Here is a 72,089-nt window from a genome sequence, read left to right as displayed (position 1 = left end):
TTATAACTCGATCTCTATGAAATCGAGTTACATGTAATTTTTTTTTTCTTTTCTTTTACCTATAACTCAATTTCATAGAGATCAAGTTATAAAACACCACTATAAATCCTTAAAATGTCACTATAGGCTCCTTAAAAACGCCACTATAGGGCTTAACTCGATTTTGAGAAAATTAATTTTCAAAAGATGAGTATTTTCCTAATTAGTTTGAGAAAGATGCATGTGAAAATACTGAATTGTTTTTTTAAAAATGGCAAAGGCCAATTTTTTCCCTAAAAAAGAAAAGAAAAGAAACTCTTTCAAACTATGGACCGATTATGTGTGTCTTTAGTCATCATTGAACGTAAAGCTTTTGTTCTTTTTTGAGAAACTTAAACGTAAAGCTGACCAAGATAAATTCTAAAAATTTATCTAAAAAAAAAAAAAACCTATATGATACCATATCATAGAAATCGATCAAAATCTTTGTAATGCAAATTCTAGTCTACCATATAGATGGTACAAATATCTGGATGAGAAAAAGAAATAACCAATCACGTTTGAGGTGGGGATATAATTATCATCCAACAAAACGCAATTAAGGTGCATCGCCGATCAAAACTAGTCAAGCCAAAGTTTCTCATAGATTTTGAAAATAATAAATTTTATTTGATGTTACAAAGTTTTCACAACTGCTTGCATGGCATGTTGTGATCAATACAAAACCATTTGAAATATTGTTTTGAAATTACACTTTTTCAAAGTACAATTTTTTTAAACTTCATTTTCCCCCTTAAGTATAGTTTTCTTCAATTAACATATTTCTAAAAATTAAAGTAATAAGTTATACTAAAGAGACACTAATAAAATTGATGTCAATGGTGGAATAATATGAAGGTGATTCTAATAAAATCTCATCACTCTAAAAAGTTGTGAATAAAAAAGTAAAATATTTGTATCTCACACTATTCGGTTGCTATATGTAGACTCGACAAAATTAAATCCAAACCTGTTAACCCATCCAAATCCAAACTTTTGCACAAACTCAAACCATTTTGTTTGGTGGACAATGATTTTTAGACCCCTAAAGGAAATTGAGTCAGTCCAAATTCAAACTTTGCACAAACTCAAAACATTTTGCTAGGTGTAGCTACATAACTTGGGTGACACAATGAGAAAGTAGTAGCAATAGTATATATACAATACTAGTAGTGTCTCATATCACTCATGCAAAAGTTCAACAGGGGCATTTTCGGTAACTTGAAAAAAAAATTCCCAAACCGTTTATAGGGGACCAAAGGTCACGTGAGGTCCAACACGTCTGATAATCATTGCCTCTCTCTCTCTCTCTCTCTCTCTCTCTCTCTCTCTCTCTCATAAATATGAAATGGTGACACTACGTCTATATGTAGACTCGACAAAATTAAATCCAAACCTGTTAACCCATCCAAATCCAAACTTTTGCACAAACTCAAACCATTTTGTTTGGTGGACAATGATTTTTAGACCCCTAAAGGAAATTGAGTCAGTCCAAATTCAAACTTTGCACAAACTCAAAACATTTTGCTAGGTGTAGCTACATAACTTGGGTGACACAATGAGAAAGTAGTAGCAATAGTATATATACAATACTAGTAGTGTCTCATATCACTCATGCAAAAGTTCAACAGGGGCATTTTCGGTAACTTGAAAAAAAAATTCCCAAACCGTTTATAGGGGACCAAAGGTCACGTGAGGTCCAACGCGTCTGATAATCATTGCCTCTCTCTCCCTCTCTCTCTCATAAATATGAAATGGTGACACTACGCTCAATCGGATTTCACTCATAACAAATTTTCGCTCCCACTTTCTCGAGAAAAATATCACAGAGAAAAAGGAAACAAAGAAAGAAAAAGCAACTTGTTGATACAACAAATTAATTCTCATCGATCAGAATTAAGGTCTGCTTAGCTAGCTTTTTTCTGTGTTTGGTTCTTACAAAATAAGTTTCATGGAACTAAGTCAGTGATGGAAATTTGACACAATGAACTTGCTTGGTGATGGTTTTTTTTTGCAGGTTTTATAATTTGTTTGTTCCAAATTCCACTTGGGTTTCAGTATATTTCACAAAGGTAATAAGTTAATAACCCTTTTTTTTTTTTTTTTTTTGCGTTTTTCTTTTCTTGCATTTCAAGTTTTCTTGGAGATAAGAATGTATAAGTTGTTTGGCTTACGAGAAAAATCGTAGGAAACTGAAGGGAAACTGTAAAATGGGTTTTGGAGTTCTTTTAAAAGCTTGTACTTGTTTTCTAGGAAATGGGTTTTCTGACTTTCAGTACATGGAAATCTTTTTTTATGTAACCAATAGGAAAGTACCTGGAAATCTTTTTTGATGTAAACCAATAGCAAAGTACCTGGAAATCTAACCCAAGCAATTCAAACTCATTTTTCACGAATCAAACTAATCTGGGTCTTTGTTTCAATTCAAAATAAGCATAGATACAACTCTTTGCTAGTTGTACAAGCTCCTTCATAATCTCATAGTTTAAACTCATTGGGCAATATTTATATTTTAAAGCTTTGTGACTGTTTGTTTCTAAGTTCAGGCCTGCATATTTTGTCATGTTTATACTCTGAAGCTTTTTCTTACGCAGCCACAATGTTTATTTATATAATATACGTAGAACCCTACATGAACCCAAACAAATAAAAGCTCCAAAGTACATTATATTGAAAACCCATTTCAACATTTTGATCAAATTCCCATCTTAGTTTTTATTTTAACCATATTGTTAGTTGTTACCACATTAAACATTTTGGTCTGTATTATCTTTACAGATTCACAACCATGGAGGAGCTAGATAATGTAAATGCCACTGCTAAAGTAATCTCTCTCTCTCTCTCTCTCTCTCTCTCTCTCTCTCTCTCTATTACTTTGCCACAATTTGTTCACAGCTCATTACTTGGAAAATTTTTAACAAAAGCTGCGCCAAAAAGTTATGGTTTAGCATCTTTGGTGATCTCTATTTTGTTAGTTAGGGCTCTCACTCACTCACTCACACGCATGGTGGTCTGAGTCTCAATTTTTTTTTTTTGGTTATTAAATATGTTTCCACTCACGCGCTGTGAAATTGGGGTTGATATACACTTGACTTGAGTGATGCTAAAGCAAAAACAATCCAACGTGAATAATGCTGAGCAGCAATTTGTTGTCGCAGCACGCGCTACAAAAGCGCGTGTAATGTTGTCCAGAACCTGTTAGAACAAAATCAGCGATATTTGTGGGGTTTGTGTGCATGGACGTGTAGTAGAGAAAAAGAGAGAAGATTTTGGTTTTCTATAATGATGAGATTTGCTAAAACCCGCATGAATGGCAAAGCATGTATTGTATATCAAAACCATTATCACTGACTGATATATATATATATATATATATATGCAATTGCAGCTAAGCAGCGTATATTCTTTGCAGATTGTGTTTGTGTACGTGCATGTGTGATGTGTGCTTGTCACACTGCGAATTATTAGCCCAAATACTCTAAACATTTAATTGAATAGGCTCTCTAGTATTTTGGTCATGAATTGGACAGTAAAATGGTACATTGTAAATTTATTTTGTAGTTTAGATTATATATTACAAATCTAAAGTGTATTGTTTTAAATATTCAGCATTTAGATTTAGGAAAACTTGGAATAGAGAAGACCATATTTTGTATCTAGTATACTAAAAAAAAAATTTAATTTGTAAAATTTAATCTAATCTATAAAATAAATCTATTTAAAACGAATGGCATAGTAATGTCAGGTTTAGGAAATTTAATATAAAGAGAAAATTGTAGGTGTTTAGTGTAGTACTAGGCAAAAAATGACACTCTTTATTATTGGTGTATCTAATGCTACATTATTTAAAAATTTAAATGATGTAGTCGACTATTAGAGTTAAAAAAGTAAATTTTGAACCATGAAAATAGACTTGAAATTGTCATGCAACACGAATACAAGAAGCGTCAATTTTGTGTCTAGCACCGGACCGGACCCGTAAAAGTTAGTATTTTGGGTAAGATAAAAGTGTGTATTTTTTACTATTTTTTATAATCATAAAATCAGAATAATGGGTATGTATAATGATTGTGTATAATTTGTTTGTGACTGCGTTTTTGTTTTTTTTGGCTTTTGGTTTTGGGCAGGAAATGATGTACTTGGAGGAGCAAGCAGAAAGGCCATCTCTGGCTAGACATTCACTGTCCAAAATTTCTTCCAATTGTACCCCTACTCGGCATCTTTTACCACATCCCTGATATGCCCTTATCGTTTTTTTAGATTTACTGATTTACATCCATGTCCCTCAATTTATCCAGTTGCACATTTCTGGTAATGCAGATGCTATAGAGCACATAAAGGTGGGATCTTTCTATGAAATTGATCACTCCAAGCTCACACCACAAACCCCAGAACAGCTCAACTCAATCAGGGTCGTCATGGTACATATTATACACAAAAGTTCCACCCTTGTTATTGTTATTGTTTTATTTTTGATATATACATATTTTCTGGGTTCTTTTTAACAAGCATTGTTATTTTTTTCAATTGGGTCAGTTTGATGACTTGGGTTTTATTTATTTTTAGGTGAGTGAGAAAACTGAATTTAACGTAGCAGTGAGGTATCCAAGCACTTGTTCTCTTCGTACACATTTTAGCAATGGGAATTGTGAGAAACCAGAGGGGAAGAAGCTTCCTGCACTGAATGAGAAATACATAATGGATTCAGAACTTGCTGGAGAGGTGCTTTATAGAAGACTAACAACTCAGGAAATTGCAGAAAAGAGAAACTCATGGAGCTTCTGGGTTGTGCCTTTTATGGAGGCTGAGAAAGACTCAGACTCGGGCCCAGCCACGAGGACTAGGCTCAGGGATGCAGCTTCTAAAAAGGGTATGTGCAGCTCTGAGGTCAATCTCACTGGGATGGTCCAGTGGGGTAAGCGTAAGAGGGTCAGGTTCATAGGCAGGCATGAAGAGCAAAAGGTTGAAACTTTATCAATGAATGTGAAAGATAAAGAAGCAGAAAAAGAAGAAGGGAAAGGGAACGGGAAAGAGAAAGAGGAAGGTGGTGATGAAGATGATGAGGATGAGGATGAGGATGAGGTAGAAGAAGTTGATGGTGAAGCTGTGCAGCTAGAGTCATCTAAGGCAAAGAAGAATCTTAAGAGAAAGTGCCACGGTTCTAGAAGAGCTCAAATGCCCAAAAGAGCTAAGCGACAGAAGAAGCAATCTCAAATTCAGGTTCACAATCAGAGTAAGAAGAAAAAGATCAAAAATTCCATAGAAAGATGGTCTGTGGAGAGGTTAGGACACAAAGAACTGTTCCAATAATTATGTCAAAAAATTTATCTTTTTACTACATAATTAGTCTAATAGTAAATTGACAGTAGTTTTAGTATTTGAATAGATTTGAAAATTTCTTTAAATTGATGCATGAAATTGTATTTATGAAGGTACAAGCTGGCTGAGGTGAACATCTTGAAAATTATGAAGGACCAAAAAGCTGTCTTTGGGAATCCAATACTAAGGCCAGCACTGAGAACAGAGGCAAGGAAGCTCGTTGGTGATACAGGTTTATTAGACCATTTGCTGAAGCATATGGCTGGAAAGGTGGCGCCCGGTGGGGAGGAGCGGTTCCGGCGGCGGCACAATTCTGAAGGAGCCATGGAGTATTGGCTGGAGAGTGCTGATCTGCTGAATATTAGGAAAGATGCTGGGATTCAAGACCCTTATTGGATTCCACCACCTGGGTGGAAGCCAGGAGATGACCCTTCTCAGGATGCTATTTCTACCAGAGAGCTTGGGGAGCTCAAGGAAGAGATGGCCAAAATGAAAAAGTAATGACTTTTTTTCTTGATAGTATTGCTCCTTTATATATTTGGCCTTGTTCTTATTGATAATAATGCCATTTCTCTTTCCATTTTTTATTTCATTTATCACTTTTGTGGATTTTAGTACCTAGTGCCTTTTTTCTTAACAGTCACTTTTCTGAAATGGAGTTTAGTCTTATTGTGTCTTTGATCATGTTGGTCAAACAGGAATATTCAGGAGCTGGTGACCAAAAAGCAAGAGGAGAATCTACCCATTGCCACCACCCCAAATTCTTCTGTGACATGTCTGAACTGGGACCATGAAGAAGGTTCACTGATTCCATTAGAGGTGAACATTAATAGATTTTGCTAGTGTTCAATTCAGCTTGACGATGCCTGTATTAACTATTTGATTTTTTTTTTCCCCCTCCAAATAATCAACTATTTGCTTAATGTTTTCTCAGGAAATGTATACAGATTGGATGAAAAGGAAAGCTAAGGTTGATAAAGAAGTCAAAGAACTGATGAAAATTTCACAATATTTGAGTGGAATGGAGGTACCAACCATGAACCCATCCTCTAATCCTTGCTGTTTTGTCGATTGAAAGTGTGTAGGTATATTGCCATGATTACTATTTTTTGCCCTGAAGCGCCTGACAATTATTGTCAAGACCATAGTATCCGAACTTTGGAAATGACCCACATGCTGATCCATTAAGAAATAAAGGACACGTGTAGTTCTCGCTATGCTGTATAAGGTTACCCAATTAAATTTTATATTGTCACTATATTGGCCAATTAATTGTCTTTAGGAGAAAATAATAACTTTTATGTTATATTAATTAATACAAAAACATGATTGAATTTAATTAAAAAAATCTAAAGTATAACATTTAATAAATTTTTTTTTTAAGGCCAAGTATAACATTTAATAAATGGATTAACAATTCCCTTCCGGGTAATAATACTTAGGATAATTTTGAGATGTACTAGACATGAATAACACCTGAGCAGTTGTCTTTATATTTGGTCAGTTTTGTCATGTTTTGATTTAATGGAGGAATGACCATAATTATTGCAAACAACATTATAACATGGGATCAACAACATATATTTCATGAATAATGGTGCTGAATTAACTACTAAGTAATAAATGAAGTGGGTTATATAAAATAAAATAAAAAGGTAATCCTAACGGATATCGTTAAGGTAATGATTAATAATTTATTTAAATAAAATTTCTATAGGAAAAAGGAAAAAAAATTAATATTTTAACAATTTTTTTCACTTTCTCTAAAAGTGGTGTCAAAATTTTTCTAAAATAAATTGTTAACTATTGTCCTAAGAACACCCACGAGCATAACCCAAAAAAAAAAAAAAAAAACAAAGGAGTAAATGAAGTGGCATTGATGGACGCTTATTAATGCAGGAGAAAATGGGTATGCTGAAATCAGCTGCAGCGGAGGAAACAATCATGCCAGAATCAGAAGCACCACCACTATTATTGATAGGATCTCCAACAACACCATCACACACTGTAAGAGAGACAAAGGATCAGTTGGAACAGAAGAACAAATCAGGTGAAGAACAAGAGGACAAGGGAGGAGACAAGGCAGCAGTAACAGCAGCAACAGAGGACAAGGCAGCAAAGATAAAAAAGCTGAAGAGTGGGTTCAGGATATGCAAGCCACAGGGGTCCTTTCTGTGGCCGAAGTCAAACATGATCACATCCCCTCAGTCTATGGTCCACCCTGAAGACCACCCAGTGATCTCAACTCCACCTTCAGCCTCTTCCACAACCTCAAAATCCCATCTCCTCCCTCCATATAAGCCTCAACTTAGCCCACGCCCAACTTCACCTGTCAAGCCATTGGCTGAGAGGCGCCCTGTCAGCAATGCCATCCTTCAGTGTGTGATCACTAAACCCTCTCCTTCTCCTCCTCTCCCACCTGAGACCCCCCAGACCCAAAGTATCACTACAACCAAAAACTCCCTCATTAACCTCAATGAGCCCCCTCAGACACAACAGAGTGACACCGACACTGCGTTTTGTGGGACTATCACCTCTCAAAGAAAGCACTTTAACCTGACCTCCATTGCTCCAATGCCACAGGTGAGCATCTCTTATAGCCCTCATCTCCTCCAATTGTGTAATCATAAGGATAAAAAAAATTTCACTAGTGATATATCGCCCTTCTATCATTGACATCATTTTTATCATATACCAAGCACAATAAATCACGGCAATGGTTGTGAAAAATAGTATCCATAGACTTATTTCTATTGTTCCCTAATAAGTCTAATGGTATAAAAATTTTAACAACTTATGACGTAACTTATTATCAATGTATTATAAAAGTGGTGTCACTCACGAGTGCGTGCATATAAAAGTTATATTGTTCCAATCACAATTCATAACCTTAACAAGACGTGAAAAATATTAGTTCTTCTTGCATTGTTCTATTTAACTTAGTTACTATATATGAGGAAAATGAATCTGTTTTCCTGCGTTTATGATGTGCTTTTTCGTACCTTACAGTTCGAAATGGTTGAGAATGAGGAAGAAACAGAAAGCAAGGATATGAAAAGAAACCCTGATGAGCAGAAGCAGCAAACTCCTCGAGGTAGCTCCTCTTCCACCTCCAACTCCTCGTGGTTGACATCAGGAGAGGGGTGGTGGTTGGGTCTGGCTTCTCCCAAACCTTCTTTGGACAAGTCTAACTAGGGTTGATTGTTTTGATTTTTATATTGTTATGTGGAGAGGGTTTTAGGGGTTAAGTATACAAAGAGATTCTTAGTAAAGTCATATTTACACGATTGAACAATACATATATAACTTGTAAGAAGGGGTTTTATATAGACAACATATCTTTTGGAGGTTCTAGGATTCTCCCTTTTGGAAGTAAAGGTTAAAAGTGAAAAACCTGAGATCTATGTAAGACAAGGTGATTATCCCGTCCTTTCTGGTAAGCATTATAATAAATAGTAAATTAGTAATAATGCTGCTTTGTTGCCTCTTACTTGCATGTTGGTGGTGACTACTTCTAAAACACATGCCCATGCAATGCAAACACGTTACACACACACACACACACACACACACACACACATATATATATATTTGACGATTACACAATGACCAGGTGCCAACATTTTCGAAATTCTTCCCACAAGGTTCATAATAGTTTCTTTGCAAAAAATATGAGTTCCTTTGTATTACTTCAGACTCAAGATGAGAGTAAATTGACCCAGCCAGATCATTCACTAGCAATAAAAGCTTATGGCTGAAAATCCATAAGCCAGATCATTCACCAGTGATTAACTGAGCAAAATTTATAACATATAAATTATTATCCTAGAAATGAATCAATGCTCTAGCAAAAAAAAAAGGAATCAATGCAGTCCACAGGAAAGAGAAAGAAGGAGGGGGGGGGGTGGTTGACCNGAAAAAAATCAGAATAAAAATTCAATTTGTGCATATGATAAAACATAATTACTCCTAAATCTGAATCCAGTGCCAACTTGTACATATCTTTATGTATATGCATTCTTACTGTATTCATTATTTGTATACACTGATATTTATTTTACATAATCAGATTGTTTATATTTTTTGTCCACCTCAATACAGCCTGACCAGAATAAACCATCCACCTGTCATATTCGCTAACTAGCAATAATTATCTTGTACATCAGATATATGCATCCTCCTCAAAGCAGGTCTGTCCAACACAGTTGTGGACCCAAACTGTGAGAGGGAGGGTGCATATATCCAATGTATGAGATAATTGTTGCTAGTCAACAGAATAAGATGGGTGGATGGTTTATTCTGGTCAGATTGTATTGAGGTGGGAGAAAACAGAGATGCAATGAGTGAATCCACCATCCTATTCAGTCAGGGGCACACAAAATTCTTAATCCCAAAAAATCCCACTAGGCAACAAGGTTCTTGGCATGAAGCTAGCAAGACATATACAACTAATGCTACACTCACATAGGTACTAACAACCAAAACAAAACAAAACAAAACAAAACAAAAAAACAAAAGCATCACAAATAGTACACAACAAACCTGCATGAGTTGGGAGGCACTGTTGGGGGTCTGATTGCAGTTACATGGAAACCAGATCTCAACAAATGCCTGTTCCAGAATAATTGGCATATTCAGTAGCTGTCTTAGCAATGACAATAGTCACATACACACACAGAGAGGAGAGAGAGAGAGAGAGAGAGAGAGATAAACCGGCTGGACTGTAGGGCCTTTTCTTCACTCCCCACAATAAGAGATATTATGGGACTTGTGATGGGGATTCCAGTAAGAGCATGAAAGTCTTGCACCCGTTTCCAAATTTCCCTTCTACGCCATGTCTCCTTTTTTGCCACAATAACAGCAGCTGCATGCCATACTCAAGTAATTAAGGAAGATGGTATTTCACCAAGGAGGGAAAGGCAACAATTAGTTGTGGCAACTAAGAATTTGAATTTCTCACTGAGCATAACATATAAAGATCACTCAATTATGTCTCATACTATCAGCAAAATAAACCGGCTGGACTGTAGGGCCTTTTCTTCACTCCCCACAATAAGAGATATTATGGGACTTGTGATGGGGATTCCAGTAAGAGCATGAAAGTCTTGCACCCGTTTCCAAATTTCCCTTCTACGCCATGTCTCCTTTTTTGCCACAATAACAGCAGCTGCATGCCATACTCAAGTAATTAAGGAAGATGGTATTTCACCAAGGAGGGAAAGGCAACAATTAGTTGTGGCAACTAAGAATTTGAATTTCTCACTGAGCATAACATATAAAGATCACTCAATTATGTCTCATACTATCAGCAAAAGAAGCATATATACATGCATATACACACAACCATAACAACACAAAAACATTGGGTGTGAAAGTGTCAAAGCTTAGAATATATTTAAGTATGCTCTTTTTTCTATATATTACAAGTGGGGGGAGGGGGACTTGAACCTAGATGTCACAGTTGGAAACACTAGGAAATGCCACTTGACCTAAAGGTCATTCGCTATTTAATTATGTTCTTGAGAATGATATAATTCCAATGGTTTTATGAGGGTTCTTACTTAGAATACCAAATAATCTGTTATTACACCTTTATGTAATTACATGTATTTAACATATCCCGTAGGAGTTTGATTAACAATAAGGATTGTTGTACAGTATGCTCTACGACGTGCAACTAATCTGACTAAAGTTCTCCTATGTTATCAAAATATATATATATATATATATATTTAACATATATCTTGAGGCTTTGATTTTTCACACTTTTGAATTCCATAAATGCATCAACAAGAGTACGCAAATGAGTTGGTAAGCAACAGCCTATCTATTTTAACTGTCACTGCACAAGTACGGGTACAAGTACGACATGGATACAAAGGAACACATCTATTAAATAACTATTAAATTAATTTTTATTGTTATCTTCTATATATTATTAAGCATTTTTTTCATATAATGTTAAATATATATATCAAATTAAGAGTAATAATTGATAATAAAGCAAATCCATGACTATTACAGGATGTTTAGAAATTAGAATGCAAACCAAGAATAAAGATATTTATTAATTTTCAAATACAATATTAAGATTTATGGCATGAATACTCTTTTTGTTTTGTGAAAGGGTATTCGATTCCTCTTGTTTACATGTCTTGGCCGTGTCCTACATTTTTTTCAAAAAAAAAAAAGGACACGGCTACGATACACATGCAGAAGTGTCCCAGGCGTGTTAGGTATCGAACTCAGGTACAACACCCTAAATGAAGTATATGTGCTTCCTACGGCACAACAACACCGTGAATTGGGATAAAAACTTAGTCACTTCTTTCTTTTATGTTCTGCTCTCACTCTTCCCTTCACTCAGGATCCTTTATTTGGAATAAACATAAAAATGATAATTATCAATAATTTGTCCACAAAGCTTGCATCTGAAAGGAAGATATAAGGTGTACCGTGGGCAGCTGCAGCAATGGGGACTGGCATGGCAGTGGAAAATATAAAGGAGCGACCCCTTGATTGTATGAGTTTCTTCCACCTTTTGCTGTTCATACAGCATTCAGATAATGGCATAACTAAATCAAACATATTTTCACATACAGGAGACAAAACATTCAAGGAACTTATGGTATAAATGCTAAAGAAAAATAATTTGTTTTGCTCAGTTCCAATAAAATGAAAGTCTTCCCAGGAATTGTCTAGATAAGCCTAATTATTTCTATTATTCTCCATCATACCTAGAGGGAAGAGCACACAAGAGGAATTACCTGCATGCTATGAATCCACCATGGCAGCCTGCAGCCTTACTTAAAGTGCCTATGCATATGTCAACATCTCCTTCACAATTGAACTCTTCAGCCACTCCACCCCCATTTTTACCACAAACAAATGTTCCATGAGCCTGGGAAAAAAAATCTCAACAAGAGTAACTCTCTATTCTTCAGGGCATATAATGCAATGAAGAAGGTAAACAGGAAGAAGCCATTTTTGCCTCTACCATTCATGAACTAAACCAAGGTGCATGTTGATAGTTGAAAGATAAAAGAATGAATATGATTGTCAGAGATGTGATCTAGCCATATTCTCCATACTTTAGCCATCAATAAATCATAGACTTCACGTTGGGGTTAACCATAATCCCAAGATGAGTTTATATGTACAAGACTCATCTTCTTTTGATATCATAAGCATCAATACTAAAAGTGACTTACATCATCAATGACTAACAAAAACTGGTGCTTCCTGCGAAGCTTCACAAGTTCGATCATTGGTGCAAAGTCTCCATCCATACTAAATAGACTGCAATAAAAAGAGATTGAAGTCATCCACCAAATCCAACAATGCACAGACGCGCACACACATGACATGTATGTAGAAACACCCTCTTTGTAAATGATGAAATAACACAAAAGTTTAGAATATGAACCTAATTAGTACACCAGACATAAAGTCTGTCAGAGAACAAACCAAGACGTGGACACAATTAGCTAAACAAATAAATACTACACTGTTTCCCACTGACCAACAAAGCCCATTCTAGCAGTCATTTACATGGTGATAAATGTGAACCACTAAAGATTAAAAAGACATCTCAGAAGTCCCCTATCTAAACTTCATTTATTATTTTTTTTATAAGTATCTAAACTTCATTTATTATATCATAATTTGTTCTCATTATGATCTGAATGAGAAGAATGATATATAATACAAGCCTCAGAATATCCTAGTGGTATCCATGTGTGTCAAAGATGGCCACCTTTGACTTTGATGTATATGCCCAGAGGAATGCAAGAGAATTTTTTCAACAATTATTCTCAACCCAATCCACAATAAAAGTTTCTTAAATGCACATTTGACAACATAATAAATGGATAAAAGAGAATTAAATTTAGAATATCAAAAGAAAGCATTAAAATTTAAAAACATGCACTGTGCTTTTCTGGCTCTCATTTTTGCCTAATTTTCTCAGCCACATGGAGCTTGCTAAAGTGAAATTGTAAGTAACGCATATTACAACATGACTAACCCATCAGTCACAACGACTTTCCTCTTCGTTTTGCAATTCAATCTGTCAAAACACAAATGCATCAATTATATTATTCTTGGGTAGAGTATGCTAAACAATGAAGTGAGACTGAAAATTTAAGACAAAATGTTAAAACCTACAACAGTGCATTAAGGTGAGACATGTCACAATGTCTATAGATGAACAATTCCACACTTTTTTGTCGCTCAGCAAGACGAATACCATCAATTATTGATGCATGATTTAGTGAATCAGAAAATATGGCAATCCTTTCTTCCTCCAAAGGTGTCCTGCCTGCAGTCAAGAGAGCACCAATGTTTCCTAATGCTACCATCAAGGCCATATTCGCTGCAAACCCTGTAGGACAAAGAAGGCAATCCTATAGCATAAATATTAAACAAAAATGCATCAGTTTTCAGTTGAAAAAAACTAGAAAAGGTCAGATGATTTGCAAATGGTGATCAAAAGAACACAACCCAATTTATTAAACCTCCAAGAAAACTACATAATTGCTCCATTAGTTTCAATGTACCATAGTACATCTTGCAAAACCCGTGATCTGGATAATTATCATCACTGGAACCAAGTCAATCATGAATGTAGTATTCCAAAACCCTTATTGGCATTCATTCAAACCCTGGCTCGTGCCAACATGTTATGAATTTCTTAATCATACTTTTGGGTTCTTATACCATGAACAACTTGAATTTCTTGAGAAATGGTTAGATATAATAACAAGAACAAATTTATAAAAAAAGAAAAATCATATAAACTGCTCAAGTCATTTTTATAATACATACCTCTTTCATCTTTAGATCTGCCAAGCACGACTCCAATAGCCTATGGTAATTGGTATAGCCACATATTAGAGCAGAACCCCTTGGGCCCATTCCAAGTTCTAGGGCAGCCTGGTTTACAATTACAGTCCTTTTAGGAAAAGGAGAACTATTTACAAGTTAAAAAAAATAAAAAAATAAAATAAAATAAAAATAATAATAAAAAACCCTATGAACTTGGGGAAAGTATACTTTGAGTAAAGAAATATCATTAAGCACACCTTTGCAGCAGCCTTTCCAATTGTAGGATGTGAACTCAAGCCCAAATAATCATTTCCAGAAAACAAAAGTAGCTTTTTGAACTGCTGAGGGCAGGACTCTGCTTCATTACCAGTTATTTTATCTCTGCAGACAGCCTCATCCCCTGCAATGATCAGTGTCAATGTGAATAAGAATAATGAGATGATATATATTTGTAAAATTCAACAACAAATAAGGCCCTGGAGAGTCTAAGAATGGAAATGATGGTTGTGTAGACATATGCAGATCTTCTTAAACTAAGACATCTTATCATGCCCAATTGACACCATATCGGAACTTGATGAGAGCCAAAGATAAGACACCAGATTGTGATAAAAGTTCCAATAAGATGTCTCATAACTGCCGTGCATAATTGACTTACGTATTCTTGTTCACCATATTCTTCAATATCATTTGCCCAAATTTCACATTACATCAAACTTAACTTCGCTGTCCTCACCAGACCTTATTTGTCATCCATCAATGCATCATTTAGCAGCCAATATATTTATCCAACACATACACACACACACACACACTAAGAGAATTAGTTTCTCCCATTCTCATTCCACAATTCCCATATCTCATCATGATTGCCCTCTTAAACACACACCCCAGCCAAAACAGAACATTCATTGACCCACAAGAGTTGCCTACTTGCATGTAAGCTGTAACAATGAAATAAGTCAAACCCATTTTGGCATACAACCCTCACTAACCCCACACTAAAATTCACACACTAAATTTTCTCACCAGACATACATATGTCCATATTACACTCCTGGTTTTACAATGACTTACAAACACAATAGTTGGTTTTTGTTGACAATTCACTATTATTACTTGCACGCATAACCAATGAAATCAAAAGGCAAAAACGTTATTAGCTTCATAATGCAAATACGCAGAGCATATTCAAATCTCAAACATCACCCACAATTTTTTTATTTTTTATTTTTCAAAAACCAAAGCAAATAAAAATAGGATTTTGGTGAGAAAAGAAGAAGGTTACCAGTACTGGGAATGTCACAGACCCATCTCTGAAACGTTTCTTCTGCAATCTGGACCTCCACAGAGGACCGGTCCCACTGTTGCATTTCATCGTACACCTGGAAGAGATCTTCTCCTGCTTCTTCATGATCGGATATTGAGGAGCTTTGAGCTTCATTTTCAATGGGTTTTGATTGATGGTCATTGGGGAGGTGAATGGGTCTCAGAGACCGCAGGAGTTTCAGATTTTCGAGCTTTACAAGTGCCTCTTCGACCAAGTTGTCCCACAAGTTCATTGTTTCCATTAGCAGAGAGAGACAGAGGGAGAGAGAGGTAGTTATTAGATTTGGGCTGGAACGAGGTAGTTGGCTTGGTTAGCTGCCATTAGGACTTAAAAGGGTGATCACCTAACCCACGATACAAACGTCGGCTGATTATTACAGGTGGGAGAAGGATTTTGTTTCAAATGGTATCGTTTTAGCGGTGTTAAAATACCATTCCACTAATAAACGAAAGAAATGTGTTAGTAAATTTTTATTTTTATTCACATATCTTTCGTCTATTGAATTTTGATATCACTAATGTAATATTATTTAATACAAAATATTTTTTCCTGAGGTAAACAGAGTGTATATGTGTGACCTCAATTAAAATTCGTCTATTCAAAAAACATGATTTGAAAATTATAAAAGTGTTTTAAAAACACGATTTGTAAGGTTGTGAGAATGGACATGGGGAACAAATATTAAGGTTTTGAAAATTAGTCTTGATAAATTTGAAAATTTGAAATACAATTTAGGATTGTGTGAATTTTAATAACTTATTAAAAAAATTGCTTAAATAGTTGACACACAAGCTATAAAATATATGACAAAATTTAGCTACAAAATTGGTTGAAATTTAAGCTACAAACTTACTCAATAAAATAAAAATTACTATATATTTTGAAAATCTAACCATTAAATTTCATGTTCTTTACTCTCTTAATACACATGTCAAATTTTGTGTCAATCAGATATTATTAACTATATGATCTATAAGCTTATATTTTATACATAATTTTAAACTACAAAAACTTGTAATTTAAAAATTTATTGATGACATAGCTATTAATCTTTAATTTTCTAGAAATTTTGCAAGCATAAAGGTTATAAGAAGAAGATGTAATCTAACGATAGATTTGTCAAAATTCACATTTAATAAAATGATATTGAGTAAAGTTGTAGCCTTAAGTTCCAACCAATTTTGTAGCTAAACTTTATCCTAAAACATATAAACACAACTCATCAATCCAATCCAATCTAATCCTACCCATGTGGGCAAGATTGGGTTTGTTTCTATACTAGTAATGGGCTGGGTTGGTTAGGAGAAATTAATCTGAGAAGATCAAGTTAGGTTAAATAAAAACCATGTCATGCACACCCCTAGCTGCCAAGTTGAAGTGTAGTCGAGTAGTTCACTCCTTGGTGGGACTTGAGAGTGTGGGGAGAGAGTAAGATAAACCATTTGGAAAATACTGAGACTAGTATAAATTTTAGTATGAAATATATACATACCTATGTAGCAATGAATGTTATCTTTGTAGATTCATTTCATAATCAAATGAATGTTTTCAATTAATTTATTATGATTGGTGACACATATGTTTATAAAATATATATATATATATATATATATAAATTTTGTGGTATTTCCAACATCACTCAAATAACTTTGCTAGGAACTTAACTCTTGTACAATTTGTTTAGGTGGCTTGTTGAGTGAGGAATAATGGGTCCGTTTGGATTGAACTTATTGTTGCTGAAACTGAAAACTGAAAACTGAAAACTGAAAATACTGTAGCAAAATAATTTTTAAATGTGTAAATAGTACCGTGGGACCCATTTTTAATATTTTTTTAGTGCGTAAACAGTGCATGAACAGTATTTTTTGTCTCATGTACAGTAAAATCATGTGATTTTACTGTTCACTTGCCGGGGAAAAAAAAAAGAAAAGGGAAAACGCAAAACGTGGACTCAGCTTTCAGCTGAGTCCAAACGCCCTCAATAACTTCCACATGAACTCATCACTAACATTGTTTTTATTTTCACCACTCATGACCTACCACTTTAAGAAGTTGCAAAAAAATAGTGGCCTCTAGACTAATTTGTGAGAGAAAAAAAATAGATATAATAACTTAGGTTCTTTCACTAAATTTAACCATGTTTTTCCAAAGATAATTGAAGTTATCAATGCAACAACTCTTTTTTCTTCTTCTAAAAATAATGCTACTTTTACCATATCAATGCAACAACTCTTTCCCATCGCTTAAAACTCCACTCTATTACTATGAAAGTTAAGTCATTTTGTAGTGGTACTTAGGGTTAAATAATGTGTTTGAGCTTGGTGAGAGAGTGTATTAAGTGTGTGTGTTTAACTGTTAGTTAGTTTCTCAAACAAATTGTTCATTACACAACTATAAGGTTGAATTCAATACAACTATATGTTTAAATCAATTATAACATAATATAATCTCGTTGAAAAATGTTTATGAAAATTAATAAGTAAAAATCATTAGATCTATAAAAATGGATAATGTAGGGCTAATTTTTGTGATCATTTTGATTTTGATTTTGTGTTTTGGGGGCTATAGAAGAAAAATGTATCAAGTTTGATAATACAATCCAACCCCAGATTTAATAAATAATTTATCTAATGTAAAAAGGAAAATTATTGTTTTACATTGGAATTATACACACATGATGTCCATGCTTTAATTAATATATTAGGTGTCAATAATTTTTTAGAATGTCTATATTGGATACATGATATATTTGAAGAGTGTAAAGGGAGTGTAAGAAGTTATATAAAGATTAAAAAAAAATGAAGTGTAAGACAACATGATATTTTGTTAAATATTTAACTTTTGCATGTAAAAGGTGACGGAGCTAGGAATTTAGGTCGGGGGACAAGATTGAAAGTAAAAAATTAATCAATATTAATAACAAAATAAATAAGCAATTATATGCTAATGTAATTGTCATACAAAATCTACTTCAATACAAGTTCATTTAGGAATTGATCCGGACTCATTATTATGATCAGAATTCTCCATAATCTCAATTAACTACAGATAGATATGTATATCATTAAAATAAAATAAAAATAATTATCAATTTATTTTTAAGAATAATCAAATTTAGAGATCAATCTAAATACAAACAGTTTAAACATATAATTTGAATTATAAATTCATGGTTAAGAATAATCAAATGAAGAGATCCATCTAAATACAAACAGTTTAAACATATAATTTGATTCTTCAAAAAAATAAATAAATCAAAGTAAAAGTATTAAGAGTACGTATGCAATATACATGTGAATATTTAAATGTAACTCAATGACTTGATTGCTTTTGAAAATTCAATAGAAAACTCTAGATTACAAACCGAAAGAGACCGGTAACAAAAGAATTTTTTTTATAGGAGGCGTCAGGCATGCTTGAAAGTAGTTTGTTTATATTATATTATATATTTTATATATATATATATATATATATAATCTATATATTTCACAATTCTATTAGGTTTAGGCCTCTGAATTCTGACTCCTATTCTGTGTTGTGGGGTTTTTTTTTTTTTTTTAACATTACTAGGTGGGACCCATTAGTATAAGAGTTGTAGTAGAGTGTAAATTAAGTGTAAATTTATTAGTATTAGAACATCAGCGTCAGAGAATTCTATCCTATTCTATTTTACCATATCAAAAAATCACTTTATTACTTATACCATACATTTTACAATACCTTCAACATCCAAAATTTTATTTTAAATACAACACATTAAAATATATTTTTAGTAATCTATATATATATATATATATATATAATCGAAGCCTCTGAACTCTCACAATTTCACATCATCACTATTTTCTTTTTCTTTTTATTTTAGATTCTTTTTATTTTAGGTTTTATATCTTATATAGAATCCACTAGAAAAACAATAAACAAAAGTTTTAATTTTTATTAATATCAATAATATTGAAAAACGTATACAAACTTGGAAACCTATTTAAGGGCTTCATAAAACTTGATGAACAAGAAAATATATTCTAAAATAAGCCCTAATTGATATCTAACCATAATAGGAACCAAATTTGACCTAAAAAACATTAAAAGAACCTAAAAATAAGGAAATAAATCACCTAGACCTAAAATAACGTTTTTTGCATAAAAATACCAAATTAAATAATTACAAAAATTAAATTGTAAATTCTCTTCTACATCAACTTATCACAAAAATCATCATCTATATTTATTTTATTATTATTATTATTATTATATATATATATATATATATAACTGAAGCCTCTGCTAGCTCCACAATTTTCCACGTCATCTTTTTTTTTTTTTTTTAATTCTTTTCCACAATTTTCCACCCCAAAGTATACAACTTTCCCAGCCTTCACATTTACCAATTTAGAACCCTTTTTTTTTTTAAAACGTTTTATTATCAATTTTAAACCCTAATACAACTATACAACTCCCTATTCAGCCTTCACGTCAAAGTCAAAGTGCTAAACCCCAAACCTCTCTGTTTTCTAATATACGTTGGCACCCCAAAACCCATATCCTCCCCGTTGAACCATGGATCACTGCCATTGCATCGATTTCTCTTTGCCTCTTCGTTGTCACTCAATCCAACCTATCATATTCTATGTCGGCAAATTATTTTGAGGTAATTAAAACAAGTTTTTTACTCTCCTTAATTTCTATATATTGCTTTGAAAGTTTTTTTGTTTTTGTTTTCATGGAATTTTGTTGGTTTGTGGTTGTGGGTTGCTCTGGATTTAAGTTTTTTTTTTTTTTTTCTTTGAAGATTTCCACGTTTTCTTCTTCTTCCTTTGTTGTCAAATCTGTGGCAAAGAAGAATCATGAAATTTTTGTTATTAGATTTTCTCTTTCCCTTTTTTTTAATGCAATTTTTATTGGATTTTTGGTTTCTTGGGATTCTTCTATTTGGTTTTAATTCTGGGTTTGTTTTAGTTGATATATAGTGTTTTAACTTTGAGAATTATAGGCTTTGGGATGGTTTAATTATTTTTTTAGTGTTATTCTCTATTTGGATACAACAAAAGTGCTGAAATAGAAAAGAAGATGTTTTGATCACTGTGAAAATGTTGCAACTTTATTTCAATAATTGCATTGGGAAGAAATTAGTAAAATAATACATTCAAAATTTTTCCGTGCATCGCACGGGTTTGCGACTAGTAAAATAATATATCCAAAACCCAAATAAAAACAAAAACCCAAATCACGTCAACCACCTGCTGCCCCCGCCTCCGCCACCACCACGACGAAGAACATACCCAAACTGAAACCCATGGCCACGCCACCACCCCACGGCAACCCCAGAAACCTCAGCCCTGAAACCCATGGCCACCACCATCACCACAGCAACCCCCCTCCCCCCACCTTCACCACCATGAACCCACATATGACCCATAATAAAAACCCCACCCCCTTCCACCACCACCACCACTACGGCAACCCCAAACTCCACCACCATGAACCCACAAAAAAAATCCATCCCAAAATCAAATCAAACCAATAGCAAATTTCCAATCCAAAAGATGACCCATAAAAAAAAAATCAAGTCAAAATTTACACAAACCTAGATACAAACCGATCTCGCCACTGTAAACCACATCGGAAACCCATGAACACGTCGCCGCAAACCAACATACCACGCTGCCACATACTCATGAACCCAGAAAATGTACCCAAAAATACCTAGAAATCGTTACCATACCACGCCGATCTGACTTCCCAATCTCACCTCCACGCCAGAGTAGCCCACTGTGAGAAAGAGATGTGATGAGAGAGAGACGCCGTTGTGGAGAGAGGAATGAGAAGAGAAACAAAGTGAGAGAGAGTGTCAGAAAATAGGGAATAAACAAATATTATAAGTTTTAGAATTGTGCTACAGTACAATTCTCTTTAGACATTTCTTGATGCAGTCGTTATTTGGTGCATTCATGCTAAAATGCTCTTAGATATGGCATTAGCATCTCTTAATGCTAATGCTCCTAGGTGTAAAAAAGTTGCCGTGAATTGAAAGAAAGTTAGACAAGCTAGTATATGTACAACACAATAAATGGAAAAGTTCTTTGTCCTTTGTGTCAGGGGGCAAAATAAGACATTTTAGTTCAATATAATAGTATTACTAGTGAAAATTTTGAGAGTTCAGGGCACTTCCGCCCTTGCTTGTAAAGGACATGCTCTACTGCTCTTAATCAGGGGTGGAGGTATGTATAAGGGTGTGGGGCCATGGCCTCCCAAATTTTGAAATTTTTTAAAATATATATATACAATTATTTTAATATTTTCAAAATTTAGTCTACAAAAATAAGAGTTAACCTCCTCAAATATTTGAATTAGTCCAATAATGTTCTAAAAAAAATAATTGGTCTAATAGTTATAGAGATATAACTTTATTTTTCGCAATTCTGTTTTTTATTGTAAAATATGCTCTTATGTATGTTAAATATTTGATAAAGTGTGGTATCAAACATGTTTGATTAACAAGTTATTGACTCATTAAAAAAATTTTGTCACTAAAACTACACATGAAATATTTTTTTAGTTACCACATAATGAGTTAGAGCAAGGTAACTTTAAATATGTTTGGAGTCTAACTTATTGCTCCAACTTTTGGATCATTCATGTTTTTGAAAATTTCATTAGTTCAATTGAGAGATTTTTTACTTACTTTAATATAAAATTTGATCATTTGTATTTAAAATGAAACTTTTTAAGAATTTCACTATGAAAATGGAAAAAATGAATTTTATTTATGAAAGATCACCATCAAAAATAATTTTAATTGAAAATACTGAGCTTCTTCTTTTTTTTTTTTTTTTTTTTTTTTTTTTTTTTTTTTTTTTTTTTTTTTTTTGAAGCCACATATGACCCATAATAAAAACCCCACCTCCTTCCACCACCACCACCACCACCACGGCAACCCCAAACTCCACCACCATGAACCCACAAAAAAAATCCATCCCAAAATCAAATCAAACCAATAGCAAATTTCGAATCCAAAAGATGACCCATAAAAAAAATCAAGTCAAAATTTACACAAACCCAAATACGAACCGATCTCGCCACTGTAAACCACACCGAAAACCCATGAAAATGTCACCGCAAACCAATATACCACGCTGCCACATGCTCATGAACCCAGAAAATGTACCCAAAAATACCTAGAAATCGCTACCATACCACGCCGATCTGACTTCCCAATCTCACCTCCACGTCGGACCCACAACCCACGCCAGAATAGCCCACTGTGAGAAAGATGTGATGAGAGAGAGATACCGTTGTGGAGAGAGGAATGAGAAGAGAAACAAAGTGAGAGAGAGTGTCAGAAAATGGGGAATAAACAAATATTATAAGTTTTAGAATTGTGCTACAGTACAATTCTACCTTTAGACATTTCTTGATGCAGTCGTTATTTGGTGCATTCATGCTAAAATGCTCTTAGAGATGCTAATGCTCTTAGGTGTAAAAAAGTTGCCGTGAATTGAAAGAAAGTTAGACAAGCTAGTATATGTACAACACAATAAATGGAAAAGTTCTTTGTCCTTTGTGTCAGGGGGCAAAATAAGACATTTTAGTTCAATTAATAGTATTACTAGTGAAAATTTTGAGAGTTCAGGTGCACTTCCGCCCTTGCTTGTAAAGGACATGCTCTACTGCTCTTAATCAGGGGTGGAGGTATGCATAAGGGTGTGGGGCCATGGCCTCCCAAATTTTGAAATTTTTTAAAATATATATACAATTATTTTAATATTTTCAAAATTTAGTCTACAAAAATAAGAGTTAACTTCCTCAAATATTTGAATTAGTCCAATAATGTTCTAAAAAAAATAATTGGTCTAATAGTTATAAAGATATAACTTTATTTTTCGCAATTCTGTTTTTTATTGTAAAATATGCTCTTATGTATGTTAAATATTTGATAAAGTGTGGTATCAAACATGTTTGATTAACAAGTTATTGACTCATTAAAAAAAATTTGTCACTAAAACTACACATGAAATGTTTTTTTAGTTACCACATAATGAGTTAGAGCAAGGTAACTTTAAATATGTTTGGAGTCTAACTTATTCCTCAAACTTTTGGATCGTTCATGTTTTTGAAAATTTCATTAGTTCAATTGAGAGATTTTTTACTTACTTTAATATAATATTTGATCATTTGTATTTATGAAAGATCACCATCAAAAATAATTTTAATTGAAAATACTGAGCTTTTTTTTTTTTTTTTCCTGGTTAAGTGTGTATATATATATATAACTTATCAAATAAAAAAATGGATATATATATATATATATGTGTGTGTGTGTGTGTGTGTGTGTGTGTGTGTGTGTGTGTGTATAATCAAAAAGCGTGTTGTAAGGACCAGATTTCAATTCCTAACCCAAAATATGAATGGACTTAGGCCCAAAAAGCCTAAAACAATGAATTTGTAGAGAAATGGGTTAGAAATTTGGGTTTTAGTTAATCAAACAATAAGTTAAGTAGGTTGATAACAAAAAAGTGAAAATAGACAAGTTTGAACTGAAGAAAAAATATTATCGGTGAAGTCCGAGGAAATTGGTTATTATATAATGCTCTCAAATATGGTTACAAGTCTGGTTCTAGATTGCCACAATGTTTTTTCTCTTAATGTTTCGATCCCCCAGTCTTGTTCTTCTTTCTTCTTTTATCCTGTCTCTCCTTTTCCACGTGCGTGCCAGATGGTTGGTGTTGATACTTGTCCCATCAGCACCTCCCATAAGTCTTCATGTAGTAGCTGTAAGGCTGAAATCTACTATTCAGGTATCACCTCCACATTAATGCGGTCAGAGAGTTAGCTGTAGTGCATTTAATGCGGAGATAGCAGCTTTCTCCTTAGATATTTTAGGACACTTTTATGTCTTGAGCTCCCATAGTGCTTATCCATATCAACTAAGTGTTTCTGTGACGTTCTCCCAGACAGCAGATTACTTACCTCTACAAACCTCAGTCTCAGTTAACCGAGGAGTCTCTTATCCTCGACACAACCCCCTAGGTCGTTATGATCTAAACTGACTTCTCTATTTGCCAACATGGGTTCTTTTAACAACGTTTACCCCTCCTCGGACACCTTCAGTCCTTGGCTTGGACCTTAGGTCTATTATATACATAAATAATGGGCACCAGGGCCCAATGTCCCTACAACAGCCCTTCGAGATTCTTCTTTCTAGATCCTCGGGATAAAAGGAGGATTTTGATACCACTGTAGCTGCCCTGTGCTCTCTGTATCCTACCTCTACTAGTGAAGACGCTTTTTTAACTGCCCAAGGCCCGTTTCTGGCGCTTCGTCATTCGAGACATGCCCTCATTAAATTCTTACGGCTTCTTGTTCCCCATGTTCTACGACATGATGCAAATCTAATAGCTAATGTTTTTGTTGGGTACCGAGCGGGAATTTTCCTGCTTCTAGCTTCCTTCTTGATATAAATACCTCTCAAATCAACTTCTTCTCTCACTTTAGCATTCATTCCGTTCTAGCACACAAACCTTGAACCTACACACTTTTTCAACTCACCTAAACCTTTACAAATACCAAAGGCCTGTCCGAGGACACCTTTACTCTTTCTGTAAGTCTTCTTGAACTTCTACTCTTTGTTTTTCTATACATTCTTCTTCTCTTCGCATTCTTTCTTTTTTTTCTCCTTGACTCTACTTTCCCTTCTCGATCTCTTTAGTTCTTCCACCCCTTCCTAGAAATGGGTAGATTCAAAAGATTAGTAGACTCCGAGGAGGGAATGGCCAATTTTAGGGCTAAGTATAGGATCCCTCCAGGGGTGGACACTAGGTACTGTAAAGAAGGATAATGGCACACAGATAAGCAAGAGGGAGAAATAGTAATTCCAATAATTGCCTTTATAGAAGGAGGGATGAGAATCCCTATGGGTATTGTCACCGGAGACTATCTTAGGGCTCATAGGTTAGCTCCTACCCAATGTGCCCCCAATATGTTCAGAATACTAGGGTGCGTAGATGCCCTTAATGAAAAAATAGGCTTAAGGTTGACTCATCATGATGTCAACTGGATCTACAATCTCCACCACCTTACTGGGTAGGGGTATTATCTTAAGTCTAGATACCCCGAGGTCAGGCTTATTTAATGCCTCCCTGACTCCAATAATGGCCTCCCTTGTCTGATGAGGGAAGGCAAACCAAGTGGGGCTCTAGGCTTAGATTCGCAATTTCAAAGTTATTCTGTTTTTCTTTTTTCTGTTCTTTTTTTTTTCTATATCTAAAGTTTCATTTGACTTGCATTTTGTTAATGATATCTTCTTGTCTTTCTTGATGGTCTTGCAGACCCATACATAGTCGTGCCCAACCTTAGCCTCATAAACAAGGAGAGTTTGGACAATATCTTGCAAGCTGAGGTCTTCGTCCACTCTGACGGCCAACTTAGGGCGGCCTACTTGATACTAGGTTATACCCCAATCTCCAAGAGCTTTTTAGCACCTAAGTGCATTATTAAGATGAACGACCCGTGCCTAAAAAGGATCAGTGTAGCCGCGCCAGGTTTTCTTCTTCCTGGTCCAAAACCAGGGGGCAGGCTCACCACAGAGCCCATTCTTCTTCCTAGTCCAAAACTAGAGGGCATGCTCACCTTAGAGCTCATATTTGAAGGCATACCAAAGGTAGCCTCGCCACTACAATAGACAACTGGAGTAGCCACTTCGTCTTGCCCCACCAACACAGAAGAAGAAGAAATGGTTAAAGTACTTGATTTCAAGGACGAGTTTGAAGTTTTCAACCAAGCCTTGTCCCCAGAAATTTCAAATCTTGATCTCGGCCCACCATTCTCACCAATACTCGACGAGATGGGGATTCAACGCAAACCAAAGTCCAGTCTGATGGATTTGATAGAGTCCCAACCAAGGAGGGACGTACCTAGGAAGGCAGCCCAGACCAAGCTTCCCACTCTACCATCTGCCCAGCCCTTCTAACTAGTCGACCTTAAGAGGAAACGAAAGCCAAAAGGGAATGAGGTAGTGGGAGCTGGACAAACCCTCCCCCCTCACGAGGACGAGGCTCAGAGGGCGACTAAATATGCCAAGGTAGGGCAGAGGGGTGCCAAGAAGAGAAGCGATCCTCAGGTCAGGCCTCCAGCTTAGTTTCCTGCCCCAATGCTGAATGAGAAACCTTTGCTAGCCAACACCTCCACCCGAAATTTCTAGGGGGGAGTAGCTAGCTATGTGGCCAATGCAATAGAGCAGGCTTTACTTCTCCCCAAGGATATGGCCGAGCTACGAGACATAAGGAGACATGAGGTTTTCCTCAGTCTAAAAAGATACCTAGCCATGGTATGTCCTCTTCCTTTCTTTTTCTTCTTCTTTTTTATTTATTTATTTTTATTTGCTTTCTTTACTTTCTTTTTCTAATCCTTATTTCTTTCCTTGGCAAGCCGTTCAAGCCTCTTTTCGGGCAGAGGAGATAACCAACTACTGCCATTGGTAGATAAAGGGGGAGGAAGGAAAGCGTAGTACTGCCGTGAAGGCCTTTTAGGTGGCCAAGAGGAGCATCCAAGAGCTCAAGAAGAAACTGCAAGAGGAGGAAAAGAGAGAAAGTATGCAACCGTTGCTTTTGAGAATGCTGAGAAACAAGCTAGGAGCCAAAGGTTGCTACTGCACAATGCTGAGGATCAGCTAGCCGCCTCAAAAACTTAAATTACTGCACTGAAAAATAAATTGGAGGAGGTTGAGAAGGCCAAGGCTCTAGCCGAGAAGGCCAAGGATGAAGCAAAGCAACATGGATACGATGTTAGGGTGGCCGAGATCAAGGACGCCCTTAGGGTCGAGGTCCCTTCTGTATGTAGGACTTACTGTGCCCTGGTATGGGATGAAGTCCTCAACCAAGCTGGGGTCAAGCCTTCTTCCGTGCTTAGGAAAGTAGAAAGTGTCTACTATCCCCCAACTATACGCCCTTCAAGCTCTTCGGACTCAAAAGCCGATCCAGTGTCCTCGAAGGCTGGTGAAATCTAAGGCAACCCATCCAAAGCCCCTCTTGTAGCCAGCACTTCTTCAGAGGGGGCAGAGCAGGCCGAGGACACTTCAAAGATAGGGGATGTCAATAGGGAAGCAGTCCAAGGTTCTAACCTACCTCCAATTGCTCCTAAGGATCACTCTAAGGAAAAAGAAACCTCACAGAGCATGGAACTGGTATTGGAAACTCTCGCCATACCCCCAAAAGAGGATCCTAAAGACAAGGCCAAAGTGTCCTCCGTGACAGCAAATACACAACCTCCCAAAGATCCAAATGAAAAACTTGTAATAAAAATGAAGCAATAGTTTGCCTTTTTTTTTAAAAAAATTATTATTATTTTTACAATTTGTACTTAATTTTCCTCTTTGTATTTGACTTGCCTTATGTTAAGGTTTTTATTAATGAAAGTTATGGACATTTTCTTTCATTGTGTGATTTACATACTAAAGTTGATATGATTTCTGTTTTATCCAACACTTAATGAAAGTAGTAATGAGGTAAAAATCCTCTCACTAATATTCATATGATCGACAGCAAAAACGGGTAAAATTTACTAAGTCCACCATCTTAGCAATGTGTAATTTCAACTTCAAGAACATACATAGTAATATAACTTGCATACAGGTTTAAATTTTCTTTGCTCCTTGCTTATTGGCAAGCTTAAAGGAGCAATGGGATAATCAGTTCTTGAACAAATACAAGTAAGCCTGTAAATGCTTTAAGTGATGCTCATGAACATCCACTTGAGTTTGTCACCACTATGAAGATCTTTGCTGTTTAGAGTAGCTAATCACACTTGACCTTTAAGTAATCCATAAGAAATACTTGTTTTACCTCAGGTATGTGGTCCAAAAAATCTGAGATGAACTAAGACTTCGCCTGGACGTTTGTCAAAAATGATATAAAGTATTAGTGATTAAAAGACATCGATTTTCCCAAAGCATGTAGTCCGAGGAGCCAGGCATAACTAAGGTTCTGTTTAATACTTAATACAACGATTAAAAGTTATCAATTTTCTTAAGGTACGTGGTCTGAGGAGCCAAGCATGATCATGGTTCTGTTTGATACTTAGATAGATGTCAAGAAGTATTAATTTTCTCAAAGCATGTGGTTCGAGGAGCCAGGCATAACCAAGGTTCTGTTTAATACTTAATACAATAATTAAAAGTTATCAATTTTTTCAAGGTACATGGTCCGAGGAGCCAGACATGATCATGGTTCTGTTTGATACTTAAATAGATGTCAAGGAGTATTAATTTTTCAAAGCATGTAGTCCGAGGAGCCAGACATAACTAAGGTTCTGTTTAATACTTAATACAATGTTTAATATTTGATACAATGATTAAAAGTTTTCAATTTTCTCAAGGTATGTGGTCCAAGGAGTCAGACATGACCATGGTTCTGTTTAATACTTAGATAGATGTCAATGAGTATTAATTTTTCCAAAGCATGTGGTCCAAGGAGCCAGCCATAGCTAAGGTTCTGTTTAATACTTAATACAATGATTAAAAGTTAATAATTTTCTCAGGATACGTGGTCCGAGGAGCCAGGCATGACCAAGGCTCTGTTTGATACTTAGATAACAAGAACGTATAACGCGTAATATAACAAAGCCAAATAGGGTGAAGATAACTTTCATTAATGATAATATCTTCTAAGGTTATGTACATTCCAGAGGTGTGGTACAATCTTTTCCTCCAGATCTTCAAGATAGTATGCACCTATTCCGGCCACTGATATGATACGATAGGGCCCCTGCCAATTGGGTCCTAATTTTCCCCACGTTGGATTCTTCGTAGTTCCTAAAACCTTTCTTAAGACCAAGTCTCCCATTGTTAATTGCCTTAGCTTCCATTGGCATTGTACCCTTACTTGAGCTTGTGTTGATAGTAAGCCAATTGGACCATGGCGCTTTCCCTCCATTCTTCAATTAAATCTAAGCTCTTCTCTAATAGACCATCATTGCTATCCGGAGTAAAGGAACTCGTTTTCATCATGGGGAACCTAGTTTCTAGGGGAATGACAGTCTTAGCCCCATAAGTCATTGAGAAGGGAGGCATCTCCCTAGTAGACCTACGAGGTGTAGTCCGGTATGTCCAGAGAACATGTGGTAACTCTTCCAACCATTTTCCCTTTGCATCGTCCAATCTTTTTTTAAGCCCACTTACTATGACCTTATTGACAGCTTCAGCCCTTCCATTCCCCTAGAGATATGCCGAGGTGGAATACCTATTTATTATGCCCAGGTCACAGCAATATCTCCTAAATGTCTTGCTATCAAATTGCAATCTGTTGTCCTAGATAAGAGTACAGGGGATTCTGAACCATGTGACAATATTTTTCCAAACGAATTTCTTGGCATCCAAGTCCCTGATATTCACCAGTGGTTTAGCTTCAACCCACTTGGTGAAATAATATGTACCGACCAACAGATACCTCTGATTCCCCGCTATCTTAGGGAATGGTCCTACAATATCCAGGCCCTATTGAGCGAAAGGCCAAGGACTGGACAAAGGATTAAGGAATCCCCCAAGTTTGTGAATGTTTGAGGCAAACCTCTGACACTGGTCACACTTCTTCACATAGTCTTGTGCTTCTTTCTGCATATTCGGCCATCAATAGCCTTGTGTGAGGGTCCTGTGTGATAAAGATCTCCCCCCATGTGGCTTCCATAAATTCCTTCATGCAATTCTTCCAGGATTAGCTCAATTGCTTCAGGGTGTATGCACAGTAGATATGGGCTAGAAAAGGATCTCTTGTCAGCCTTGGACTTATACTTGGGCAAGACATTTTCCTTAAGGAATAGTACAATAGAGTCCATCCAACTAGGACATGCCCTTATTTGATGAACATAAGCCATGTTTCCTCTTATCTTCGTAGGTTTACATAAGTCTTCCACGAGGATCACCCGAGATAAATTTTGCGCCAAAGAGGTTGCCAGTGTGGCAAAAGAGTCCGCATGTGTATTTTTATTTCTAGAAACTTGTGATAAATTAAAAGACTCAAACTCAAATTGTAAATGTCTAACTTGGCTTAAGTATTCTTGCATCCTAGGATCTCTGGCTTCTAACTCTCCTTGGACTTGGCCCACAACCAACCTCAAATCAGAGAATACCTTCACTGCTTTTCTACCCATTTTTTGAACCATGGTCATCCCTACCAGCAGAGTTTCATACTCAGCTTCATTATTTGTGGCCGAGAAGCCTAATCTCAGGGATTTCTCAATTATGATCCTCTCCGGAGATATCATCACCAACCCCATTCCAAATCCTCTACAATTAGCTGCACCATCAACAAAGACCTTCCAGGACAAAGGTTCTTGTACAGAGATTACTCCAACTGATTTTCCATCCATGTTTTGCTCCCTTACCCTCTCTTCTACTAGGGTTTCGGTAAACTCAGCCATCAGATCGGCAAGGACCTGACCCTTGACTGAGGTGCGAGGCATGTATTTGATATCAAAAAACCCTAGAATTGTGCCCTTTTGCAATTCTCCCTGTGTAATCAACACTTCAAAGTAGAGATCTGAGTGGGAGTTGGGTTAGAATAACAACCGTGTGTGACTGAAAATAGTGGGGAAGCTTACGCGTACCATGCACCACAGCAAGAATGGCCCTCTCCAGTGGTAAGTAACGAACCTTGGCCTCATGTAGTGATTTGCTCACATAATAAACTGGCCTCTGTACACCACTATTAACCTATATTAGCACCAAACTCATCGCGTGAGAGTCCACTGCAATGTAGGCAAACAAAACCTCATCCACCTCGAGTCTAGACATAATAGATGGCCAAGACAGATACTCTTTCAATTGTTGGAAAGCCAAGACACACTTCTCAGTTCATTCACACCCCTTCCACTTATTTAACAATTGAAAGAAAGGCCTACACCTGTCTGTTGACCGAGAGATGAATCAATTTAAAGTAACGGTCATCCCTGTAAACTTCTGGACCTCTTTGGGATTCCAAAGTGGTTACAAATTGTTGATTGCCTTAATTTGGTCGGGATTGACTTCAATCCCGCGGTGTGTCACCATGTCATCTAAGAACTAACCTAATCCGACAGCAAAAGAATAATTGGAAGCATTAAGTCGTAGCTTATGTTTCCTCAAGATCGCAAAAATATTCCCAAGGTCATTAACATGCTCGGACTCTACTTTACTCTTTACCACCATATTATCAATATAAATTTTAATGTTTTTTCCTAACTGTAATTTAAACATCCTGGTCATCATCCTCTAGTGGGTAGCCCTTACATTCTTTAAACAAAAGGCATTACCTTGTAATGGTAATTTCCTATAGGAGTGACAAAAGTTGTCCTCTCTTGGTCATCCAAAGCTAAAAGTATCTGATGGTACCCTTGAAAGGTATCCAAAAAGCTCAGCCGAGGATGACCCACAGTCGCGTCCACCAGCTGGTCAATCTGAGGCATAGGGAAAGGGTCCTTTAGGCAGGCTTTATTCAAGTCTGTAAAATCTACACATATGCGCCACTTTCCAGTCTTCTTCTTTACCACTACTGTGTTAGCCAGCCATTTAGGGTAAAAAAAACCTCTTTAATAGTCCCAACCTGCTTAAGTTTCATCACTTCGTTCTTGACAGCATCAGAGTGTTTCTTGGATGAACGCCAAGGTGGTTGCTTCCTAGGGATAACAGATGGACTGACATTCAAATGAAGCTTGGATCCACCCTCGAAACTTTGTAAGCATTCCAAGCGAATAAATCAACGTTCCTTTTGAGAAATTCCACCAGCTCCTCCTTCTCCTAAGATGGTAGCTAAGCTCCAACCTATAAAAACTTTTTCAAGTCATCACCTATGGTAAATCTCTCTAAATATTCACACTTGGCCTCCTTGGCTGGCCCTATTGCAGGTAATTCTAGAGACTTTGACTGCTATAATCATTCCTTAACTAAGGCTGAGGACTCAGCTGATGGCTAATGCAAAATTGCGAGCACAAGGCACTGCCTAGCCATGGATTGGTTCCCTACTAGCTCCTTAATTCAGTCTCTTGACAGATACTTCACCTTCTGATGCAGAGTTGAAGAAACAGCACCTAAGGTATGAAGCCAAGGTCTGGCCACAATAGCCATGTAGGGAGAGTATGCGTCCACCACTATAAAGTCCACTTCCACTGCCTCCGAGCCTGCCTGTATGGGCAACCTAATCTGGCCCCTTGGGATAACAACCTTCCCATCAAAACTTACTAATTATAGGCTGTCAAATCTTCAGGTTTTAAGTTCATCCCTCTGTATAAGTCAGGGTACATGATCTTTGCATAACTGCCTTGGTCCACCATTACTCTCTTCACATCATACCCCCTTATTCTAATAGATGACCACCAAAGCGTCATCATACAGTTGGATGGTTCCAATTTTGTCTTCATTCGAGAAACTCAACGAATGTCGAACTTCCAGTCTAGCTCTCTTCGACTCAAAGTCGGGATCCTCGACTGGTGGTCTAACCATATACATCACCTTGGAAGGATGAAAACCAGTTCTCTTAGGTGCAGCAAAAATGACATTGATTGTACCTAACAAGAGCCTTGAAGAAACATTTCCCTAGGCCCCTGACCTTAACTAGTCTCCCTATTTGTTGGGATGGTACATAAATTGTTGCAACCTCCCCTCTTTGACCAGTTGCTCCAGATGATTCCATAATGTCCGACAGTCCTCGGTGGTATGTCCCGCTCTTGGTGGTACTCGCAATGAAGGTTTTGGTTGCGCTTCAAAGGGTCTCCACTCATTTTATTCGACTATTTGAAGTATGACTCGTTCTTGATCTTCTCTAAAACTTGATGCATTGGTTTTCGAAACACAGTGTTTACCACTTAAGGAGCTGCAGGTTCAAATTGCCCAGCAAAATCCCTTCAGGGTCTGTTATTGTTGTAGTGGTCCGACCTGAAATCCCTTCTCTCTTGAGGGATAACCTTGCCCTTTCTCTTATCTTACTGTTGGTCTTCTTCAACCCTCTTATCATTGTCAATCCGATCCATGAGTTGGCGTATACTGGTAACAGGTTTCCCCATCAAAGATTTCCTTAAGTCATGCTCGGTAGGTAGGCCAAGCTTGAAAGTACTAATGGCTACATCGTCAAAATCACCATCTATTTCATTGAACATCTCCCAATATCTGTCCGAATATGTTTTCAGGATTTTTCCTTCCCTCATGGACAAAGACAACAAAGAAGCTAAAGGCCGAGGGGCCCTGCTACACGTAATAAAGCGAGATCCAAACACTTGAGTAAATTCCTTGAAGGAATCAATGGAACTTGCCCTCAGACCATCAAACTATCTCATAGCCACTAGCCCTAAACTGGATAGGAATACATTGCACATCAAAGGCTTGTTCTTCAAGTGTACGACCATCCTTTGGTTGAAGTGGTTGACATGCTCCACAAGGTCTGTTCTTCCATTGTACATGACAAACGTAGGTTGTGTAAACCGCCGAAGAAGTCTCCCTCCCTCAATCCAACACATGAAAGGTGACCTAAAAATTTGAAATTGTGAATCTAAGCCTAGAGCCCCACCTGGTTTACCCTCTCTTGTCAAACAGGGAGGCCATCGTGTCATTCCCCTGATATAAATAGAAAATTTTTGTTTAAGCCTTTATTGGAGTCGATGAGGCATTGAATAAGCCTGACCTCGGGGTATATAGACTTAAGATAATACCCCTACCTAGTGAGGTGGTGAAGATTGTAGATCTAGTTGACATTATGATGAGTCAACCATAAGCCCATTTTTTCATTAAGGGCATCTACACACCCTAGTATTTTGAACATATTGGAGACACATTGGGTAAGAGCTAACTTATGGGCCCTAAGGTCGTCTTCGGTGACAATACCTATAGGGATTCTCATCCTTCCTTCTGTAAAGGCAATCATTGGGATTACTACTTCTCCGTCTTGCCTATCTATGTGCCATGTCCCTTTTTACAGTACCTAGTGCCCACCCCTAGAGGGATCCTATACTTAGCCCTAAAATTGGCCATTCCCTCCTCGGAGTCTACTAAGTTCTTGAATCTACCCATTTCTAGGAAGGGATGAAAGAACTAAAGAGATTGAGAAGAGAGAGTGGAGTCGATGAGAAAAAAAAAAAAGAATGCGAATAGAAGAAGAATGTAGAGAAAAACAAAGAGTAAAAGTTCAAGAAGACTTATAGAAAGAGTAAAGGTGTCCTCAGACAGGCTTTTGGTATTTGTAAGGGCTCAGGTGAGTTGAAAAAGTGTGCAGGTTCAAGGTATGTGCACTAGAACGAAATGAATGCTAAAGTGAGAGGAGAAGTTGATTTGAGAGGTATTTATATTAAGGAGGAAGCTAGAAGCGGGAAAATTCCTACTTGGTACCCAACAAAAACATCAGCCGTTAGATTTGCATCACGTCGTAAAACGTGGGGAACAAGAGGCTGCAAGAATTTAATGAGGGCACGTCTCGAATGACGAAGCACTAGAAACAGGCCTTGGGTAGTTAAAAAAGCGTCTTCACTAGCAAAGGTAGGATGCAGAGAGCACAGGGCAGCTACAGTGGTGTCGAAATCCTCCTTTCTTCCTAAGGATCCAGAAAGAAGAATTTTGAAGGGCTATTGTAGGGACATTGGGCCCTGGAGTCCATTATTTATGTATATAATGGACCTAAGGTCCAAGCCGAGGACTGAAAGCGTCCAAGGAGGGGTAAACGCTGTCAAAAGAAGCATGTTGGCAAACGTAGAAGTTAGTTTAGATCATAACGGCCCAGGGAGTTGTGTTGAGAATAAGAGACTCCTCGGCTAACTGAGGCCAAGGTCTGTAGAGGTGTATGCCGTCTAGGAGAACGTCACAGAAACACTCGATTGATACGAATAAGCACTATGGGAGCTCAGGACAAGAAAGTGTCCTAAAATATCTAAGGAGAAAGCTGTTACCTCCGCATTAAATGCACTACAGCTAACTCCATGGTCACATTAATGTGGAGGTGATACCTGAACAATGGATTTCAGCCTTATAGCTACTACATAAAGACTTATGGGAGGTGCTGATAGGACACGTATCAACACCAACCATCTAGCACGCACATGGAAGGAAGGGATGAAAAGGAGAGATAGGATAAAAGAAGAAAGAAGAACAAGACTGGCGGATTGAAACATTAAGAAAACACTGTAGCAATCTAGAACCAGACTTGTAACCATATTTAAGAGTATTATATAAGAACTAGTCTCCTCGGACTTCGCCGAGGACATTTTTTCTTCAGTTCAAACTTATTTATTTTCACTATGTTGTCATCAACCTGCTTAACTTGTTATTTGATTAACTAAAGCCCAATTTTCTAACCCATTTCTTTACAAATTCATTGTTTTGGAATTTTTGGGCTTAAGTCCATTCTTATTTTGGACTAAGAATTCAAATCTAGTCTTTACACGTGTGTGTGTGTGTATATATATATATATTAATGTATGTGTGAAGTTGTCTTTATACATATATTAACGTCGCAACTTAGCCCCCAACAATAATTCATGTCTTCTCCCCTTGCTCTTACTCATGCTGCCACGTGGTGAGCACAGAGCGAACTACTTTCACACATTAATAGGAATTAATTTTAGTCAAAACGTTTATATATATATATATATATATTTCGCCACAAAAGCACGTTGCTATACCATGACACACTTAACAAAAAAAAGATAGCTTTGTCTCATCCATATGTTTCGATTTAGATGCTGCTGTATTTGGCCTGCGTTTGACTCTACTATTGGATTCGTTTAACAAATTAAGAATAATGTATGTCCTTATAAAATTAAGAAAGATTACAAAACTGATGTGCAGTACATACGTGTATTCCGACCGGCCATTCTACATAATACGAAAAAATAAAAACAAAAATAAAAAAGCCAAGAAGTAAGATCTAACTTAATTAAACTAATAAAATTTTGCAGATTTTATTTAATGAATGTAAAAGAACGAGAGTCGCTTTTTTTTTTTTTAATGGAAAGATTGAAAACTTTAATAATGGTGCGAAGAAGATACTACATCCTAGCTAGAGAAGAGCTTTTTCTTAGAAATAAGGATTGTTCTTAATCCATGCAGAGAAATTAACAATTCCTAAGGCATGTTTAATAAGTAGGCGTGCTGGTTTATTACTCTATCTATGTACATGAGAAAAATCAATCGAGCAAAAGTCCTTGCATAGAGCACGAAGGTTGAAATTGTCAGCAAATTACCCGGAAGGGTTCTTACCACATTCATAGCAAGTTACTCGGAAGGGTTTTTGTTTCTAAGCATGGCAGTATTTGATCATCATCAACTTTTGCTATCCCAAGATGGCATCAAATATTGCTTATTCTGGACTCGTCTCATGGATTGCTGAATGGGTTTTCTTTGAGAATTTCTCTTATCAAAAGGGAGGTTTGATACTTTGTGGGAAAATCTTATACTATTTAGGCTTCAAATGCAAGAGTAACTTGATTTGGTTTCAATTTTTTTATTTTAAAGCACTGTAAATTTCTCAACCAAGTCCAAACTTATGGCATTATGTTGTCCTTAACTCCTACAACCAAACAATTAACTAAGCCAAATAAACCAAGAACAAGACATAACCTTTTATTGAGCTTTGATTTTTGACTCTTGTAAATTTTATCACTACAAAGTTGGGCTACAAAGTTGGTTGTAAGGTGCTCAATTTCCGAAGAGTGGAGATTGAATTACTTTGAGATATTAGCTTGAAAATCGTGTTATTAAGGTTTATTGGAAAAAGTGAATTGTTTATTTTGAAGGGGTGTCATATAGATTATCTATATCAAGCCATTTGATTAGGTTTCTTGTTGATCAAGAAATCAACCTAAGTTATTAAGTTCAAGCTATTGAGCTCCAAAAATTTGGTGCACCCAAAGGAAATTACAACTAGTTAGCCAAAAGAGAAAGAATTTTATATTTTAAATAACTGAATGAGCTCCCATTGCTCAATAATGAGATTCCTTTCTTCATAGCAAGTTTAAGTACACTGCCCAAATTATAGCTTTCATTTTTACTTTTTCACTAGTCTAGTTCCTGCATGATATGCAGTGCATTTTGTTAGTTTTCTCTAATATTTCAATAATTTTACTTGTAAATTTTTTTAATCTTTATTGTTTTATTTTATAGACAAAATAAAAAGAGAATAAGAATTTTGTAATAATTTGATCATACTATATGTGTTTACAAATTTGAAAATTGCATGATATTGTGACTAATATAGATAGACTTGTTTCATGCCTACTAAAAAAAAATGCAAATATCATTTTGATAAATAAAAATACAGATATAATTCAAAAATTGTTATTAAATTTATTTATTTATCTTTTTGGACTTTGTTTCCACTATTGCAAAAGTAAGTAAATTTGAGCAAGAATATCATATTTCTAATCAATTGTTTCTCATATAAATTTTAATAAATCAGCATCAAAATTTCAATATACTTAAATAATTAATGAACCACTTTAAATAATTAATATATAAAATATATGTATTTATAATATAAGTAATCTTTTCAATTACATAGAACAATGCTACAATGTTGGTTCCATATGTATATATATAAAACTTGAATATTACACCAACCAATTACTTGTTACTGAATTTATATTTTCTAAATTTCACCATTGGATTACATGTTTTATGTGTTCTAAACATACATGCCATATTTCATACCAATCGGATGTTATTTACTATTCGATCCATAAACTCATCTTTTATACATTATTTTAAACTACAAAAATTCAAATTTATACAATTGATAGATAACATGAATATTGATCTTTGATTGTCTTGAAATTTTGCAAGCATGGAGAATATATAAAGATAATGTAATCCAAAGGTCGATTTATCAAAATTCACATACAATTAAAAAATATTGATTGATTTCATTGCTTAGAGTTACACTAAGTGTAACTTGAACCCAACCCATATATATATATATATATATATATATACACACATTCTTGATTGTGTATTATTTAAAACTTTTTTTTTCTTTTGTTGGACTTTGTTTCCATTGTTGCAAAAGTAACTAAATTTGAGCAAGAATACCATATTTCTAATAATTTTTTTTCTCATATAAATTTGAGAAAGCTAGCATCAAAATTTCATTATACTTAAATAATTAATGAAACACTTAAAATAATTAATATAAAAAATATTTATTTATCATATTAGTAATCAATAAATACTACAATGTTGATTTTGTGTGTGTGTGTGTGTGTCTGTGTTTATATATCACAAGAAAAGCTAGGAAACCTAAATGGTTATGACTAATTTTAGTGAATTCACAAATATTTAATTTTTTTATGCCTTTTGTGTCAATTGTTGTCAAATCTACTAAACATGAGGAAGAATGTCAATATATTCTAAATCTATTATTATTATTATTATAAATAAAAACATTTTCATATAAAAAGTCCGTTTAAATTTTATTTGTTTAAAAATAAGCTAAGTTCAAGTTTTTTTTTTAGGTTTGTTTAATAAGTGGGCCGAGACCAAGCAAAAAAAAAAAAAATGTGTTCATGAAGAGGTTTGTAAACAATAGGGTTCGATAAAATTTTAAAAAAAAAAAAAATTGAGCTTGGTAATAAGCTTCATATGTACTTGATAAATAAACTCATATCTTACTGAGACTTTTATTAATTGGGTGTTGGAATCATTTGTCTAAATTAAATAAGCTTGACAATGTATTTGTGTTGGAACTCAAGCTCAAAATAATGATATTAAACTCAAGTTTGAGCTTGATATTTAGCTTGAGTTCGGTTTGAGTAACGAATCAAGCCGAGCTCAGGCTTTTAAACTTTCTTACTCGCTCAGCTCGTTACAACCCTAATTTTAGCCATATTTCAAATTAAGTTATAAATTTTTAATTTTTTCAACTAAAATCCAAAATTTTATGAAATTATTTCAGTTTGAAATTTTCCTATCTCAGTTATTCATTATTATTATCATGGATAATAAGGGAGTGTTTAGTACATGCACTTAAAAACTAAAAACATGTGTTTAAAAACATGTATGAAAATACGTGTAGATAAAAAAGTGTGTGAAAATATGTGTAATATTATTTAAAAACTGAAAATATATATTTGAGTGGATGTACCGAACAGGGCCTAAAGCATTAAAAAAACACATTGCATTATACTATGCATTTCACTTTTTTTTTTTTTTCTCTATATTTAATGCTTGTGTACTTTCGTAAGAAAATGGTTATATGCTGTGCCAATGTGGGTATACTTCATCCCCTACGTCATGTCAAAGTATGCATGAAAAATCAATCGTCTTGCTTGATCTCATGGTGCTGCACAGGTTCCCAGGATCTCCTTTGTTGATATTTTTCTTCAACTGTAGCCAATCATTCTAATTCTCATTGTCAAATCCAAAATATAGATAAGCTATTCTACCTATTTTTTTCCTTGCTGACTGAAAATGTAATCATGTAATTGCTTAAAGATGATTAATTTGTTCATCAATTCCATGCAAGGAATGATTAAATGCAATCATCATGGAAGTGAGAATATTTGAAATTTAAAACACTCCTGCATGGAGACATAGACGATGCTTGATTGTAACTCACCAAATTTGCTTGATCTCATGGTGCTGCACAGGTTCCCAGGATCTCCTTTGTTGATATTTTTCTTCAACTGTAGCCAATCATTCTAATTCTCATTGTCAAATCCAAAATATAGATAAGCTATTCTACCTATTTTTTTCCTTGCTGACTGAAAATGTAATCATGTAATTGCTTAAAGATGATTAATTTGTTCATCAATTCCATGCAAGGAATGATTAAATGCAATCATCATGGAAGTGAGAATATTTGAAATTTAAAACACTCCTGCATGGAGACATAGACGATGCTTGATTGTAACTCACCAAAAATTTTACAGTTCTTTTCAATTTTTCCTTTGTAAAAGGGTTAATTAGTAAGGATTTATTTCCACATTTAAGGAAGGGATTAGGAAGTGTAGGACTTTAGGTTGCACTAAAGATTATTTTTTCTTCACCATGCAAAAATAGAGTAACTGATGCAGACTTTATTGGCAATATTCAATAAGTGCAGTCTCTAGGTCCGCATAGGTCGATCATATGTATGAAACCGCCAATTGTTTTATTTTATGGTATGAGAATAATAAACCATGACCATTTATAATTTGATAATTACTAAACAGATGTATGAGAATCAATTCTTAATTTTAGGAATGTTTTATGTATGAGAATAAAATGTTATAGGAAAGTTCCTCCCCAAAATGTGTAGACTAGTATCTTTTTCTTCCACACAATTTAAACTAAGTGCAATATAAATAAACATAATTACGTAGTAGATCATAATTAATGAAAAATATATCATAAATTATATTTCTAAAAAATCAAAAATATATCATTATAAAAAAAAATAAAAAGCTAGAGCAAACTTTTTTGCTATGAGAACAGTGTTTATACATATTCGACTACCGCATCAACTCCAATTGACCAATTGAGCCTCGGGTAAACTAAGAGGGTGTTTGGTAATATTGTTCTAGTAACGTTGTTTGTATTTTTTGGAAATACGTGTGAGTGAAAAAATGTGTAAAAATACGTGTAATGTTGTTTAAAAACTCAAAATTGTTGATTAAAATCACATACCAAATGGCTCCTAAATTCTCAAGGCGAGGTCACATAATCCAATTATAAAAATTAAAAAAAAAAAAATTTCTTGAACAAAGTTCTGTACCCTTCGAACAAGGAAAAGAAGTATATAGCTAATAAAATATATACATATACATATATATATATATATATAGCTAATCAAATGGATGTATTTACCCCAGCAGATCATAAGTTATATGGGTTCCTTTAACACCTTCAATTGGACCCTCATTTTGTTTTTGAGGACAATTGCCAGGTGCTAACTTTTTTCTAACTTCTCGGCACATGTGAACTAATAGTTTCTTTGCAAGTCAAATTGTTTCATGACCAATGTTCAGAGACTTAAATTAATGTCTGTTTAAGTTAAGGATAGCTTATAGTTATGGTCCAAGTTTTTAGATTTTATCATTTTACATGCATAGGAAGACTCAAGAATAGTGAATAAAGTGATGGCTAAAAGAAAAGAAAGGGAATTGTCTGGCTTAAGCTGCCCATAAGTATCTTAATCATCACTGTTTTAATATAGTAAACTTTAAACATTCCAATCCATATTGCAGAAATGAATTAATGCAATCCAGGAGGGGAGAAAAAGAATCCAAACACTACAGCTTTGCAATTTTATTTGAGATTTGACTGTCAACATCTTTGAAATTAATGCACTGCGAGAGTGTCGTGGTGAGCTTCTTCAGATCCTCCATTGTGTGCACTGCACTGAGAGTCACCCTGAGCCTAAAATAGAATAAAAAGATAACTTCGTGCGTTTGATAAAAACATCAAGCAATTCATCCAGAATAAGTATTAAATGAGAACAGAAGCCCAAATCTGAGCATAATTGATAGCTTTGCTTTTGACTTCCAAACTTTAACTTGAATGAATTGGATCTGATTTTATTTGTTGTTCAATATCTTTAGTCTGTATTGTTTTTCATCTTTCATATACCTATATGTATATGCATTTTCACTATATACATTGATTTGACGTAGATACTAATTATATTACATAATCAGTTTCTTAACATTTTGGCACGGTGACTACATCCTAAGCTTAGTTGTAGTGCAAGTATTATAACCTTGGTTTTGCTTAAAATTTAGCCTATTATTATTACCCTTCAACAGCTTCTTGAAATATATAGAAATTAATAGAAAGATGTAGCCATCAAAGGCTTTCTGCTGTGAATTAGCCCTCTAAAGCTGAACCAAGTTAATTTCCTGCAATTTTTCTCTTCTTTCTTTATTTTCTTTATCATATTTTCTCATACATGTTATCATGGTGTCAATATTATGTCTCACTTTTCTAACATGATATCAAAGTTATGTTGTATCTTTTTCAATAACTTATGCAAACCATTGACAAATCTAGTCAGCAGAATAGATGGGTTACATACCGTGGAATATGATAGAGCATGTAAAAAGCACTAAGGCATGAATCCAATGTTTTCAGTCAGTAGCAACAGAAATTACTAGTCCAAATTGGAGAGATAATAGCCACAATATTTTCAGATAAAGGTGTGTGAAGTGTGAACACATGGGAACCACATCCCACTTTTTTGGGGGTGAGCATCAAACCACAATCCTATTGGTTAATGAGTGAGAGAAATAGAAGCGAATTCGTAAGATTGAGTCACCAAAACACAACCTAAACTAGAAAATTGCAGTCACACTTACATAGAGACAAAAGTACAATGAAGAGTACACAACAAACCTGCATGAGTTCGGAGGCACTGCTGGGGGTCCGATTGGAATTACATAGAAACCAGATGTCAACAAATGCCTGTTCCAGAATGATTTGACATATTTAGTAGTTGCTTTAGCAATGACCTTAATCATAATGAGAGATACTAACTGGCTAGCTAGCAGGGCCTTCTCTTCACTCCCTACAATAAGAGATATTATTGGACTTGAGATGGGGATTCCAGTAAGAACACGAAAGTCTTGTACCCTCTTCCAAATTTCCCTTCTACGCCATGTTTCCTTTTTTGCCACAGTAACAGCAGCTGCATGTCATACTCAAGCAGTTAACAAAGAAAGTGTTTCACCATGGAGGCAAGTGGATAAATAGTTTATGCAAAATAAGAATCAAATTTCTAGTAGGGAGTGTAACATATAAAGATCACTCATAATATGATTTAATATTTTCTTCAGAAAATCAAATGACCATACACACACAAAATTAACCCCTCAAAGGTCAACCCTACTGGTGTCCTATCACCTATGTCACAATGTGAGAAAATGAATGAGAGCATGAAAGCATCAAAGCTTAGAATATATTTAGGTGTATTTTAAAAATGATGTATTTGCAATTGTTACATTAGGGTTGGTTCTATAGATATCTCCGACAAAGTGATATGAGAGATCTAACCCTACATTACCGAGTTGACGATAAAAAAATGTTAAAATAATGGACAAAATGATTAAATTCACAATTTCCTAACAGCTTAAGCTTTGGGGGAAATCGGTAATTTATCGATATAAAGTATAAACAAAGAAAAAAACAGGCACACATACAAGAACACTAAATATATGTCATCCAGAACTAGGTTTATGTTCAGAGTAGCTCTAGTTTTAATATGAAGGCTACAAAAGTAGTTGCATGATTATGATATACACAAACACAATCCTATTTAGCCAGGGCTGCATATTACTCAATTATCATAGTGCACATAGGGCTTCTAATGTTTTCTGAAACATCAATAATATTGCCAGCGGTTCTACAGATGACAACTTGCAAAGTCAAATAATAATAAAAATTTAAGAACTTCATTACCCTAAAAACCATAAAGGATCCTAATCCATGCAAGAACCATGAACAAGAAAGAAGTTTAATTTTAATTAAACATTCAACATAAGCTTATTGTTTCAATAAATGATCCCCAACAAAAGAGAATGCTAAGAATTACCATGGGCGGCTACAACATCGGGGACTGGCATTGCAGTGGAAAATATAAAGGAGTGGCCCCTTGATTGTATGATTAGCTTCCAACTTTTGCTTTTCATATAGTGTTCAGAAAGCAGCATAACCAAATCAGACATATTTTCACATACAAGAGATAAAACATTCAAGGAACTCATTATATTAAGGCTAGTTATAGAAAATAATAAGAAAAATAGTTTGCATGCTATGTCCAATACAGTGAGAAGTCATATGTTCCTGAGAGTTGTCTAGATGAGCCCTACTTCTATTGATTTATTCATACCACAGATGAAGAGTACACTAGAACAGTTACATGCATGCTATGAATCCGCCATAGCAGCCTGTGGCCTTACTCAAAGTACCAATGCATATGTCAACCTCTTTTTCACAATTGAACTCCTCAGCTACTCCACCCCCATTTTCACCACAAACAAAAGTTCCATGAGCCTGAAAAGAACTCTCAACAACAGTAACACTAATTTTCAAAGCATACAAGCATTAAAGTAGGTATACAGGAAGAAGCCATTTTTCTCAGTGCCATACATGATCTAAACCAAAGTGCAAGTTGAAGGAAAAAAAAAAAAACCGTTAATAGTAATAAATAATGTTTGGGAGAGTTCATTTTCTTTGGCTTATTGTGATTAAAAATAAACTACATAAAAGTATATCTGTATTTAGAAAAACTAAACCTTTAAAAAGTAGTACATGATCTGAATTTAGAAAATAAACTGTGACAAAAAGATTAGTCCATAATCTTTATGCCTTAGCTGCCAAATCAGAATCACAGACTTTAGATTTAAGGGCAATCCAACGATGACTACCATGTGCACAAGACAGGTTCTTAAACAGCTTCTTTTGATTGCATAAACATCACTACATAAAAATGACTTACATCATCAACAACCAACAAAAACTGATGCTTCTTGCGAAGCTTCACAATTTCGACCATTGGTGCAAAGTCCCCATCCATACTAAACAAACTGCAATAAAAACAGATTGAAGTCATTTATCAAATATAACAATGTACATGCACATGCACATGCACATGTTTGAAACGTTAGTTTTCAAAATAATGAAGTCATAAGAAAGTTTAGAAGACAAACATAAATAATATTAATGTTGAGGAATGGATCAGATAATATGATTCTCATTCAAGCTCAGGTGGCTCTAGTTAGAATTCATGGTGGGAAGGATAAAATCTTGTGGACTGCTACTTCAAATGGGGTATTCAGTTGTGGTTATGCTTAGGAAGTGCATAGAGCTAAAGGAAGCAAGTTAAACGTTAAATGGTGAAGATTGGTCTGCTTTTATCAATTTGATGATTATTCAGGATCAAATTGCTACAAAGGAAAGAATGGTTAAGTGGGGCTTCAATGGAGGCCTACTGTGTCAGTTCTGCAGGAGTAGAATGGAATCTAGAGAGAACATTTTTTTGTTCTTATTACCCCTTCTTAGAAGAATTTGGTCAGCCATTTGTAGAAGGTGCTTGTATGACAAAATGGTGGGATGATAGGACGCTGAAGTTTGGTGGGCTACAGATAAGCTTCATGGTGATTTCAAAAGCATCATAGCCAGGCTAACTTGGCAGCTACCGTTTATAGTATTGGGAGAGAAAAGGACCACAAAATTCATGTTGGAAAATTCTTAACTGGAGAGGATTTGCTAGAAGTTCTATTAACAATGTCAGGAATAGATTGCAACCAAAGAAGATAACTAAAACTATTCAGATCAAGTGCTTGTTGTATTTGGAGGGTGGAGATTCCCTGCTTGTGATCTTTCTGGCTTTTTTTTAACTCTGTTTTTTTATTTTCAAATTGCTCTGTTTTCTCATGATAATTAGTTCCATGTGTATGTGAAGTAGGTGGTCTAGTTTGCAGCTTAGCTACTTGATTCTGTTAATTTGTGCTGTAAATCTTTTACTGTGGTTTTGATAAGTTTTATCAATCATCTAAAAATAATTTTGTTGACAATGATTCTCAATCTAATTGAAGATAAAAGTCTTGCCTGTTTGAAAATTTAATATATCGATAAAAGACAAGAAAATTTAGAATTTCACAGAGAATTAAAACAATTAACTGTGTTTTCCTGGTTCTCAATTTTTGGTTTTTGTCTCAGCCACTTGGAGCATGCGAAAAATAAAGGAACACTTATAACATGACTAACCCATCAGTTACAATGACTTTCTTCTTCATTTTGCATTTCAATCTCACAAAATGCATTGCAATAATGAGTCCTGGGTAGAGTATGCTTAACAGTCATAGGGACACTGAAAAATTAGGACATAAGGTAACAACATACAATAGTGCATTAAGGTGAGACATGTCACAATGTCGATAAATGAACACTTCCACACTTTGTTGGCGCTCAGCCAGACAAATACCATCGATAATTGATGAATGATTCAGGGCATCAGAAAATATGGCAATCCTGTCCTCCTCTGAAGGTTTACTACCTACAGCCAAGAGGGAGGCAATACTTCCAATTGATACGATCAAGGCCATGTTGGCTGCATACCCTGTTGGGCAAAGGAGGCAATCCTATAGCAAAAATTTAAACAAGAATTCATCATTTTTCTGTTGAAATAGTAGAAAAGGTCAAACATGAATGACAGATTGTTATCATAAGAACAAAACCAGAAGTATTAAACCTGCAAGGATACCGCATTATTGATATTTGTGGTTTCAACCAACCATATTACATTTAGCAAATCCATACATAATCATAACCGCTACAACCAAATCAACATAAATGTAGAAATCCAACTCCCTAGTTTATGCCAATGTTTTATGAGTTTCTTATATACCCCTATATTTTTTAGTTCTATTGCTGTGATCAAGTCAGCTTTACTTAGAAATGGCTATATATAAGAACAAACACAGATGGAGGGAGAAAGAAAACACATAAAATGCTAAAGGAATTATAGTAAGACAATTTTTACCTCTTTCTTCTTTAGATCTGCCAAGCATGATTCAAGTAGCCTATGGTAATTAGTATAGCCGCAAGCTAGAGCAGAACCCCTTGGGCCCATTCCATGTTCTTGGGCTGCCTGGTTTACAATAAAGTTCATAATGTTTTAGGAGTGTCTTACAAAAGTTTTCTTTAAAAGAAATATCATCAAGCACACCTTCAAAGCAGCCCTTTTAATGGTTGGATGTGAGCTCAAGCCCAAATAATCATTTCCAGAGAACAAAATTAGCTTTTTGAACTGCTGAGGATGGGACTCCTCTTCATTAGCAGTTGCTTCTTCTCCTGCAATGATCCATGTCAATGAAAATGATAAGATGCTACGTATTAGTTATATTCAAGGTCCAACTATGTCTTAGCACCAAGATTGTCCATAGAGTCCTGAGTAGAGAACAGAAATAGTAACGGGATAGAAATATGCATATCTTCAGGCTAAAACATCTTTTCATGCCCAATAGACACATAAGAGTACTTGGTTATAGCAAAATATATGAAACTTCTGATTATGAAAAAAGTTTTAATAACTGGTACATCATTGTTCTACATAATTAATTTAAATTCAAACATTCTGGTTCACCACATTCTTCAATAGCTTTCCCCCAAAAGTCACATGACATCTGTTATGGCTTGTGGACTGCATGGATGCACGAGGCAAGGGACCAACACATGGGCAGATCTCGAATTGACTTCAGATTAGTTTAAGTTTATCTTCCTTCAAGTCATTATTCAAATAAAATTGTAGATAATCATCGGAGCTTATCTTTAACTATTAGGAGTAGAAGAGATTAGTATTAGTTCTTAAGGTAAGCTCTATAATATACAGTTGATATATTTGATAAGTGAATAATTTCATTGAAAACCAAAAAAAAGGAGAATTGGAGAAAGCCCAAGAATACAGGCTGTATACAAGAGGCAATTCAAAAACAAGAGAGCAAAAACAAAGAAAAGAAAAATCAGCAACAAATGAGAACTCGGGGAATCCAGAAAGAAACCCATCTGCAGAGAAAGAGGAAGTCAAAGAAGTCCACTCATACAAAGTCTTTAGAAAGAGATATTTCAATTTAAACACAATGAGTTCTTCTCCCTCAAAGCATTGGGCATTCTGCTCACACCAGATGCACCACATAAGACACAACAACCCACCATATTGTCCCAATACTTCCCCCTCCAAACCAACCCTCCTTCCATGCCACTAACACTTCCTGTACCATAGAGGGTATCACCCAATAGACTCCAAATAATCAAAATATCAATGCCCATAGGTCCAAAGCCGCAGAACAGTGTAGGAATAGGTGGTTCATATCCTCTCCATTAGGTACATGAAATACCACACCATAACAATTATACCCCTCTTCCTTAAGTTGTTTGTCATCAGTACCCAACCCTAAGACACACACCAAGAAAAGAAAGCCACCCTTGGCAGGCACAAGCCACAAATCATTCCAAAATCTAGCACTATTACTACACCTGACATCATATCTGAGGACATGCCAAACTATCCCAATCCTTGAGGAATATACTTCCATAAACCCACTCCATGAGAGCCCCAAACCTCCCCAAGCACCAATATACACTGAAGACCCATATTTCAACTCAATAACCCTCCACCATAATGCCCATTCCTTGCTCCCATAACGCCACAACCACTTCCTCAACAACCGGATTTGCATTCAGATCTTTCAGGATTCAATGGCCGCTACCAGGTAAGGTCATAGACCTATTGTTTGGTTAGAGGAATTGGTTTGGTAAGCATTCATCGGACATTTGGAAATTAGTTAGGTTGTGTTTAATGTAGACAATTTGGTGGGAATGAAATAATCATATGTTTGAGGATACAGAGACATCAGGAATCCTTTTGGTAGATTTGTTTTGTGGCTCTTTATTTGATTGGACTAGAGAATGGGGATCCACTAGTTCTAGTTCCATCCTTGAATTTATATAGTCGTTGTCTCTCTATACGTAATTCTATTCTTTTGTAGTCTTTAGGCTCCTCTATGTCCTTTTTCTCAACCAAAAAAAAAAGACAAAGAAAACCTTCTCTATGTCATTTCTATATGGAGTAGCCTTTTTGCAAAAAAAAAAAAACAACACACACACATCTTATATAAAAAAAAAAATTTTAAATAAAAAGAAGTTTCTTTCAAACATATTATACTTGGTCACTTTGGGAGGTGGAATAATTCTTTGAATTCCAAAATATTGTGTCATGTAGGTGGAACAATTCTTTGAATTCCAAACTTTTGCGGAACAGTAAATTCCCTTGGCCGCATTAGCACATATCACCTTGATGATGAAGTGCAACTTAACTATGGTATCAACTAGCCAAAAAAAGAAGAAAATTTATTTACTTGGTCACTGCTTAAAACAGTCTGTATACCCGATATGGACCAACAGAGATCGACAATTTTTTTGATGATATGACCAAACTCAAACAAGCGGGTTCAAAGAGGTTACCAGAACCGGTTCAGAAAGTTTCTCAACTGAGTAGGTGGGTTACAACCATCATATCAAGTGGGTTGTTTCATTAGTGGACTAAAGGAACACTGTAAGTGTTGATGTCCAAGCTCTAAACCAACCGCTTTAACATTGACTACTTTCAACTGGAGCAATTACATCACTTATAATTTACTTATAAAAATAAAAGCATTGACTACTTTCAGCTGAAGATTATAAGGAGCCTTGCCTCTATCTGTTAGAAACTTACATCCTACCAATAATTATAACAAGAAACATACTCGTATAGAGCTTAAGGAAAGACAAGACAAGGGTTCATGCTTTAATTGTGATGAAAATTTTGGGTCAGGTCATAGATGCAAGAAGCTTATCCTCAATGGAGGGCGTTGGCCTGACAAAAAATGATGGTGCACCAATTGACATCTTGCCATGCCCAATTGACACCATATAGCTAGGTACTCGCTGAGAGCAAAAGATAAGACACACCTGATTGTGAAAAAAAAGTTCCAATAAATGGCTTATAACTGCTATGCATAACTGACTTAAGCATTCCTGTTCACCATATTCTTCAATATCATTTGCCCAAACTTCACATTACATCAAACTTAACCTTGCTGTCCTCACCCGACCTTACTTGTCATCTGCCAATGCATCATTTAGCAGCCTATATATCCATCCAGACACGCACCAAGAACATTAGTTTCCCCTATTCGCATTCTAGTATCACACCCTAGCCAAAACAGAACTCCGTTGACTCACAAGAGTTGCATACTTGCATGTAACAATGAAATAAGTCAAACCCATTTGGCATGCAACCCTCACTACCACCTCACTAAAATTCACACTCTAATTTTCTCACCAGACATACACATGTATATATAATACCCTTAGTTTTACAATGACTTACTAACACAATAGTTAATCACCCTGTTTTTTTTTTTTTTTTGGTTGGTAATTCACTATTATAATTTGCATATACATAACCAATATATGCAGAGCATATTCAAATTTCAAACATCACCCACAAATAAAGATAGGCATTTGTAGAGAGGAAAAAAAAAAAAAGAAGCTTACCAGTGGTGGAAATTTCACAGACCCAGCTTTGAAACGTTTCTTCTGCAATGTGGACCTCCACAGAGGACCGTTCCCACTGCTGCATTTCATCGAACATCTGGAAGACTTCTTTTCCTGCTTCTTCTTGGTCTGACATTGAGTTGCTTTGAGGTTCATTTTCAATGGGTTTTGGTTGTTGGTCACTGGGGAGGTGAATGGGTCTCAGATGCCGCACGAGTTTCAGAGATTCGAGCTTTGCTAATGCCTCTTCAACCAAGATGTCCCACAAATTCATTGTTTCCATTAACAGAGTGAGAGTGAGAGTGAGAGATGTCCATAACTATCCTCTGGGGTAGTTATTAGAGACGTGGGTAGTTGGCTTGGCTAACTGCCTGCCTAGTCGGAGAGTAGTTCACTTCTTGGTGGGACTTGGGAGAGGTCATGGCCAAAATAGCCATATTTGGCTGGAAAATGATGTATGACAATGACAAAAGAATGTTTGTTTTTGGTAAATGATGCATGAAAGATGACAAAATCTTTGTTTTTCAAAGAAATCCTACCAGCCACTATAGCCAATAGCACACGCCGAGAGCAATAGAAATCCTCATTGTCATTCCGTAATTGCCAAATTTCACCCACCACATCCCAATTGCCATATCTCACCCACACTACAAAACGCGGGCCCATTAGGCCACCACCCCCCCAATATGGAATTGATGTTGGGGATTGTGAGGTGAACACTGAAGAGAAAAATTGAAATAAAAGACAAATGAGGATTTCAGTTATTCTCTTCATTCTTTTCTTACAGAGTACGATCGCACATATTACAATTTACACACGTTACTTATACAATTAACCCACAAGAATTGCAGCTAAACAAGGAAATATATAGGTGAAACCCATGTTACCAAACAACTGAACAAGCCTTACTGCATGTTACTTTTTTCTCCTGACTAATTTTCTTACCATACATACATATTATATTCTTGGTTTCACAACGACACAATAATTGGTCAATCTTTTGAGCAAATTCAAAATTTCAAAATAGCTGAAGCAAATAATGACAGGAATTCGAGAAAAAAAAAATATATATATATATATATATATATATTACCAGTACTGAAACAACGGTTTGAATTTGTCCAAATTTATTTGTTACAATATACAGCAAAACACAAATTTGCTGCAGAATATAGTTTACGAATACAGTTCTCTGGTAGAATGGCTTCGGCAGATGAAGATAAATTGGGCCCAAGACCTTTTGATCCAGTAACATTATTTGGCCCGCAAATTTGCAGAAGAATACAAATCTGCCACAGAATAAGATCTCCGCAGAATATAGTTTTTTGGCAGAATGGTTTCGGCAGATAAAGATAAATTGGACTCAAGACCCTTTTGATCCAGTCAACATTATTTGCCCACAAAGGCCTAAATCTTTTTGTATAAAAAAGATAGGCGTGAAAACTGATATGAAAAAGTACAGTGAAAAGAAACAAGGAACGGCAGGAAGTGTCAGCAGCAGGAAACGCGTGAAGAAAAAAAAAGCTAAGTTAAAGGAAAGACAAACACAACAGAAATGTGTGAAGAATAAGACAGAGCCACGCAGAGAACAAAACAAATTTGCTATGGCAGAAACGGCGTGGGAACGAAAGAATACAAAAATAGAAGGGCTGGAGCACCACCAACCTGTACCCAGCCAATACAAGGTAGGTGGCCCACAGTTAAAGGGATTCAGAGGGCGTGGTTTTGTGGTGGGGGAAAAGGGGGTCTATATTTGGTTTCCTGCCATAATTCTTTTGGAATATATCTTCTGGGATGGTATTTTACCTAAAAAAGTAATAGATGGTTGGATATCTGATGCATGCCATAGAGTTAGGTAGTGAGATAGCCCAAAGGTAGAGGTATACAGCAAGAACAAACAAAAGAGAATTTTTTCTGAAATGAGTAATGGTGCGGCAAACACGTACTGGAACAATGGCAGTGGTGGGGCAACCAATGTTGGTGGGTAGTCTTGAAAGGATGCCCATAACAAACAAAAAAAGTTGGTGAAGCCTTAGGGGTAAAAGGGAGAAATCCATTGAATTAGCTCACTATAAAAGGAGGAGCTAGCCATAGATGAAAAGGAGGAAGGGGAAACCTGCATTTAGAAAGAAAGAGTCACCCAGAGAAAGGGACCCAAGAAAAGAAAAGACCCAAGTGAGAAAAACAACTTATGGCAAGATAATAGTTAGAAACAAAGAGCAAAAAAAAAAGAAAAAAGAAAGAAAGAAAGAACGAAGAGAAAGAAAAAGAAGAGAGAAAACGTGGCAGGAATAGGGGCATGCATCAATAGACCATCTTTTCCCTCCCTCTTAACAAATCCACTCTTGAAGTCTCCAAAAGTAATACTAGAAGTATTTAGGCCTATTCTCCAAAATGTACAACTTTTATGGCATGAGCTATGACAAGATTGTACAAGTTGGAGTTTGGGTTCCTTCTTGGTTTACTTATTCTATGGGAAGATTCAATACTTGATTTCAATTGCAAATATATTTGATTTCTCACATTATAACTTATATCTGTTGTATTTAGTCATCTTGCTGTAGCACGTTTTTATCAGTTTGCTGCATTAGTTGTCCTGCTGTGGTGTCTTTTCTTGCTGTACTAGTTATTCTGTTGTAGCACCTTTTCATTATATTTACCGTGTTAGCTATTATACAAGCTAAAATTTCCTGCGAAGCTTTCTTCTTTATTTGTTATTACATGTTTTACTTTTACACAAACTAATCATTATCCTACCATAAGTATATATATACATATATCTTTATTTACGAATATGTGTACATATTTGAGAATATACTAACCCATTTAAACTAACATTTGTTTGATGAGTATTTTCTTTGAGTTTTAGATTTGTTTATGTGAGGAAGTGGAAAAGTATTTCTGCATAAAAATAAAAAGAAGTCATTCACACGGAGAAGGTTTTAAAGCATAGCAGATAGCTTTAAAGACATCAGAAAGCTTTAAAATAGCAGAAATCTTTAATGCACAGAGACAGCTTTATTCACAGCAAAAGGCTTTAGGCAAGAAGTTTTAAAGTACGGAGAAAGCTTTAATGCAAAGTAGATAGCTCTATTGCATAGTAGAAGGCTTTACGGCAGGAAACTTTATGCACAGCAAAAACTTTATTGTACAGCAGACAATTTCACTAATAGAGAAAGTTTTACTGAACAGACTATTTTACTACATGGAGAAAGTTTTGCTGCACAGAAATGTCAATCCTGGGCAGAAACTGGCAGTGGCAGAAACAAAAAAGTCAATCCTCGGTAGAAATGGAGAAAAGTTCTTCTGCGGAGAAACAGAGATAAGCTCACTTTGCAGCGTCTTCCCTTAGACTTGGACTCAACGTTTGCGCACAAATCGGAACTAAATTGAGTTGAGTTGGACCGGTCTCAACTCCCTTACTCAGAATACTTGGCTTACTATCGTGGGAGGCAGCCCAGCCCAACGCACAACGAAAAGGCCCTCACAGCCAATGCAGACGCAACTTAGTTTGACTCACAACAAACCAAGCTCGTGACAGAAATGAGTCAGCCAAGTTGTAGAATTTATGACCCTTACTTTGATTTGACAAGTGAGGTAAGTTTACCCTTGTATGGCCAATATTTGTGTGGACAATGTTTAGTTACATAATTAGTTGTAGTTTTAGGTACAATATTACTCAATAAAATAAACATTATTATATATTTGAAAATGTTATTTACATTCTTAATACACAGTCAAATTTTGTTTCAATAGGATATTATTTACTATATGATTTATAAAGCATATATTTTATACATAATTTTTAAACTACAAAAATTTGCAATTTTAAAAATTTATTGATGACATATTATTGATTTTTATTTTTCTAGAAATTTTGAAGTATGAAAGATATAAAAAAAAAATGTAATCCAATGGTAGATTTGTTTAAATAATTTAATGGTCTGTGATTTATTACATATAAACAGTTTTGTAAATCGCTATATAATAGATTGAATTTCTTTAACCAAATTTGGAGGTTTTATTAATTGCTACATAAATAATTGGAGAAAATAACTTTAAATAGGGTTGGACGAAACTTTTTTTAATGTTTGTTTCCCCTTTAGTTCTAACTTTCCAAAAATTTTATTTTAACCCAAAACACCGCCTTAAGTTGTTATAAATATTATTGTGTTTTATAATTAAAATTAATAATAGGGATAATATAAATGCATAATTGGGTTGGATTCAAATATTTATAGTGTAAAACCCAAATCTTAGTGGGTTTAAAATTTAAACCCAAACATTTTTTAAACCCAAAGAAAAAAATTTTAAATCCTCATTATAAGGTTAGGTTGGATCAAACAATCCATTAAAATCAATCCATTGTAATCCCTATTGTCTAGGTATGACTACACATTCTTTAAATAATTTTTTAAGATAAAATAAATAAATAAAAATAATCTATACCAAATTATGGAAAATTATGAGGTACACTTAGGTAAGATACATTCTCTATTAGTTGTTTCTTTTTTGCGTTTGCGGGATTGCACTACCTTACATTTACGCAATTAATATTAAAGTGAGTCTACAGTACTATTCACACATTTAAAATTATTTTGCTACAGTATTTCAGCAACAATCAGTTTTATCAACTTCAGCAACATAAGTGCTATCCAACAGACCTTAAAATACTTCATAGTCCTCGAGAATAAAGACAAGATGTTTCCCTCACCATTTCCCCAAAACACTATATAGTATATACCCTCTAAAACATAAGAAATGTTTTGTTGCATGCTGCATGCAAAACATTCACAACATGCATTCGCACTTCCGATACATGCAGAAACATATGCATGGGACTCACGTACGTGTTGTGAGTTTTTTTGCTCCACGCAACGAAAATACCAACGTAACTTACATGAAGACATGAACTACTCTAATATGTCAGTTACTATCTCTTTCTCTCTATATACACACTAATGGAGACAGATGAGCTTGCAGGAAAACTTGGTGGAAGAGGCTGTTGCAAAGCTTCAATCTTTGAAACTCCTACTGCCTCATGAGAACCATTCAACTCCCAAGAGATCAACAACAAAGCTATTGAAAACGAACAACTCAAAGTTCCTCAAAGTCTGAACAAGGAAAAGACGTCTTCCACGTGTTTGACAAAATACAGCCGTGGGACCGGTGCTCAGTGGAGATTCAGATTGCTGAAATAAGGCTTCAGAGATTGGTCCATTATCTTCCCAGTACTGGTAATATATATATATATATNGGATTCAGAATTCGATTAACACTAGGAACACAAACACAATATCTTTTAAACAATTGCTTGGTATATATTTCCAGTATAACAAAACGAAAAGAAAGCCATAGATTTTCCTTCTCTAGTTTAGTACTACTTTTCTGGAGTAAAGACCATTAAACGTAGAAAGATTAACACGATCGAGTAACCATGATGTTTGTAAAGTTTAAAAACACTTGCTATGAGTAATGAGGAAGGGAAAAGTAAATCCAAGTAACCTTTTAAGACATGGTATTTCTACGACAGGTCGTTTCATCATATATTAATGAGATGGACAAGTGTCAATTCACATTACGATACTGTATAATTATTTTGTTTATCTTCGTTGGACAAGTGTCAATTCACAATACGATACCGTATAATTATTTTGTTTATCTTCGGTGAATTACAAAAACGATAAGTCGTGGAATAATTAATAATTACCCACGACACGCCTTATGGGAAGATGATGGTTTGGACATTGATGTGTTGAGGTTTATTTATTATTATTTATTTATTTTTTAATATATATATATATAAATTTTATTATTATTATTATTATTAATTAATTAATATGGAAGGGTTTATTTTGTTCAATATTAAGGGTTTAGGAATAACTTATTTTGTTGAAATTGAAAACTTTTCGTTGAAAGTATTATAGATAAAGCTAAAAATTAGTTGAAATAGTACAGTGAGACTCATTAATAATACCAAAAAGTGCAATGAGACCCATAAAGAGTAGTAAAAATAAGCTAAATAGTAAAAAAAATTACATTTTTCAACATGTTGATGCCCATTTTTGCAAATCTATACCCAAAGGCCTATGAGGAAGAAAGCCAATGAGAAGCAAGGCCCAAAGACTCACCAAGAAGACCGAAGAGTAAGAAATTTCCAAAGAAAGAAGTGCAAGTGAAAGCAATATACAGCAAAACACAAATTTGCTGCAGAATATAGCTTTACCGCAGAATACAGTTCTCTGGCAGAATGACTTCGGCATATGAAGATAAATTGGGCCCAAGACCTTTTGATCCAGTTAACATTATTTGGCCCGCAAATTTGCAGAAGAATACAAATCTGCCAAGAATACAGATCTCCACAGAATATAGTTTTTTGGCAGAATGGTTTCGGCAGATAAAGATAAATTGGGCTCAAGATCCTTTTGATCCAGTCAACATTATTTGCCCACAAAGGCCTAAATCCTTTTGTATAAAAAAGATAGGCGTGAAAACTGATATGAAAAAGTACGTGAAAAGAAACAAGGAACGGCAGGAAGTGTCAGCAGCAGGAAACGCGTGAAGAAAAAAAGCTAAGTTAAAGGAAACGACAAACACAACATGAAACATGTGAAGAAATAAGACAGAGACACGCAGTAGAACAAAACAAATTTGCTATGGCAGAAACGGCGTGGGAACGAAAGAATACAAAAATAGAAGGGCTAGAGCACCACCAACCTGTACCCAGCCAATACAAGGTAGGTGGGCCACAGTTAAAGGGATTCAGAGGGCGTGGTTTTGTGGTGGGGGAAAAGGGGGTCTATATTTGGTTTCCTGCCATAATTTCTTTTGGAATATATCTGTTAGGATGGTATCTTATCTAAAAAAGTAATAGATGGTTGAGATTATCTGATGCATGCCATAGAGTTAGGTAGTGAGATAGCCCAAAGGTAGAGGTATACAGCAAGAACAAACAAAAGAGAATTTTGTCGTGAAATGAGTAATGGTGCGGCAAACACGTACTGGAACAATGGCAGTGGTTGGGGCAACCAATGGGTTGGTGGGTAGTCTTGAAAGGATGCCCATAACAAACAAAAAACAGTTGGTGAAGCCCTAGGGGTAAAAGGGAGAAATCCCATTGAATTAGCTCACTATAAAAGAGGAGCTAGCCATAGATGAAAAGGAGGAAGGGGAAACCTGCATTTAGAAAGAAAGAGTCACCCAGAGAAAGGGACCCAAGAAAAGAAAAGACCCAAGTGAGAAAAACAACTTATGGCAAGATAATAGTTAGAAACTAAGAGCAAAAAAAAAAGAAAAAAGAAAGAAAGAAAGAACGAAGAGAAAGAAAAAGAAGAGAGAAAACGTGGCAGGAATAGAGGCATGCATCAATAGACCATCTTTTCCCTCCCTCTTAACAAATCCACTCTTTGAAGTCTCCAAAAGTAATAACTAGAAGTCATTTAGGCCTATTCTCCAAAATGTACAACTTTTATGGCATGAGCCTATGACAAGATTGTACAAGTTGGAGTTTGGGTTCCTTCTTGGTTTACTTATTCTATGGGAAGATTCAATACTTGATTTCAATTGCAAATATATTTGATTTCTCACATTATAACTTATATCTGTTGTATTTAGTCATCCTGCTGTAGCACGTTTTTATCATGTTTGCTGCATTAGTTGTCCTGCTGTGGTGTCTTTTCTTGCTGTACTAGTTATTCTGCTGTAGCACCTTTTCATTATATTTACCGTGTTAGCTATTATACAAGCTAAACATTTCCTGCCGAAGCTTTCTTCTTTATTTGTTATTACATGTTTTACTTTTAACACAAACTAATCATTATCCTACCATAAGTATATATATACATATATCTTTATTTACGAATATGTGTACATATTTGAGAATATACTAACCCATTTAAACTAACATTTGTTTGATGAGTATTTTCTTTGAGTTTTAGATTTGTTTATGTGTAGGAAGTGGAAAAGTATTTCTGCATAATAATAAAAAGAAGTCATTCACACGGTAGAAGGTTTTAAAGCATAGCAGATAGCTTTAAAGCACATCAGATAGCTTTAAAGCATAGCAGAAATCTTTAATGCACAGCAGACAGCTTTATTGCACAGCAAAAGGCTTTACGGCAAGAAGTTTTAAAGTACGGCAGAAAGCTTTAATGCAAAGTAGATAGCTCTATTGCATAGTAGAAGGCTTTACGGCAAGAAACTTTATTGCACAGCAAAAAGCTTTATTGTACAGCAGACAATTTCACTACATAGTAGAAAGTTTTACTGTATAACAGACTATTTTACTACATGGCAGAAAGTTTTGCTGCACAGAAATGTCAATCCTGCGGCAGAAACTGGCAGTGGCAGAAACAAAAAAGTCAATCCTACGGTAGAAATTGGAGAAAAGTTCGTTCTGCGGCAGAAACAGAGAATAAGCTCACTTTGCAGCGTCTTCCCTTAGACTTGGACTCAACGTTTGCGCACAAACTGAACTAAATTGAGTTGTAGTTGGACCGGTCTCAACTCCCTTACTCAGAATACTTGGGCTTACTATCGTGGGAGGCAGCCCAGCCCAACGCACAACGAAAAGGCCCCTACATAGCCAATGCTAGACGCAACTTAGTTTGACTCACAACAAACCAAGCTCGTGACAGAAATGAGTCAGCCAAGTTGTAGAATTTATGACCCTTACTTTGATTTGACAAGTGAGGTAAGTTTACCCTTGTATGGCCAATATTTGTGTGGACAATGTTTAGTTACATAATTAGTTGTAGTTTTAGGTTACAATATTACTCAATAAAATAAACATTATTATATATTTGAAAATGTTATTTACATTCTTAATACACACGTCAAATTTTGTTTCAATAGGATATTATTTACTATATGATTTATAAAGCATATATTTTATACATAATTTTTAAACTACAAAAATTTGCAATTTTAAAAATTTATTGATGACATAGTTATTGATTTTTATTTTTCTAGAAATTTTGCAAGTATGAAAGATATAAAAAAAAAATGTAATCCAATGGTAGATTTGTTTAAATAATTTAATGGTCCTGTGATTTATTACATATAAACAGTTTTGTGAATCGCTATATAATAGATTGAATTTCTTTAACCAAATTTGGAGGTTTTATTAATTGCTACATAAATAATTGGAGAAAATAACTTTAAATAGGGTTGGACGAAACTTTTTTTAATGTTTGTTTCCCCTTTAGTTCTAACTTTCCAAAAATTTTATTTTAACCCAAAACATCGCCTTAAGTTGTTATAAATATTATTGTGTTTTATAATTAAAATTAATAATAGGGATAATATAAATGCATAATTGGGTTGGATTCAAATATTTATAGTGTAAAACCCAAATCTTAGTGGGTTTAAAATTTAAACCCAAACATTTTTTAAACCCAAAGAAAAAATTTTAAATCCTCATTATAATGGTTAGGTTGGATCAAACAATCCATTAAAATCAATCCATTGTAATCCCTATTGTCTAGGTATGACTACACATTCTTTAAATAATTTTTTAAGATAAAAAATAAATAAAATAATAAAAAAAAAAAAAAAAAAAATTTAGGATTCAGAATTCGATTAACACTAGGAAACACCAACACAATATCTTTTAAACAATTGCTTGGTATATATTTCCAGTATAACAAAACGAAAAGAAAGCCATAGATTTTCCTTCTCTAGTTTAGTACTCTACTTTTCTGGAGTAAAGACCATGAAACATAGAAAGATTAACACGAGTAACCATGATGTTTGTACATCCTTCAATGATTTGGGTGATGATTAATCTTCACCCAAATCATGTTTCCTTCTAATGAAATGGTTCAAGCTTTTTCTAAATAAAAATTAAAGAGAGAAGAAGAGAATATATAACATACCAACCTCATGTTATGTGTGAATTTCAATGTGATTGACAAATTGTGTGTCACTCCACATGATTTGAGTAATTAGATAAGAAGTATTATACAAACAAATAGTTTGTATCATATACAAGCTTTTATTCATAATGTCTTTCTTAGTTAATAATAGTAGAAATACTACATATATTTTTTCACATATTATTATCACTTTATCACTTGAAATAGTGAAGGAAATCAAAGTAATGTTGAATGGCAGAGTGGGAGTGTTTATAAGTTCATGTGGTTTAGGTCTTGAATGGCGGAGTCATATGAAAAGGTACAACAATAACAAAAAGATGAGAACACCAATTTCTAAGTCACCAAGACAACCATTGTTGCCATAATATATATGCTAGTTTGAGATATCAGCTCAAAGATCGTGTTGTTAAGATAAATTGAAAGAAACAACATTGATTTCAAGGGAGCTTTATATAGATTATTTATGTTAGGCCATCTACTTTGGATTTGTAATTGATCAAAAAATGTTATGAGGGAATATGCTCAAGGCTATTAAGGTCCCAGAGAATTAATGTTAGATGTCTCAATTCACCTGAGTGTAACTTGGTCCTCTTCGGCTCAAGCTATCAACTTCTTATTACAAATCCCCTCTAGAAAAACTAGTGCTAGTGAATGTAGGTTTTCTAACCCTTCCTTTTAATTATGCCCTGGAACTAAGCATGCCTTTATTTCCTATTTCTCCGCTGGGATATATTGAAGTAAGCAAGCGTTTTTTTTTTTTTCCTTCTCATCCTGAGGAAGTACTCTCATGGCCATTTTTAAATGTCTCTAGGTAAAACTCATGACCCCTTACACATGATATGCTTCTTTTATAATTTTATTATGCAAGACACAATTGAATAAAATCATTGTAAATATAATTGTATTATTATATACAATAACTAGTTTATTATAGGTTCATTAATTTTTTTTATTCTTGTAATTGAAAAAATATATATAGAGAGAGAGAGAGAGGGGTTGGCCTAAACCGTCACAATCCAAGTAGAGGTCAACCCTATTAATTTATGAGACGGCGCATCAGTGAAATACCACTAAAATAAGAATACAAGTTCATACAAGAATATATAAGAAATCGATTTCCACTAGGGCACATAGACTTTTTAAACAACTAGTTGAATTTCTGCACGATGTGTGGTGCAACTTATTATTAGTTTTCTCTAATATTTCGATAAATTTTGCCAAAAATATTATAACTTAACTGATTGAAACCTCAATTTCCAATAGAAACATTCAGGATTCAAATCCTCACTCCCAACAATCAATGTATAAAAATGATATTTCAATAAATTTCATTGTAAAAAATTGTAATCTTTAATTATTTTATATATAGACAAAATAAAAAGACACTATGAGTAGTATAATGATTTAATCATACTATATATGTGTGTGTGTGTGTGTGTGTGTTTACAAATTGAAAATTGCATGATATAGTAACTAATATAGATAGGCATTGTTTCATGCTTACTAAAAAATGCATATATCTTTCAATTTTCTTTTTTTCTTTTTTCTTTTTTTTTTTTTTTTTTCTTTTTTGTTACTAAAAACATTTTCCCCTTTTTGTTGGACATGGTTTCAATTGTTGCAAAAACAACTAAATTTGAGTAAAAATGTCATATTTCAAATCAATTGTTTCTCACATAAAAAAAAACAAAAAAAAACAATTGTTTCTCATATAAATCTTAGAAAAATGGTATTAAAATTTCATTAAGCTTAAAATAATTAATATAACAAAATAAACATATTTATTATATTAGTAATCTTTCTAATTATATAGAATACATAATACAGTGTTTGTGGGGCCCGTGGGCCTGATAGCCTCGGCCCATCGTGTAGCAGGCCCAAGGCCCACACCGAGGAATACTGACCATTCAAGGCTAAATTGGGGAAAACCTCTTTTCCGGATCCACGCCGAGGACCTCCTCGTCCTCGGCATGACAAGGATGATTTTTGGGAAGGACCAGGCCCAAAGTAAGCTGTCACCCTCACACTTAATGCATTCACCTAACCCCTCTGGCCGCATTAATGGGGATATAACCCCTTAGCAGGGCAAACATTGATCAGAGTGAACCACTTGAGTACTGATAAGGACTCTGATGGGACGGACGGCTAGAAGAGAGGCGAATGGATGATCAACAGATAGAAGAAGGAGATAGGAAGATGAAGACTATATAAGAAAAACAAGTAAAGTAAAAAAAGGGAAAAAAAAAAGAGTGGAAGAAAAGGGGCTCCTCGGCCACAGTCCAAGGAGTATCCCCCCAGTTGTAAATTAACTCTAAGTATTTTTTTTTATAAAAGAGAGTTCATGCTTGGTGAACGACGGTAAGCGCCTAAACCTTCAATCCACTCTCTACAAATTTATTGTTTGGGCTTGTTGGGCTGAAAACCCATTCATACTCAGGGTCAAATCCCAAATTGAGTCCCTACAGTGTTAATTCCACACAAACATATATACACACGTGCACACACACAAAGGAGTTAGGAAATTTAAAGTATTAAGATTAATTTCAGTGAATTTAAAAATATTTAATTTTTTATGGCTTTTGTGACAATTGTTGTCAAAATAATTAAACATGATTAAGAATGTCATATTCTAAATTTATTATTATTATTATTATTTCAACTAAAAATTATTTTCAATATAGAGTTTATAAAAATAATCATATGAATTCATTTAATATAAATAATTAATGCACAACAATAGATAATTAATATATGCATTTACTCTATTGGCTAATTCAATGAAATAATACTTTAATATAAATGCAAACTTTGTTAAAGTAGAAAACTTAATAAGTAGAAAACTTAATAAAGTGAACTTCAAAGAATGCGTCACATGACACAATCTCATATTCTCTAACATAAGGTCTCTACTTTTATATATAATAGTTAAAGGCTCGTGTGTTGCATGATTTTATCATAAATTTATAAAATATATATTTTATCTGATAAACAATAATGAAGTAAATAATTATTATAATAACAAAATAAATAAATTGTATTGGTATAATAACTAACAAATATAAAATGATAAAACCTAAATAAAAAATTATTATTAATTTTGTAACATACCAATTGTGCTCTAATGAGAATTTTGTATCTTTGTGAGATTGTTGAGTATCTCTTTGTACACTATATGTATTCTTGCTCTTGTTTATCATTGTTCTTTATTAGAAAATTTAATGATCGATAAAAATCAAATTGTTATGAACAATTTATCGTCAAATTATCAAGACATGCTTGGTAATAAGCTAAAAAGAATATTGTTCTCTAAATCAAAATTGAGATGATGAAAGCAACATATTACCATTGAACCTGTGTCATAAAACACAAAATAATTTAAAAAATAATGTCTAAACATATTTAATGATTGAGTTTTGAACCATAATCATATAAATTGGATAAAACTTAAAATTAGGTTAAACAAAAGACATAAAATACACAAAACCTATTCAATTTAATGAAAAAAAAAATTTTTGAGTAAACAAATACATACCAGCAAGGTTGTAGGTAGAATAGAGAAAAGGAATCGTATGGTAAGTATTATTTATGGATTATTTGATATTTCACATTGATAAAGTTGATATGAACAAAAAGTCTAATGTTAGTCTAATTTGTGGAAGTGTAAAGCTGAAGTAAATCTTAAAAAAAGTAGCGTGTGAACAGAAAATCCAAAGAAAAAAAGTCATGTTAAGAGGAAATACAAAGAATTTAAGTGTTTTATTTAAACACTAAAAGTATTTACTTATGTAAAATGGCTTTACCAAATTGCAACAATTTTTTCTAAACATAACTCTTTTTTCTTTTTTCTTTTTTTTGAGAGAGTAAACATAACTCATTTTAATCCAAAGAATTTAAGTGTTTTATTTAGACACTAAAAGTAGTTACTTATGTAAAATGGCTTTACCAAATTGCAACAATTTTTTCTAAACATAACTCATTTTGACGTCAGAAACAAAATTGTAGATATGGTCAGATTGTATAATGCTTATCTAAATAGTTATTCATGAGCACAAAAAATAAATAAATAACAAAAAAAATAATAATAATAAAATAAAAACAAAAGCGAAAACATATCAAGTCGGTTAATGTTTTCTCAAAAAAAAAAAAAAAAAAGGTCGGTTAATGGATAATATATATCTACCAAGTACCAACAAAGTATAAAAAAATAAAAAAATAAAAAAATAAAAACCATAGTTCTCTTCCCCCATGCATGTTGAGTATGCGCAAGCGAAGTGAATTTATGGCTATCCATAAAAGAAATAGTGAATTTGTGGAAAATCTAAAATTTAACAAAATATAATTTATGTAAAATTTTATCATTTAAATTTTATTCAAATTAAGGGATAAATTTTAAAAATAGTATAACTAGTCGCTAACCCATGCTATGCACGGGAGCCTAACTATTTGTGAGGTAGATAAAAAGAATTTTATAAAAAATTTAAGAAACTACATCATTGCATGATTTGCTCTTGTATGACTTCAATTTGTGTTATAATTTGATGAAGAAGTCATTGCTTGAACTTACAATGGCTTACAAAAAATTTGTCAGACAATTTCAAATACAACAAAAAATAACTCAAAATTTTAGATATTAAAACTTCTGAAAAATCAAAATATATTAAAAAATCAAATGATTCATGACTTAGAAATTATTGAAACAAAACGAATATATATTACTAAACAATAGAGAAATATAAGAGAAAGATGAGTTATATTCAAAAGAATAATTTCAATTATTGCAAGCTTTTTTATCTTGTAAAAAAAAAAAAAAAAAAGCTAGAGAGAGTTTGATGGTTCATATACGAAAATTACTTTTTAAAAAATACATGAAAAACCATAAAATATATATATATATATATTTAACAAAATAGAGGAGAAGAAAATAACATAAGAAGAGTTCATAGCTCTACTCGGCTTTAATATATATATATATATATATTGGGGTTTGCTTTGCTTTTATAGAATGATTAACTTCACAAATTTGGAAATAAATTATCAATGTTTAACTTTGAGTTAAAGTTTGACTTGTTAGAGAAATAAAATTTCACTCCTTGTTAAGTTTGGACTAAACAAAAATAATTTAAAAAAAAAAATGATAATGATGAGTTTTAGTTTTAGTTTTAGTTGGACTTGTTACAAAGATAGAGTTTCACTCCTTGTTAAGTTTAAACTAAACAAAAATATTTTTATTTAATATTTTTTTTTAAATGATAATGATGAGTTTGAGTTTGAGTTTTAGTTAGACTTGTTAGAGAGATAAAGTTTCAATACTTGTTAAGTTTGGATTAAACAAAAATAATTTTATTTAAATATTAATATTAATGATAATTATGAGTTTAAGTTTGAGTTTAATTTAGACTTGTTAGAAAGATAGAGTTTTATACCTTGTTAAATTTGGACTAAAAAATAATAATTTTATTTAAATAAATGATAATTTTATTTAAATATTGTGTTAACGTGAAAAATTGTGGGAGCTTTAGAGGTTTCAATTTTATATATATGTTTGGATTAAACAAAAATAATTTTATTTAAATAAAATGATAATTTTATTCAAATATTGAAAAAAATGATAATGATGAGTTTTAGTTTTAATTGAACTTGTTAGAGAGATAGAGTTTCAATTCTTGTTAAGTTTGGACTAAAAAAATATAATTTTATTTAAATAAAATGATAATTTTATTTAAATGTTAATATTAATGATAATGATGAGTTTGAGTTTGAGTTTAATTTGGACTTGTTAGAAAGATAGAGTTTTACTCCTTGTTAAATTTGGACTAAAAAAAAATAATTTTATTTAAATAAATAATAATTTTATTTAAATATTATACTAATGTCGAAAATTGTGAGAATTTTAAAGGTTTCAGCTATATATATAAATAAACCAAAAGAGTGATGATTTGAAGAAAAAACAAAAACCAAAAGAGGCGCATAAATTTTCAATGTCTCGGTTCATCAAAATAAGTTTTTCCTATGTTTTGGAATCACTCACCATGAAACGTAGGAAGCTTAACAACAAGGAGAGAAACCATGGTGTTTTTACAAGCATCGACGATTTGAGTGATGATTTGAAGATTGAAATTCTTTGTAAGTTTCCTGCAAAGCTTCTTGCAAAACTCACGTGTGTTTGTAAGTCATGGCAGTTTTTGATTATCAACTTTTGCTTTCCAAAGATGGCATCAAAGCTTGCATATACTGGACATGTTTCATGTGTTAAAAGATGCATTAATTTTAAGGATGTTCTTATTGATGAAAAGTTAATTGCTTGGTGGAAAACAATTGAACGGACACTCAACAAACGAGATTTGCTTGATTCATGCAACGGTTTGGTTCTAGGTTTTTACACAACCGCGCTGTATCCTCAATCACAAAGTTCAAGTCCAAGGTTATGTCGTTATTATGTCCTCAACATCTTAACCCAGCAATTTGATACTATCACTAAGCAGCCTCATCCAAGAACAAGTCGTTACAAGTATGCAGCACTGGCTTATGACCCTTCTAAATCTTGTCACTATAAAATTGTTTATTTTCAGGGTTTTAGTGCACTCAATATTTATAATTCAAAGACTGGGGTTTGGATTAGCTTGAAATATCAACATCAACTCGAACATCATGTTCGTAAGGCTAACTGGGAAAAACGATCTGTTTATTTCGATGGTGCATTATATAGGTTATCTATGTCGGGTCATCTGATTAAGTTTATTGTTGATCAAGAAATCACTGCAAGTGCAAGAGTTAAGGTCGAGTCTATTGACCTACCTGAAGTTGCCAAAAAGTCTCCGCTTGCATGTATTGGAGTAAACCAGGGTGTGATGCATTTTTCCCATTCGGACAAATCAAATCTGCGTATTTGGATGCTTCGACACAATTGTATTAGGACTGACAATAATTATGTATGGTGTTTGAAATACACAATCCCCTCCCAAGCAATCCTCTCCCAGATGATCCCCTCAACATATTTGAAACCAATGGCTTTTCATCCGTATGATGATACTATTATTCTCAGTCTTAGGGTTGATAATTGGTTTTGCAAAATCGAAGAGTACTATTTTGGTGACATACAGGAGAACAAATTGAGATTGTCTGATCCTCATACACATTATGGATCAGCTTGTAAAGTTGTTTTTCCTTATCTACAGTGTGAAGTTCCTTTCCCTATTGGAACTGTAAGTATCCGTTCATCTTTTATATTTTCATCAACTCTATATTTTGACTGTCTTTTTTTTTTTTTTTTTTAATGGGATATTTTGACTGTCTTTTGTTTTACATATATTTGGAACTTTTCACCAACTATATATTTGTATATATATAAGCAATTGTGAATTCAATTGCTAATTAACCATGTAACAAAACCACTAAAGAACATATATCTAGATATATGAGATTGAAGTGCCTTAAAACATAAAGTAAATAAAAACTTGTGAGTATTCACCGCTTCGGGTTTGGAATATTTTCAAATCTTATGGTAGATAAAAGACTTTTGATGTGATGTTGCATATAATTTGGAATGACTCTAGGAAAAAGCTTTTTTATTTTAATGTTTGATTTATAGTCAACCTTGGCCAAAATAAAATTATTCATTGTTGAAGCTCACTTATTTGACAGTTCTTTCCCTGCTGAGTACTAGATTGGGAAATTTTTCATTGTACTTAATTCAAAGACTTGGAGTTTTCCCCACTAGATTGTGCCTAAAAATTTCTAAGAACAATGACCAGTTATACCCTATATTCTTGCATATTTTAAATTGCTTTCTATAGTCTTTCAAAGCCCAAACATCCCACTCATAAGGAGTTTTTTTGAACTTTTTCTTTCCTATTTGTTAGTGAAACAGGGCTTCTCTGTTTAGCAGACTCATCTAAAGCTTTCATATAATCTCATATGAACACAAGGCATTATTGTGATTCTTTGAGAGATTTAAATATATTGTTTTCTTTTTTTCAGTTAATTTTCTTATATTATCAAAAAAATATATATACAAAAACAGTCATATTAACATCCAAAATCTCTCAATTACTGATGAAGTCCACAATTCTAATAAAAAAAATTAGAACAAGGAAACTTTTTTGTTTTTGGCCTAAAAAAAATAACTACCTCAAGCATGCAACTGTTCTTTAGGGAAATTCTTCATCAAAATACTTAATTTTGTTTTCAGTTTGTTGCTTCTTTCATTGAAATACTACAGTAGTGTATTAATCACTCTTTGATTTGCTGTTTTTTACATAATAACCTAAATAAGTTTGTAATAATAAAGATCTTAGTAACTCTTCTCTTCATCTTTTGTCTGATGTAGGAAAAATTGATCAGGAGCAAAAGGACTATCAAGCAACCGGCTCACTTAAAAGATTTTACTTCTTCCTAGTTTTATTAGGATTTATTATTTGTCTTCTAACTTGCTTAGTTATATTGGAATTATACTACAAACATTTGCTATAAAGGAAGAATTTTTTTTTTTTTTTCAAATTACAAACTATGAAGAGCCTGATACACTAGCGTGCAAATAAGAAAGAAGAAAAGTGGACTTGAGTTAGTCGAGAGACGGAGCCAAGATTTGGAGTTAGGATGAGTAGCTCTATTGCTCGCAGTTTGTGATAACTTCGGCATTTGACTTTACTTCTTAACCATTGCGGATTTTTGTTTAAAACTTTTTGAAATGTCAAGTTATTTGTTTTTTGTAAAATAGGTTGATTGAGTTTAATTTTTTTTTTTTTTAGCTTTATTATTGATTTTTTGTTGTTGTTGGGCTAAATTTTTTGAGCTTGTATATTTTATTTTAGATTTAATTTATTAATTTTTTTATGGCCTTTAAAAGGTGGGAAATTCTAAGGCGACAAAAAATTTTACAAATTATTAATGTGGTAAGTGGTTATTGTTAAGTGAAAAATAATGCAAATATGTGCACCAATAAGAATATGATATCTCAATAATTTGTAAAAATATTATAAAAAAATTTATAGTTATAACATTATTTTTAAAAAAATGGATGAAATTGGTAAAGCAGGTAAATTGTAATTTTTTTGAGGGGTCCATTGCCCCCTCAGGTCCATAAATAGCTCTGTCCATGAGTTAGTCCAGTCCATGGACTGATTGGCTTCTCTGGGGACCTTCCTGAAGCTACAGTTCTGGAAGTGCTGAACTCCTTGTCATATCACATCCATGATATGCCCACAAGGCACCATGGAGGTCTTATTGGCTTGCAAGGCTGTGATAATGGATTGAGCATCGCCCTCGTTAAGTGCAGATCCTGAGCTAAAAGCAGTGCTTATTGCCTAGCTGACAGTGCCTCATCAGCAGTCGCGTCTTGCAGGCTTGCAGCAGCTGAATCTTCTTGTACAGTGACTCTGCTCATCTCTAGCTAGCTATGACTCCAATGCCAGCCGCTTCTTCACTTTTCAAAACAAAGCTCCGTCGAAGTTAATTTTAATTATTCCTCTGTTGCTTCCCACTTCCAACGCCACCCACTTTGAATTAGGTGGTCACCTAAGCCGCCTAAGTGGAAGAAGGCTCTCAATTTTAACTTATTGTTTCTATACCTAGCTATAAAAGTATTAATTATGCCTCAAATATTAGCCATTAGATAAAAATAAATACATTGAATTATTAATGTAGTGGATAAAACAAAATGTTACAACGAACAATAATTTCACAATATTTTAATTAAATTTTTTTTGGCATGCTAATTTATGAATTTCATGAAATTGTTGTATCCTTAGTATTATTCAAAATAAATTTTTTAAAGTAATACTACATTCATAACATTTTTATAATAAATTCTAGATGACCATTTGTTATTAATTAATAGGTAAAAAATTGATATTTGTAGTGGGCTCAGATTAGAATTTAACAAATTACCACTAAAATTTGCTGTGAAATTATTATGAAAATTTGTGAACATAGCATTACTCAATTTTTTATCAAAAACAAATGAGGGGAGATGGGAATTAGCAAAATGTAGGTGGACCATTGTCCACTCATTTCTTTGTTTTTTTAAAAAAATTTAATTTATAATCTTTGTAGCTTTATATATATTCTAGTTGTTAAAAAAAAATTGTAAAAATTAATGAAGTTTTAAAAGGGTTATTTAGATAATTTGTTACTATCAATAAACACAAAATTTAAAAAATTTAAAAAAACAAAGTCAAAATCTAAAAAAATTAAAAAAAAAAAAAAAAAAAAAACCAAACCTTGAGATCAAGAACACAGTTCAAGATCTAAGAACCAAAAAAGAAAAAAACACCCACATACGCACACTTTCTTTCCTTCACTCAAACTCACTCAAAAAAACAACACCCAGATCTCTCAGATTGGGTGTTGTTTTTTGAGTTGCACATCATGCTCTCAAACTTCGATCTCTCCCTATGCTCAGACGCAATCCCAGCCGTCAAATCCCCATCATGCTCCCTAGACACCGCGACCCCATCAACTCCATCGTACACCCGCGGAGCACACATGCCATTCTCCTGCCTCCCAAACTGGCTCTTCCGACCAAGCAAGGTCCAAACCTTAGCCCCGAATCGGCTGTTCAGGGCAGAGCCGGTCGAAGCCCGGTCGTGCTCCTTCATCGAGACCCACGAGTACGTGTCGTCGGAGGTGGCGTCCGGCGGGTCCCACGGCAGCGCGGTCAACTGGTGGGCCTTCGGGATCTTCATCTACGAAATGATCTACGGTCGCACGCCCTTCGCGGCTCCATCGAACAAGACCACGCTGCTTAACATCATAAAAAAGCCCCTCGAGTTCTTGACGTCCCCCACGCCCCCCAGTGCTAGCGAGCTCCACGCGCACAACCTCATCTCCGGGTTGCTGAACAAGGAGCCGGTTGACATTTCTGGTGCTAATTGAGCTAAATTTGTATTTGAGCTAAATTTTTTGGGTTTATTTTGTGTTTGTTTCCTAAGAAAATAAACATTTATGGGTTTGTTGGAGATTGGATTATTTTTTGGGTATCTTGAACTGTGTTCTTATTGTTCTTCATCTCAGGGTTTGGTTTTTTCTTTTTTCTTTTTCCTTTTTTAATTTCATTATCGATTTGTGATTTTTGTTTAATTATGTTTTTAATTTTTTTATTTAGTTAAAATTAATAAATTAATTTTTTTTAATTTAAATACTGACATGGCATTTTTTATTATTATTTTAATGGTCACGTCAGGCCAACAGTGCATGTCGTTTATCAGCTGTGCAATTTCTGTTTCTGATGTAACGGCATGGACTAAAATAAGAAGCGTTTTTAAGAATAGAGACTAAAAGCGGTAAAAATAAAATGTAGGGACTAAAATGGGAATCGCCTAAAAATATAGGGACTAAAAGTGGCTTTTCGCCTTTAACTTATTGTTTCTATACCTAGCTATAAAAGTATTAATTATGCCTCAAATATTAGCCATTAGATAAAAATAAATACATTAAATTATTAATGCAGTGGACAAAACAAAATGTTACAACGAACAATAATTTCACAACATTTTTAATTAAATTTTTTTTTGCCATGCTAATTTATGAATTTCGTGAAATTGTTGTATCCTTAGCATTACTCAAAATAAATTTTTTAAAGTAATACTACATTCACAACATTTTTACAATAAATTCTAGATGACAATTTGTTATTAATAGGTAAAAAATTGATATTTGTAGTGGGCTCAAATTAGAATTAATAACAAATTACCACTAAAATTTGCTGTGAAAT

At 34.3% G+C, this 72,089-nt stretch overlaps 4 protein-coding genes across 4 annotated transcripts; 2 read left to right on the top strand and 2 right to left on the bottom strand.

Moving 5' to 3' along the window:
* The first annotated feature begins 2,806 nt into the window (after positions 1-2,806).
* On the top strand, positions 2,807-8,543 carry LOC111989460 (protein DYAD). Its single transcript, XM_065768168.1, has 9 exons — positions 2,807-2,842; positions 4,146-4,221; positions 4,339-4,439; positions 4,585-5,300; positions 5,451-5,834; positions 6,036-6,156; positions 6,272-6,364; positions 7,237-7,920; positions 8,347-8,543. The coding sequence occupies exons 1-9, from the start codon at positions 2,807-2,809 to the stop codon at positions 8,530-8,532; spliced, it is 2,397 nt and encodes a 798-aa protein (XP_065624240.1). The 3' UTR covers positions 8,533-8,543.
* Positions 8,544-9,828: 1,285 nt separating this feature from the next.
* LOC111989480 (8-amino-7-oxononanoate synthase) lies at positions 9,829-15,831 on the bottom strand. Its single transcript, XM_065768165.1, has 10 exons — positions 15,452-15,831; positions 14,421-14,563; positions 14,164-14,271; positions 13,504-13,742; positions 13,364-13,405; positions 12,549-12,636; positions 12,105-12,238; positions 11,793-11,881; positions 10,051-10,201; positions 9,829-9,948 (listed from the first exon to the last, which is right to left on the bottom strand). The coding sequence occupies exons 1-10, from the start codon at positions 15,732-15,734 to the stop codon at positions 9,858-9,860; spliced, it is 1,368 nt and encodes a 455-aa protein (XP_065624237.1). The 5' UTR covers positions 15,735-15,831; the 3' UTR covers positions 9,829-9,857.
* Positions 15,832-41,600: 25,769 nt separating this feature from the next.
* LOC111989489 (8-amino-7-oxononanoate synthase) lies at positions 41,601-51,168 on the bottom strand. The gene is made up of 11 exons (XM_065768170.1): positions 50,505-51,168; positions 47,137-47,261; positions 46,951-47,058; positions 46,311-46,549; positions 46,176-46,217; positions 44,905-44,992; positions 44,326-44,459; positions 43,999-44,087; positions 42,945-43,095; positions 42,804-42,872; positions 41,601-41,831 (listed from the first exon to the last, which is right to left on the bottom strand). Exons 1-11 carry the CDS (start codon positions 50,785-50,787, stop codon positions 41,705-41,707), a joined length of 1,455 nt encoding a protein of 484 aa, XP_065624242.1. The 5' UTR covers positions 50,788-51,168; the 3' UTR covers positions 41,601-41,704.
* A 15,240-nt stretch (positions 51,169-66,408) lies between these two features.
* LOC111989461 (F-box protein At5g07610) lies at positions 66,409-68,774 on the top strand. Its single transcript, XM_065768167.1, has 2 exons — positions 66,409-67,581; positions 68,706-68,774. The coding sequence occupies exons 1-2, from the start codon at positions 66,409-66,411 to the stop codon at positions 68,772-68,774; spliced, it is 1,242 nt and encodes a 413-aa protein (XP_065624239.1).
* Positions 68,775-72,089: the final 3,315 nt, after the last annotated feature.

The sequence above is a fragment of the Quercus suber genome, unplaced genomic scaffold, assembly GCF_002906115.3.
Source record: "Quercus suber isolate HL8 unplaced genomic scaffold, Cork oak 2.0 scaffold_898, whole genome shotgun sequence".
In the NCBI taxonomy this organism is placed as follows: Eukaryota; Viridiplantae; Streptophyta; class Magnoliopsida; order Fagales; family Fagaceae; genus Quercus; species Quercus suber.
This window is presented reverse-complemented; position numbering and strand designations above follow the sequence as displayed.

Bases quoted from the DNA above. Each gene is read 5' to 3' on its own strand.
- LOC111989480 (XM_065768165.1), bottom strand. From the start codon at position 15,734: ATGGAAACAATGAACTTGTGGGACAACTTGGTCGAAGAGGCACTTGTA. The intron at 14,272-14,420 runs GTGTGCTTAATG...ATTGTAAACCAG, and splicing joins TTGGAAAGGCTGCTGCAAAG to GCTGCCCTAGAACTTGGAAT. The intron at 12,239-12,548 runs GTAAGTCACTTT...TTTTTTTCCCAG, and splicing joins TTTTGTTAGTCATTGATGAT to GCTCATGGAACATTTGTTTG.
- LOC111989489 (XM_065768170.1), bottom strand. From the start codon at position 50,787: ATGGAAACAATGAATTTGTGGGACATCTTGGTTGAAGAGGCATTAGCA. The intron at 43,096-43,998 runs GTAATTCTTAGC...TATGACATGCAG, and splicing joins CGATGTTGTAGCCGCCCATG to CTGCTGTTACTGTGGCAAAA. The intron at 41,832-42,803 runs GTTTGTTGTGTA...ATTCTATTTTAG, and splicing joins GTGCCTCCGAACTCATGCAG to GCTCAGGGTGACTCTCAGTG.
- LOC111989460 (XM_065768168.1), top strand. From the start codon at position 2,807: ATGGAGGAGCTAGATAATGTAAATGCCACTGCTAAA. The intron at 6,157-6,271 runs GTGAACATTAAT...ATGTTTTCTCAG, and splicing joins GTTCACTGATTCCATTAGAG to GAAATGTATACAGATTGGAT. The intron at 6,365-7,236 runs GTACCAACCATG...TTATTAATGCAG, and splicing joins AATATTTGAGTGGAATGGAG to GAGAAAATGGGTATGCTGAA.
- LOC111989461 (XM_065768167.1), top strand. From the start codon at position 66,409: ATGAAACGTAGGAAGCTTAACAACAAGGAGAGAAACCATGGTGTTTTT. The intron at 67,582-68,705 runs GTAAGTATCCGT...TGTCTGATGTAG, and splicing joins TTCCTTTCCCTATTGGAACT to GAAAAATTGATCAGGAGCAA.